The following is a 67,029-nucleotide window of genomic DNA, read 5'->3' as shown; positions in this document are numbered from 1 at the left end:
ACAAGCGGCGCATCAACCATAAATTTGACTTGAGAGTAGTGACAACATAGGCTGTTTAGTGTAGCTAAAACACTGTAGAAAGTGTATGCACAAGTATACATACCTATAAATATTTGCCTACCTAACTTAAAACTATAAGAGTTGCAGTGCATATGATGCTTGTTCTAGACACTGGTATTTTGACAAAAATACTCTTAGAATTAGATATCATGCTTTTTCAATTCATCCAGCCAGTAAATGAAGTCGTACACATATCATATAATTTGGACTTGCAGGTTGAACATATTCTGACCTGAACAGCGCCAAGCAGAATGAATAGACCGAGTGCCCACTGTGCTGACCAAATACACAGGATGAAACAGAAAATATGGAAAGGGACCCCAAAGTATTAGAAATACTTCTTGACAGCTGTAGAATTAGGGCTTGTTGGTTGATTGTCACTATTAAAATTACACTAAAGCCAATAAGACTGTTCTGTATGGTATAGTTGAAATCAAATTCATTTGACAAGCAACATTGCAATAACCAGCAAACATGGCAAGAGCAAGCAGACATGTGCGAAATAGTGTGCTTTTTTAATAATAGAGCATCAATACAATGAACTACCTACCAGTTAGCTATGTGTTCTATGCTGTATTGACTTGAAAAAAAGAGAAAAATAATGTAACTGGACACAACTGCTACAATGCCTACTTGCATGAATGGGGATAGCTTGCCAAGAATATAAAAAAATGGGAGAGAAAAAAGCAAGCTTACTAGAAAACACTTCAGAACTGTAGTAACTGCAGCACAGTGAATACTGGCCTTAATGTATCATTTCAAGAAGTTTGAGCTCATCAAATGTGTATTTTCCAGTGGCAGTTATTCTTGGAACAAGACAAATAATCGTGAATATGAATGTTAAACAATCGTAAGCACAATGTGTGCTTACACCTATGACATATTTGGGCCATTACACTTTGAATTCTTATATGCGCAGAAGCTGCACAAGAGTGTAGTGTAAACACTAAAAATTCGGAAATAAAATCCTACAGCATAGGAAACAGTTTCAAAACGAGAAAACCAAAATGAAAAGTGATAAATAGTGTGTACTAAGCAAAATTAAAATGTAACTTGCAGCCAAGCGATTGATGCAAGAAAAAATACTTATCAGGACATGTTAGGTCTACTTTTATATAGAACACAATAAGGTGTGCATAACTGCCATGAACACAAATAAACAGCAAGTTGCATAAATATTTGGCCTATTTAGTAAGCTGTGTTGACTAATGTCGATTAACTTATCCACGAATGATACCAAGATGCTACCTTTTTGGAACACGTAGACTACATACATACCAGACCCGACCATCCAGATTACACGTTGCACTACGGCAGGCATAGCCAAGGGGTCTGGTGGCTCCTCCGTTATGTGGGCACTGTTATGGGTCACAGCCTCGCCACTATAAAATAAGTTCTGTGTTAACTTATAGCAGTGGCACACAGCTTTATAAAGCTGTCAAATTGTCTAGACATGCATGGAGCATCTAAATATAGTCACAAAAACAATGTTTGCATTATTGCAGGGTGGCAACAGAGCACAAAGTCACTGATGAATGTCTTGATAATGGGGACCCTTTGATCACAGTAAAATTATTGACACGCAGCAGCACATAGCAAGGAAATGTTTGTTTACAAAACAATTCATTTTTTTTCATGACTCAGTTTAACTTTCCCCTGTCTGTTTAGTTACGTATAAGGTATGTCAAAACATCTTGTCTTAAAAAGTAAGTTGGACTAGTAGCAAGCTGTGATTGCCTAATTTTTTTCTCTCTAAAACTGTCGTAAACCGAAAACTTCGTAAGCAGATATTATTTACAACGTCGAGGCAAGGAAACATGGCAAGGAAACAAGTTTCCTTGGACAAGTAGATATGAAACAAGTTTTCTTGCCATGTAAGCAAGGAAACGTCATTGCAATAAGAATCGTTGAAGAGGCAAATGAGTCATTATGCAGCTTCAGCAGAAAAGCGGGAGCTCACGCGCCGCACACACATGATGAACACGATTATTTTCGAACGTTATATTTCTCATCGGAAGAAAACGCTTATCAAGATTTTCAATTTCGCATCGAAGCAATAAACTGCGTAACTAAGTGCTGACAACCAGCGTTCAGCAAGCATCAGCACAGGTATCACTGTTGTCGCGGGACTTCTATTTTATACGCTCGCGCACGCTATGCACACACGAGGGCAAAGTTCTGACTGGTGTTGTATAAGTCTGTTGCCAGTCTTAGGGGTCAACGTTGCCAGACTGCCTGCCAAATTTGACGGGGGAAAACACCGCCAAATATAGCGTCCGCATTCACGCCGTTTCCGAGGCGCACAGAGTTGCCAACTCCAGGTAGTGCCGTAATTTTGCTCCATAACCCGCGCGCTTTGTGCGGGCCGAGTTCTCCGACGGCATGAAGTGAAACCGAGGCGCGTCGCATAACACTCGGACCGTTTTCTCGCGCGATGGGTGCGCGTAGAAGCTTTCGCTGAGCGAAACCGAGACGCGTCGCATAACACTCGGACCGTTTTCTCGCGCGATGGGTGCGCGTAGAAGCTTTCGCTGAGCGAAACCGAGACGCGTCGCATAACACTCGGACCGCTTTCTTGCGCTGCGGACGATGGCTGCAATGGGACAAGAGTTTGCTGTGCCTTTCTCTGCGTAGAGAATCTCCCGGGTTTTCGCTGGCCACACTACAGGCTTTTCTGAAACGCGTCGCAAAACCTCGGGGGCTTTTTTCTCTCGATACGAGCGCGGTTCTGGGCGCAATTGCGTCGCGCAGAAATTTTTCTTTCGGTGCTTTCAGTCGTCACAGCTGCATAAATTTCTTAAATATGCAGTGAATGCGCTTGGGTGCTGCACTGAATACTGCAGTGCAACCGAGGTATTTCTCGACTGGAGAGGGTCACGGCAGGAGCAGCGTGAAATTTACGAACTCTGCCGATGCATCATTGGAGCGGCTCTGAAAAGAGCCTTTTCGGAAAAAAAAATTGAGAAAGCGGTGGATGTTCGACAGCAAGGGCTGTCAGGCAGTTGCTCGATGTCGTCTTAGAGGGGGTACCGGCGGGCGATTGCCTCCATCAGCCGAAGGAAGCAGTCTGTAATAACCGGTCGCCCGTTGAGCGACATCCACCACATCCAGGCAAGGTGCGAGCGCAACTGCCTGACAGCCCTTGCTGTCGAACATCCACCGCTTTCTCAATTTTTTTTCTTTCCGAAAAGGCTCGGTTTTGCTCAGCGAAAGCTTCTACGCGTACACGTAGCACCCATCGCGCAAGAAAACGGTCCGAGTGTTATGCGACGCGTCTCGGTTTCGCTCAGCGAAAGCTTCTACGCGTACACGTGGCACCCATCGCGCGAGAAAACGGTCCGAGTGTTATGCGACGCGTCTCGGTTTCGCTCAGCGAAAGCTTCTACGCGTACACGTGGCACCCATCGCGCGAGAAAACAGTCCCGAGTGTTACGCGTCTCGGTTTCGCTCAGCGAAAGCTTCTACGCGTACACGTGGCACCCATCGCGCGAGAAAACGGTCCGAGTGTTATGCGACGCGTCTCGGTTTCGCTCAGCGAAAGCTTCTACGCGTACACGTGGCACCCATCGCGCGAGAAAACGGTCCGAGTGTTATGCGACGCGTCTCGGTTTCGCTCAGCGAAAGCTTCTACGCGCACCCATCGCGCAAGAAAAGCGGTCCGAGTGTTATGCGACGCGTCTCGGTTTCGCTCAGCGAAAGCTTCTACGCGCACCCATCGCGCGAAGAAAGCGGTCCGAGTGTTATGCGACGCGTCTCGGTTTCGCTCAGCGAAAGCTTCTACGGGTACACGTGGCACCCATCGCGCGAGAAAACGGTCCGAGTGTTATGCGACGCGTCTCGGTTTCGCTCAGCGAAAGCTTCTACGCGTACCGTGGCTATCACGCGCGAGAAAACGGTCCGAGTGTTATGCGACGCGTCTCGGTTTCGCTCAGCGAAAGCTTCTACGCGCACCCATCGCGCGAGAAAACGGTCCGAGTGTTATGCGACGCGTCTCGGTTTCGCTCAGCGAAAGCTTCTACGCGCACCCATCGCGCGAGAAACGGTCCGAGTGTTATGCGACGCGTCTCGGTTTCGCTCAGCGAAAGCTTCTACGCGCACCCATCGCGCGAGAAAACTGTCCGAGTGTTATGCGACGCGTCTCGGTTTCGCTCAGCGAAAGCTTCTACGCGCACCCATCGCGCGAGAAAACTGTCCGAGTGTTATGCGACGCGTCTCGGTTTCGCTCAGCGAAAGCTTCTACGCGCACCCATCGCGCGAGAAAACGGTCCGAGTGTTATGCGACGCGTCTCGGTTTCGCTCAGCGAAAGCTTCTAAGCGCACCCATCGCGCGAGAAAACGGTCCGAGTGTTATGCGACCGTCTCGGTTTCGCTCAGCGAAAGCTTCTACGCGCACCCATCGCGCGAGAAAACGGTCCGAGTGTTATGCGACGCGTCTCGGTTTCGCTCAGCGAAAGCTTCTACGCGCACCCATCGCGCGAGAAAACGGTCCGAGTGTTATGCGACGCGTCTCGGTTTCGCTCAGCGAAAGCTTCTACACGAGAAAACTGTCCGAGTGTTATGCGACGCGTCTCGGTTTCGCTCAGCGAAAGCTTCTACGCGTACACGTAGCACCCATCGCGCGAGAAAACGGTCCGAGTGTTATGCGACGCGTCTCGGTTTCGCTCAGCGAAAGCTTCTACGCGCACCCATCGCGCAAGAAAGCGGTCCGAGTGTTATGCGACGCGTCTCGGTTTCGCTCAGCGAAAGCTTCTACGCGTACACGTAGCACCCATCGCGCGAGAAAACGGTCCGAGTGTTATGCGACGCGTCTCGGTTTCGCTCAGCGAAAGCTTCCACGTGCACCCATCGCGCGAGAAAACGGTCCGAGTGTTATGCGACGCGTCTCGGTTTCGCTCAGCGAAAGCTTCTACGCGTACACGTGGCACCCATCGCGCGAGAAAACGGTCCGAGTGTTATGCGACGCGTCTCGGTTTCGCTCAGCGAAAGCTTCTACGCGTACACTTGGCACCCATCGCGCGAGAAAACGGTCCGAGTGTTATGCGACGCGTCTCGGTTTCGCTCAGCGAAAGCTTCTACGCGCACCCATCGCGCGAGAAAACGGTCCGAGTGTTATGCGACGCGTCTCGGTTTCGCTCAGCGAAAGCTTCTACGCGCACCCATCGCGCGAGAAAACGGTCCGAGTGTTATGCGACGCGTCTCGGTTTCGCTCAGCGAAAGCTTCTACGCGTACACGTAGCACCATCGCGCGAGAAAACGGTCCGAGTGTTATGCGACGCGTCTCGGTTTCGCTCAGCGAAAGCTTCTACGCGTACACGTAGCACCCATCGCGCGAGAAAACGGTCCGAGTGTTATGCGACGCGTCTCGGTTTCGCTCAGCGAAAGCTTCTACGCGTACACGTAGCACCCATCGCGCGAGAAAACGGTCCGAGTGTTATGCGACGCGTCTCGGTTTCGCTCAGCGAAAGCTTCTACGCGCACCCATCGCGCGAGAAAACGGTCCGAGTGTTATGCGACGCGTCTCGGTTTCGCTCAGCGAAAGCTTCTACGCGCACCCATCGCGCGAGAAAACGGTCCGAGTGTTATGCGACGCGTCTCGGTTTCGCTCAGCGAAAGCTTCTACGCGTACACGGCACCCATCGCGCGAGAAAACGGTCCGGGTGTTATGCGACGCGTCTCGGTTTCGCTCAGCGAAAGCTTCTACGCGCGGAAACGGTCCGAGTGTTATGCGACGCGTCTCGGTTTCGCTCAGCGAAAGCTTCTACGCGTGCACGTAGCACCCATCGCGCGAGAAAACGGTCCGAGTGTTATGCGACGCGTCTCGGTTTCGCTCAGCGAAAGCTTCTACGCGCACCCATCGCGCGAGAAACGGTCCGAGTGTTATGCGACGCGTCTCGGTTTCGCTCAGCGAAAGCTTCTACCGCACCCATCGCGCAAGAAACGGTCCGAGTGTTATGCGACGCGTCTCGGTTTCGCTCAGCGAAAGCTTCTACGTACACGCACCCATCGCGCGAGAAAACGGTCCGAGTGTTATGCGACGCGTCTCGGTTTCGCTCAGCGAAAGCTTCTACGCGCACCCATCGCGCGAGAAAACGGTCCGAGTGTTATGCGACGCGTCTCGGTTTCGCTCAGCGAAAGCTTCTACGCGCACCCATCGCGCGAGAAAACGGTCCGAGTGTTATGCGACGCGTCTCGGTTTCGCTCAGCGAAAGCTTCTACGCGCACCCATCGCGCGAGAAAACGGTCCGAGTGTTATGCGACGCGTCTCGGTTTCGCTCAGCGAAAGCTTCTACGCGCACCCATCGCGCGAGAAAACGGTCCGAGTGTTATGCGACGCGTCTCGGTTTCGCTCAGCGAAAGCTTCTACGCGCACCCATCGCGCGAGAAAACGGTCCGAGTGTTATGCGACGCGTCTCGGTTTCGCTCAGCGAAAGCTTCTACGCGCACCCATCGCGCGAGAAAACGGTCCGAGTGTTATGCGACGCGTCTCGGTTTCGCTCAGCGAAAGCTTCTACGCGCACCCATCGCGCGAGAAAACGGTCCGAGTGTTATGCGACGCGTCTCGGTTTCGCTCAGCGAAAGCTTCTACGCGTACACGTGGCACCCATCGCGCGAGAAAACAGTCCCGAGTGTTACGCGTCTCGGTTTCGCTCAGCGAAAGCTTCTACGCGTACACGTGGCACCCATCGCGCGAGAAAACGGTCCGAGTGTTATGCGACGCGTCTCGGTTTCGCTCAGCGAAAGCTTCTACGCGTACACGTGGCACCCATCGCGCGAGAAAACGGTCCGAGTGTTATGCGACGCGTCTCGGTTTCGCTCAGCGAAAGCTTCTACGCGCACCCATCGCGCAAGAAAGCGGTCCGAGTGTTATGCGACGCGTCTCGGTTTCGCTCAGCGAAAGCTTCTACGCGCACCCATCGCGCAAGAAAGCGGTCCGAGTGTTATGCGACGCGTCTCGGTTTCGCTCAGCGAAAGCTTCTACGTGTACACGTGGCACCCATCGCGCGAGAAAACGGTCCGAGTGTTATGCGACGCGTCTCGGTTTCGCTCAGCGAAAGCTTCTACGCGTACACGTGGCTATCAACGCGCGAGAAAACGGTCCGAGTGTTATGCGACGCGTCTCGGTTTCGCTCAGCGAAAGCTTCTACGCGCACCCATCGCGCGAGAAAACGGTCCGAGTGTTATGCGACGCGTCTCGGTTTCGCTCAGCGAAAGCTTCTACGCGCACCCATCGCGCGAGAAAACGGTCCGAGTGTTATGCGACGCGTCTCGGTTTCGCTCAGCGAAAGCTTCTACGCGCACCCATCGCGCGAGAAAACGGTCCGAGTGTTATGCGACGCGTCTCGGTTTCGCTCAGCGAAAGCTTCTACGCGCACCCATCGCGCGAGAAAACGGTCCGAGTGTTATGCGACGCGTCTCGGTTTCGCTCAGCGAAAGCTTCTACGCGCACCCATCGCGCGAGAAAACGGTCCGAGTGTTATGCGACGCGTCTCGGTTTCGCTCAGCGAAAGCTTCTACGCGCACCCATCGCGCGAGAAAACGGTCCGAGTGTTATGCGACGCGTCTCGGTTTCGCTCAGCGAAAGCTTCTACGCGCACCCATCGCGCGAGAAAACGGTCCGAGTGTTATGCGACGCGTCTCGGTTTCGCTCAGCGAAAGCTTCTACGCGCACCCATCGCGCGAGAAAAACGGTCCGAGTGTTATTGCGACGCGTCTCGTTTCGCTCAGCGAAAGCTCTACGCGCACCCATCGCGCGAGAAAACGGTCCGAGTGTTATGCGACGCGTCTCGGTTTCGCTCAGCGAAGCTTCTACTCGGCACCCATCGGCGCGAGAAAATGTCCGAGTGTTATGCGACGCGTCTCGGTTTCGCTCAGCGAAGCTTCTACGCGCACACTATCGCGCGAGAAACTGTCCAGATGTTATGCGACCGCGTCTCGGTTTCGCTCAGCGAAAGCTTCTAACGCCACCCATCGCGAGAGAAAACTGTCCGAGTGTTATGCGACGCGTTCGGTTTCGCTCAGCGAAGCTTCTACGCGGCACCCATCGCGAGAAAACTGTCCGAGTGTTATGCGACGCAGTTCGGTTTCGCTCAGCGAAAGCTTCTACGCTCACCCATCGCGCGAGAAAACTGTCCGAGTGTTATGCGACGCGTCTCGGTTTCGCTCAGCGAAAGCTTCTACGCGCACCCATCGCGCGAGAAAACTGTCCGAGTGTTATGCGACGCGTCTCGGTTTCGCTCAGCGAAAGCTTCTACGCGCACCCATCGCGCGAGAAAACGGTCCGAGTGTTATGCGACGCGTCTCGGTTTCGCTCAGCGAAAGCTTCTACGCGCACCCATCGCGCGAGAAAACTGTCCGAGTGTTATGCGACGCGTCTCGGTTTCGCTCAGCGAAAGCTTCTACGCGCACCCATCGCGCGAGAAAACTGTCCGAGTGTTATGCGACGCGTCTCGGTTTCGCTCAGCGAAAGCTTCTACCTGCACCCATCGAGCGAGAAAACGGTCCGAGTGTTATGCGACGCGTCTCGGTTTCGCTCAGCGAAAGCTTCTACGCGCACCCATCGCGCGAGAAAACTGTCCGAGTGTTATGCGACGCGTCTCGGTTCGCTCAGCGAAAGCTTCTACGCGCACCCATCGCGCGAGAAAACTGTCCGAGTGTTATGCGACGCGTCTCGGTTTCGCTCAGCGAAAGCTTCTACGCGCACCCATCGAGCAAGAAAGCGGTCCGAGTGTTATGCGACGCGTCTCGGTTTCGCTCAGCGAAAGCTTCTACGCGTACACGTAGCACCCATCGCGCGAGAAAACGGTCCGAGTGTTATGCGACGCGTCTCGGTTTCGCTCAGCGAAAGCTTCTACGCGTACACGTGGCACCCATCGCGCGAGAAAACAGTCCCGAGTGTTATGCGACGCGTCTCGGTTTCGCTCAGCGAAAGCTTCTACGCGTACACGTGGCACCCATCGCGCGAGAAAACGGTCCGAGTGTTATGCGACGCGTCTCGGTTTCGCTCAGCGAAAGCTTCTACGCGTACACTTGGCACCCATCGCGCGAGAAAACGGTCCGAGTGTTATGCGACGCGTCTCGGTTTCGCTCAGCGAAAGCTTCTACGCGCACCCATCGCGCGAGAAAACGGTCCGAGTGTTATGCGACGCGTCTCGGTTTCGCTCAGCGAAAGCTTCTACGCGCACCCATCGCGCGAGAAACTGTCCGAGTGTTATGCGACGCGTCTCGGTTTCGCTCAGCGAAAGCTTCTACGCGCACCCATCGCGCGAGAAAACTGTCCGAGTGTTATGCGACGCGTCTCGGTTTCGCTCAGCGAAAGCTTCTACGCGCACCCATCGCGCGAGAAAACTGTCCGAGTGTTATGCGACGCGTCTCGGTTTCGCTCAGCGAAAGCTTCTACGCGCACCCATCGCGCGAGAAAACTGTCCGAGTGTTATGCGACGCGTCTCGGTTTCGCTCAGCGAAAGCTTCTACGCGCACCCATCGCGCGAGAAAACGGTCCGAGTGTTATGCGACGCGTCTCGGTTTCGCTCAGCGAAAGCTTCTACGCGCACCCATCGCGCGAGAAAACTGTCCGAGTGTTATGCGACGCGTCTCGGTTTCGCTCAGCGAAAGCTTCTACGCGCACCCATCGCGCGAGAAAACTGTCCGAGTGTTATGCGACGCGTCTCGGTTTCGCTCAGCGAAAGCTTCTACGCGCACCCATCGCGCGAGAAAACGGTCCGAGTGTTATGCGACGCGTCTCGGTTTCGCTCAGCGAAAGCTTCTACGCGCACCCATCGCGCGAGAAAACGGTCCGAGTGTTATGCGACGCGTCTCGGTTTCGCTCAGCGAAAGCTTCTACGCGCACCCATCGCGCGAGAAAACGGTCCGAGTGTTATGCGACGCGTCTCGGTTTCGCTCAGCGAAAGCTTCTACGCGTACACGGGCACCCATCGCGCGAGAAAACGGTCCGAGTGTTATGCGACGCGTCTCGGTTTCGCTCAGCGAAAGCTTCTACGCGTACACGTAGCACCCATCGCGCGAGAAAACGGTCCGAGTGTTATGCGACGCGTCTCGGTTTCGCTCAGCGAAAGCTTCCACGTGCACCCATCGCGCGAGAAAACGGTCCGAGTGTTATGCGACGCGTCTCGGTTTCGCTCAGCGAAAGCTTCTACGCGCACCCATCGCGCGAGAAAACGGTCCGAGTGTTATGCGACGCGTCTCGGTTTCGCTCAGCGAAAGCTTCTACGCGTACACGTAGCACCCATCGCGCGAGAAAACGGTCCGAGTGTTATGCGACGCGTCTCGGTTTCGCTCAGCGAAAGCTTCTACGCGCACCCATCGCGCGAGAAAACGGTCCGAGTGTTATGCGACGCGTCTCGGTTTCGCTCAGCGAAAGCTTCTACGCGTACACGTGCACCATCGCGCGAGAAAACGGTCCGAGTGTTATGCGACGCGTCTCGGTTTCGCTCAGCGAAAGCTTCTACGCGCACCCATCGCGCGAGAAAACGGTCCGAGTGTTATGCGACGCGTCTCGGTTTCGCTCAGCGAAAGCTTCTACGCGCACCCATCGCGCGAGAAAACGGTCCGAGTGTTATGCGACGCGTCTCGGTTTCGCTCAGCGAAAGCTTCTACGCGCACCCATCGCGCGAGAAAACGGTCCGAGTGTTATGCGACGCGTCTCGGTTTCGCTCAGCGAAAGCTTCTACGCGCACCCATCGCGCGAGAAAACGGTCCGAGTGTTATGCGACGCGTCTCGGTTTCGCTCAGCGAAAGCTTCTACGCGCACCCATCGCGCGAGAAAACGTCCGAGTGTTATGCGACGCGTCTCGGTTTCGCTCAGCGAAAGCTTCTACGCGCACCCATCGCGCGAGAAAACGGTCCGAGTGTTATGCGACGCGTCTCGGTTTCGCTCAGCGAAAGCTACGCGTACACGTAGCACCCATCGCGCGAGAAAACGGTCCGAGTGTTATGCGACGCGCCTCGGTTTCGCTCAGCAAAAGCTTCTACGCGTACACGTAGCACCCATCGCGCGAGAAAACGGTCCGAGTGTTATGCGACGCGTCTCGGTTTCGCTCAGCGAAAGCTTCTACGCGTACACGTAGCACCCATCGCGCGAGAAAACGGTCCGAGTGTTATGCGACGCGTCTCGGTTTCGCTCAGCGAAAGCTTCTACGCGCACCCATCGCGCGAGAAAGCGGTCCGAGTGTTATGCGACGCTCGGTTTAGCTCAGCGAAAGCTTCTACGCGTACACGTAGCACCCATCGCGCGAGAAAACGGTCCGAGTGTTATGCGACGCGTCTCGGTTTCGCTCAGCGAAAGCTTCTACGCGTACACGTAGCACCCATCGCGCGAGAAAACTGTCCGAGTGTTATGCGACGCGTCTCGGTTTCGCTCAGCGAAAGCTTCTACGCGCACCCATCGCGCGAGAAAACGGTCCGAGTGTTATGCGACGCGTCTCGGTTTCGCTCAGCGAAAGCTTCTACGCGCACCCATCGCGCGAGAAAACGGTCCGAGTGTTATGCGACGCGTCTCGGTTTCGCTCAGCGAAAGCTTCTACGCGCACCCATCGCGCGAGAAAACGGTCCGAGTGTTATGCGACGCGTCTCGGTTTCGCTCAGCGAAAGCTTCTACGCGCACCCATCGCGCGAGAAAACGGTCCGAGTGTTATGCGACGCGTCTCGGTTTCGCTCAGCGAAAGCTTCTACGCGCACCCATCGCGCGAGAAAACGGTCCGAGTGTTATGCGACGCGTCTCGGTTTCGCTCAGCAAAAGCTTCTACGCGCACCCATCGCGCGAGAAAACTATCCGAGTGTTATGCGACACGTCTCGGTTTCGCTCAGCGAAAGCTTCTACGCGCACCATCGCGCGAGAAAACTGTCCGAGTGTTATGCGACGCGTCTCGGTTTCGCTCAGCGAAAGCTTCTACGCGCACCCATCGCGCGAGAAAACTGTCCGAGTGTTATGCGACGCGTCTCGGTTTCGCTCAGCGAAAGCTTCTACGCGCACCCATCGCGCGAGAAAACTGTCCGAGTGTTATGCGACGCATCTCGGTTTCGCTCAGCGAAAGCTTCTACAGCGCAGCCATCGCGCGAGAAACTGTCCGAGTGTTATGCGACGCGTCTCGGTTTCGCTCAGCGAAAGCTTCTACGCGCACCCATCGCGCGAGAAAACTGTCCGAGTGTTATGCGACGCGTCTCGGTTTCGCTCAGCGAAAGCTTCTACGCGCACCCATCGCGCGAGAAAACTGTCCGAGTGTTATGCGACGCGTCTCGGTTTCGCTCAGCGAAAGCTTCTACGCGCACCCATACGCGCGAGAAAACGGTCCGAGTGTTATGCGACGCGTCTCGGTTTCGCTCAGCGAAAGCTTCTACACGCAGCCATCGCGCGAGGAAACTGTCCGAGTGTTATGCGACGCGTCTCGGTTTCGCTCAGCGAAAGCTTCTACGCGCACCCATCGCGCGAGAAAACTGGTCCGAGTGTTATGCGACGCGTCTCGGTTTCGCTCAGCGAAAGCTTCTACGGCCAGCCCTCGCGCGCTGGAAAACGGTCCGAGTGTTATGCGACGCGTCTCGGTTCGCTCAGCGAAAGCTTCTACGCGCACCCGATCGCGCGAGAAAACGGTCCGAGTGTTAATGCGACACGTCCGGTTCGCTCAGCGAAATTCCACTACAAGCACCCATCGCGGGGAAACGTCCGAGTGTTAGCGACGCGTCTCGTTTCGCTAGAGGGCTTCTCGCGCATTCGCGCGTTGACAGCGGTATGCAGTGTAAAATAATAGTTTTGTTGCACAGTAATACATAAATTTTTATCATTGTCCTGCAGTATTTTTTTTATATGCAAGTGCATAAACATTACTTTATTTGCTGCTGTGTGCACGTGACTCGGCGTAGAGAGGAGAGAGGAGGTCATGGCAATCGACGAAAACCGTGCGTGGAGAAACGGCAGTACGTCACTGATGTACATCCTGTTTCCGGTGTTTTACTATGGTTGCTTGAGCACAGCTCTTCCGGGCGACGGGCGACGGATTTCAAATTTGAGAAACCGAGCGACCGCGCGATTTCGACCACGCGACACGTCGCGCGAACGGCCTGTTTCGTCGCTCATACCGTCGCTCGTCGCTGTCGCGTGCATTTTCGCGCATATGGGGTTTGGCCTTTATGCGACGCGTCTCGGTTTCGCTCAGCGAAAGCTTCTACGCGCACCAATCGCGCGAGAAAACGGTCCGAGTGTTATGCGACGCGTCTCGGTTTCGCTCAGCGAAAGCTTCTGCGCGCACCCATCGCGCGAGAAAACGGTCCGAGTGTTATGCGACCCGTCTCGGTTTCGCTCAGCGAAAGCTTCTGCGCGCACCCATCGCTCGAGAAAAGGGTCCGAGTGTTATGCGACGCGTCTCGGTTTCGCTCAGCGAAAGCTTCTACGCGCACCCATCGCGCGAGAAAACGGTCCGAGTGTTATGCGACGCGTCTCGGTTTCGCTCAGCGAAAGCTTCTACGCGCACCCATCGCGCGAGAAAACGGTCCGAGTGTTATGCGACGCGTCTCGGTTTCGCTCAGCGAAAGCTTCTACGCGCACCCATCGTGCGAGAAAACGGTCCGAGTGTTATGCGACGCGTCTCGGTTTCGCTCAGCGAAAGCTTCTACGCGTACACGTAGCACCCATCGCGCGAGAAAACGGTCCGAGTGTTATGCGACGCGTCTCGGTTTCGCTCAGCGAAAGCTTCTACGCGCACCCATCGTGCGAGAAAACGGTCCGAGTGTTATGCGACGCGCCTCGGTTTCGCTCAGCAAAAGCTTCTACGCGTACACGTAGCACCCATCGCGCGAGAAAACTGTCCGAGTGTTATGCGACGCGTCTCGGTTTCGCTCAGCGAAAGCTTCCACGCGTACACGTAGCACCCATCGCGCGAGAAAACGGTCCAAGTGTTATGCGACGCGCCTCGGTTACGGTGGCTAGATGGGTAGGTGTGCCGACCGAGCGTAGTTCACCACTTCTCCGCATCATGACGCGAAATTGGCGCTGCGGACAGTAGAACGGTTCAGCGGCGCGCAACGGCGGCGGCGCTGTGTAGACGAGCAGCGTGTCTGATAGTATCGCTTGCCTCTGATTGTATCTTTGAAGTGCGCGTTATAATACCGTTCTGAGCAGTGTAGGCCAAGCCAGAATGAGGAACTTGTTGTTGTCGTCTAGTCAGAAAAAACGAAATGCTGAAGTAAATTTTCTAGCTTGGCAATCGGTCACATTTATTGATATAAACGCGGCGATCCAGCCCATTGCATTAAAGAGGTAAATGCATTTTTTCCATGCATAAAACAATACTGCAATGGTTTTATACGGTATATGGAACTGTGTTTACATGATATTTAGCGATTTCTAATGTTTCAATTTCGAGAAATGCAGCTATTGTTTTATTGCTGCGTCAGTTACGGTATCTAAATTGGTGCGAGAAAAATTGTGTTGGTAAGTGCGACCACTGTTTCAATGAAGCACTGTTTCATTGTAATAAAATAGAGTAATACGTCTTAGGCTAAATTCGTGAATATATTTAAAATACAAGAAACGCTCTCGTAACTTGAGTCAGCAGACACACAACATAAATTAGCTAGCGCCATCAAGGCCGCAACGTTGGTCCACCACATCATAGCATTGTTCACAGCACATGTACGCCTCCACTTCAGGTGATTCTTCTTCTCCCTGTTGCTTTCGCGCGTTATGTTATTGCCCTTGACAAGAAAGTAAACGCGTATAATTGAATAGAACTTCACAACATCGTTTGTGAGCTCTTTCTTGTGCCGCTTACAGCCGATCAAATTCGGGGGATTCAGCTGCAGAAAGGATGCAAAGTCGGCGATACACTGTTCCTTCGTAACTCATTTAAACTGAAGCACAGCTTTAAGGCGTCTTCGAGCGATGCTACCAGTTTTTTTAGTGCTTCAGAAGGGAGCAACAGCCCTGACCTACTCATTCTGTTGAATTTAGTAATGTCCCTGAGCAATCGGTGCACTTGGTTCTTTGCAGGAACTTCCTTGCTACATAGCCTGCTATATAGAATATCAGCCTAGAATCACTTTTCTTTTCCCTGTAGCAGCGCAGCGGTGCTCGATGTCGCGGGCGCTGAGCACCTCATGTGCGGCTTGAAAATTTCCAACGTCGAGGAGCTCATGGACGTACGCTTTTCGGTGTACCGCTTGCTCATTAACGTCGCCGATACAATCGATCTAGCCACCGTACCGATACTGAGCAAGCTACTGAGCAGCTCGGGGTGAACATTTCCGCTGTCAGACAGTGGAAAAATTCCGCTGTCTTTGTCACAAATTTAGAGCCCGACTTGCAGTTCGGAGCAAAGCAGTAGGTCTCCTTGGTGGTCTTGATTGGTGGAGCAACGCCGGCGCTAATCTCGCCGGTCATTTTTCCGACCTGGAACATTCCACATCGCTTAGGAACTTACAAACTGTACGAGCGATGCGGAGCTCTTCACCTTTGAAACTGACACGAACAGACGACATACAACTATTCCAATACGGGCTTTATTTATTTTATTTTCTTATTTTTTTTTTTGCTCGCGGCCAGTCCGCCAGCCCCCTGTAGCAGACGACGCGCGCTGCGGAACCGTTCTGCTGGCCGCAACGCCAATTTTGCGTCATGACGCGGAGAAGCGGTGAACTACGCTCCAGAGGCGCCGGTCGGCACACCTACCCATCTAGCCACCGTACCTCGGTTTCACTTCGTGCCGTCGGAGAACTCGGCCCGCACAAAGCGCGCGGGTTATGGAGCAAAATTAGGGTACTACCTGGAGTTGGCAACTCTGTGCGCCTCGGAAACGGCGTGAATGCAACGCTATATTTGGCGGTGTTTTCCCCCGTCAAATTTGGCAGGCAGTCTGGCAACGTTGACCCCTAAGACTGGCAACAGACTTATACAACACCAGTCAGAACTTTGCCCACACGAGAAGCTCACACAACACGCGTGTAGTTAGCCAGCATGATTACTTACCTTTTGAATGGTACGACGCGGTCGCGAAGCGCTCTCCAAGTTGCCGGTGCTGCGTCGACGATGTTACTCCCCGCATACATGCCGCTGCGTAGTGGACGAGCTGAGGCGCGCTTAACACACATTATTTCTTTGCGACGTCCACCCAACTTTCCAGAACGAGAACAAAGAGGCCGCACTCCACGGCATAAAATCGTTGGGCCACATTTGCCTGGTGCGCCACGCATACGGCGAGTTTGCAGCATGCACAAGGTATCTTCAGGCATTTCTGTGCGCGCTAACTGCGACCTACTTCATAACAGCAAACACAAAAACACACGATCAAGCAAACGCGACGCTCGTAGCACCCCGCACATACGACCGCCATCACAGAACACGGAGGAAAAACAATAGCGCCACCTGCATACTTGTGAGAATGTTGTGGCCTCTGTGATGACAAAAATATTAACCAGTACACTCGCATACTAAAATTTTGTGCCGGGTTACACACAACTACGCATAGATGTTGCGAGACAAAATAAACGTAGAACAATCTATATTTTACACTATACTTTAGCGTAGAAAGAAATTTTAAAACGTATTTTACCTTTGAATTGCTTCCGCCGTCTGCAGCCAGCATAAGCATGGCCTTCGAGATCGGGGCCGCTTTTTGGAAGCGATGATTTTAATGTCATAATGCCTTTTCGCGCTTATCGCGCTTTGTAAGTTGTCAGAGCGACGGTCGGCTCACGATATCAACGTTGATAACGCGAGCGGACCGTCGCTCTCACCACTGACAAAGCGCGATAAGCGCGAAAAGGCATTATGACATTAAAGTCATCGCTACAAAATACCGGCCCAGCTTACGTTATCCTTACCAAGCCGTCGCTGTGGCCTGATTTGAACGGTTTGGGCTGTCTCGAAGCTGTCTCGAAGCCAATCCATGACGTTTAGCGATGCTAGAGTGTACTAGAATATGGTCGAGTGGGACGAGCGGCTGGGGCGGCGCATGCTTTGCAGTGAGGCGCCCGACGTGGAAAAATACTGTGGCGGCGCTGCGATCGAACTGGATTGGGCCGCATCAAGGTTGCGCCGTTGGAAACTGCTGGCGGTACAGCTCGGCAGGGTCATTCGTGCTACTTCGCGCGCTGGTATTTGCGTTCATATCGCTCAAATGGTGTTCATAATTGCATATGACGTGTATTTATGCCTTAAGAATAAATTCTTTCATTCTCTTTTTTTATTTCATTTTATTTTTTAATGCCGCTCGGTAATTGCGCGTGCATTGCGGCCGCAGTGTCGGCTTTCATTCTACTATGTTATTGTACGGTTCCCTTTGGACACCAAATATTTTTCGCGTTCTTCAAGCAGCATGTATCTCTCGTACGTATTGTTGCGCATATAGTTTTCCATCAGTAGGTCTTGAGAAAAGCAGACGAGGTAACATATGTAACGTTCTTGTTTGCCGCTTAATTCAAACAAGTAAAGCATATCTGCCCCATCCGGCGCCTGTACTCAGATTTACGGGAAGCATTGTTATAGATAAAAAGAAAGACTAAACTGCAGCGCAACATTTCATTCAAGTTTCCGCCTTCCTCGCGTAACAGAATGCGGAGTAATTGGTAAGGGGTCATTTATTGCAGTCGGACCACGATCGAGCGCCGAAAATGGTTTTAGTTAGTCATTCTATATGCTAATATTTGGCCGTAAGCCGTATGTGAATTTTTTTCGAGTCGATACTTCAAAAAAGAAAAAAAAGAAGAAGAGAAAGAAAGCCTGCGCGGTAGCCTAATTAGTGGCTATAAAGTGGATACGGCGTTGCGCTGCTAAACTGGAGCTGGCGGGTTCAAACCAGGTCGCGGAATTTGATGGGAACGAAATGGAAAAAGACTCGTGCACTTCTATTTAGGTGCACGTTAAAGAACCCAGGTGGTGAAAACTAAACCGGGTGCCTTATAATGACATCGTAGCTTTGCCACGTAAAACCAAAGAATTTCTTTAAATTAAAAAAAGAGAAAAAAGTAAGTGGCTGCGTTCTTCGGTTTTTCCAGGGGTAAAATAAATAATTCTCCAGGCTGATTTCAGAGAAAAACGCTTATCGCGCTTATCCTATATTTCATACATAAATGTAATGCCGTTCCCAAATGTATGATGTACCGCTCAAGTCAGCAGCTTGTACATTATAAACGGCTGCTTTCAGTTATTCGGTGCACTATCATAACGATCATAATGAAACAATTAAAGGAACGGCATGCCTCACATACACGTAGAGATGTGCAGATCTGTTGCGTTCGTTGAAGAAGTGTGGTACCACATGAGGCACCCAGTTTTAATGGGTTGCAAACATGATGAGACTGTCAAAAAAAAAGTTTTCCTTGTCTGAATCAAGTGAGCAGATTCACAGGCTGCCCCAAAACGGGGCGTTTATATTGAATGACAGCTAGAAACTTGTTAAGCAGGACTTACTAACACCCATGCGTTAATTCTCTCAGAAACTGCGCCTCTGCTCAACAACCACGACTCTCCGGCAGCACTATCATCCGGAATAACAGTCCTCACTTCCATCGGTCCCTCACCTTTAAGACTTCAACAGAGCTGTTATGCGTTACATTCGTACGGAAACGACTATTCGGCGTCGTAGAGTATATCAACAACACTTGCGCGCGCGCGCACACACACACACACACACACACACACACACACACACACACACACACACACACACATATACTATATACTATATATATATATATATATATATATATATATATATATATATCAGTGAAGAGTAACCGGAGCCGGCACAGAAATAGTTCAAAAAATAGAAGCACGTAGGGAAAACATAACAAGACTATATATATATATATATATATATATATATATATATATATATATATATATATCTACACGATATTTTTGCCTGCTATGGATATTATTTCTGCGAATGAGAGTTTTATGTGCAGTATTCCCTAATAAGTGTGTACAGCAAAGACGTGCGCTTATTCCGGTCGGGAGTTCTCGCTTTTTCAATTCGTGCATTTAGAATATTTGTTATTTTTTCCTTACATATATATTGTGTACATATATGTCTATGTACCCTTCGATTTAATTATCTAGAAATACATTGGTCATTCTTCGCGCCACGCAGTTATTAAACCTAGTTTATTTCACTCTAATGCTGTTTTCTTCGATGATTTTCCCTGATAAACATCCACCAACAAGAAGCATGCGTAAAATGACACGATATCAATAATAAAATTACGTAGCTTCATGTTGCAGAGATATCAGTTACTTTTAGAAGACAGTGGTAAAAACAGCAGTTCGCCTGGCTAAAACTACATTTGGTACCGGCCGTCAAGAGTCATGGGCTCACCAAAGCAACTAAACATAAAAAAATGTACTGCATAGACGTTCTGCGAGAAAAACTGGGCGTCCGCCAGCGTCCACGTAGCGAACGCGCGCTCGCTAGGAGACGACGCGCTTGACAACGACAGCAAAATTGACGACGTCGCGCTGTGTAATCCATGCCTCAAATATATATGTTTGGCAAAATGGTGTAAACATAAATTTGCAGTTGAAATAAAGCACTATTTTAAGAGCTACTATGCGCAATCGGCCTCGGCGCACGCAGCGAAAGTACGTTGAACATGCCGCGGAGCGCGTTTCCGCCCCAATCCAGTTCGCTCGCAGCGCCCTCGTATAATTTTTCCACACGCGGCGCCTCAGCGGGAGAGCGCCGTTCGGCCCACTCGACCATTGTCTAGTACACTCTAGCGATGCTGCTACAGTGTACTAGAATAAGGTCTGTCATCGAGCTGCCATCGGCGATGACGATCGTCGCTGTGAATTTTGCAGCAAACTATTCACCCAGAGGAAGAACATGCTGCAACACATCAGGAACATCCACAAAGTGGCCGTGGATGTCAAGAAATTGATGAAATGCGACGTATGTGGCACTGCCGTGCCTACAATGGAGAAGTATTCGGAGCACCACATCGCTGCGCACAACTTCGACGCTGAGTACGCGCACATGGTGTTCCGGAACGATAAGGGTGAGAAACAGTTAATTTTTTTTTAATTTCTTGTTGCGCTATATGCCCCCAAAAGCAATTGCTTATGCCTCGCGGTTTTGTTTTCTCTCACTGTTTCGCGAAGAACAGCTTTTGCGCAGGTGCCTAATCAATTCCCATGGTGTATTTAGAAGTTTGTATCCTCATTAAATATAAGTTTTGTTTGTCCAATTCAGCTAGTTGGTCAGGTGTGCGTGCTTTCCGCGGTACACTACATACGTTTGGCATGGTCTGCTTACAACATTCCTGAACAGCACGTACAGTTGTCAGCAGCTCATGGTCGCCCGGCGTATTGTGGGAAAATTCTTTAATAGTGCATTTCATAGAAGAGAGCGAAGTTTGATGCGCGCACAATCTTTTTTTTTCTTAAGCGAGAGGAGGAATTTGCTCTGCGTTCTGACGTTGCTCTGCACCACGTGCATGGCGTGCATGGCGTGCATGGCCTAGCCTTCGCCTCAGTGCAGGTCGCATTGCGGCAGAGTCTGGACCACTTTTGAAATTCCAGCTTTTGTGCAAAGCTCGTACATTTGTCAATGCCGCGACCATCTTGCATACTATGTGAAATTCACATGGTAGAGTCTTTTGCGTTAAGAGAGAAGGAAAGCAAATCTATTTCTGCCGTTTCCAAAACAAGTGATTATTTGTAAAAGTGTTCAAGAAATGTGACATTGATCAGATCTAATGAAAAAAGTGCACTGGTGTATTTCATGTAGAATAACGTGGAACCTGACGTTTCTGCAATCATTATTGTTTTCACTGAGAGAAGGGATTCGCGCTGTTCTGACGTTGTTGTTGCTTCAAAACAAAGTTTGCACCATGTACCGTCAATTCGTCTTTGTCTCATCATAATTGCATTTTGGTGGACGTACAATCTGATGCAATATTGAGGAAGGAGCGAGGATAGATTTGTTTCATATTTGTTTCTTATTAAAACAAGACTACTATGGCAAATTTTCTGAAGTTATGATGCATTGCAATATTAAATTCAATTTTAACTCAAATTTGAACAGGGTCAAGTTGAAGATGAGGGATTAAAATAAATGCTACATTAGCCCATGCCCAAGGCCTTCGAAGTGATTATTTTGGTTTACATCACTCTCTCCCCAAAGTACTTCTATCTGATGCTATTTTGTGCTTTTATTACAGAATTTAATGAATGGAAAGCAAGAGAAGAGGCTAGCCAGAACTGCTGGTTCATTTTGCCAAGGGGTGCCAAAAAGCTGGCCAGTGGAGATACAAGGATTCACTATTACTGTAATAGGTCAGGCGAGGCGAGGAAAAAGGAAGGTCATGGTGACCGTCGGGAGAAAAGTCAGGGAAGCTGCAGGTCTGGTAAGGTGTGTCTTTCATTTATTACTGTCACAAAGGAGGACAGCACTCGGAGTCGGACACCTGAAGGCACCACCATAAAAGTCAGGTATCAAAGAACCCATTATGGTCATAAAGCAGAAATTCAGCACTTGAGAATGAGTGACATGGAAAAGATCAGCATACCAGAGGACCTAGAACGAGGTGTGCCCATGAAAACCATCCTAAAACGAATAAGAACATCTGTTGCAGCCAAGCTGAGGCCAATGCATTTGGCAGAGCGCTCAAGCCTTTATAACATCAAACGGCAGTTTAGCATTGCTGCTCCTGAGCGTTGTCATGCTAATGATGCTGTCAGTGTAGACACGTGGGTGCTTGCAATGAAAGAAAAAGGTGAAGCACTTGTCCGCCTGTACAAGGCACAAGGTGCAGTAGACCCAAGTGGTACATTTTCTTCAGCAGATTTTGCTCTTGTTCTAATGACAGAGCCTCAGAGGGAGCTACTAGAAGAATTGGGGCCCTGCAGGAACTGTATGTCTTGACTCCACACATGGCACTACAGGGTACCAGTTTGAGCTGACCACTCTTCTGGTGCTAGATGAAGTAAGATCAGGTGTACCTGTAGCTTATTTCATCTGCAACCGCATGAATGAGCTAACTCTTACAGCATTCTTTAAATCTCTGGAGTCTGCCATGGCCAAAAAAGTGGCTGCCAAGACATTTATGTCTGATGATGCCTCGCAATTCTACAAGGCATGGTCCACCGTCATGGGTGCCCCCAAAGAGAAACTTCTCTGTGCCTGGCATGTGGATAAGAATTGGCGTAAGAAGATACATGAGTGTGTGGAGAAGCAGCTGAGGCCATTTGCCTACCATAGGGTGCGGCTACTTTTAGAATTACCTGAGGAAAAGGAATTTAATGACTAGCTTGAAAAATTCCTTGCCGATGAGAAAGAAAAACTGAAGGACTTTGTGAAGTACTTCAAAGACCACTATGCAGTTAGGCCGCAAGAGTGGGCCTATTGCTTTAGGATTGGTGCAGGTGTCAACACAAACATGCACCTTGAGAGCATGCACAGGACGTTAAAGCATAGTATGCTGGAGGGAAAGCAGAACAAGCGTGTTGACAAACTAATTTCCGCCCTCATGGACTTGACATATCATTTTTTAATGAAGAGAGCAATCTGGATGATAAAAGGGGCAAAGGGTAAGAAGTTGAGCACAATTGCGAAGAACCACAGGTCTGGCAGGGACATGGCATCATGTGCCAAATTGAACGAAGATGGCACATGGACTGTGCTATCTCAGTCTATTAAAGGGCTCTCGTATAAAGTGTCAAAAGTGGGAGATGGTGCTTGCTGTCATTTGAGGTGCAAGGAATGCGCAGTGTGTGTGCATACTTACACGTGCACTTGCAATGACCATCTTGTACACTGCACAGTGTGCAAGCACATTCACTGTGTGGTCATCGCTAATCCAATCAGCAGTGACAAGAGCCATGAGAGCTCACCCGAAGAATCATGCGACACAAACCAGGCACTGCACCTTGTGCAGAGTATAACAAAGCTGGAGGCAGCCAAAGCAGTGTCAAGCTCGGCACTCTTTACAGCGAAAATGGAGTCAGTCAGACAAGCAATATCAGATGGCGAAGTCTCCGAGGAAGTAGCTAAAAAGGCAAACAAGTTGTTTGAGCCAGTCTTCGCGCTTGTTGAAAGTGACCGAAAAAGAAAGATGCCAGACGATTCGAATGAACCGGCCAACAAAAAAGTTGTGCACCAATTAAGATTTCACTCTACAAGAAACCCTAGATTGTCCCAGCCATCATCTAGCCTTTCAAGGCCCACTGAAGCTCAAAAGGAAGTCCTTAAACTGCAGCTTATGGACAGCAACATAGAAACTGAAGAGATAACCACGTCAGCAGGGCACGATTACTGGTAACAAGCCTGCAGTGCAGTGAGGAAGAGAGAAGTTGTGCAGTAGTGTTGTGCTGTCATGCCTTATTGAAGCAGGTTGAAGGCTCGCATGCTAACAAGTCGTGACCATCTGTTCTTGTCTGTGGTGTGCAGCCATATGTCACAGCTGGATGGTATGTGTGTTAGAGCACGAGAGATGCCTCCATGCTTGTCATATGAGCTGCTGGTAAGTATGTCTGTGACAATAGGTACAGACCCAGACCTTGTCTCTGGTATGTGGCTATGTGGCAGCTGCTGGATGGTACGTGTGTTAGAGCACGAGAGGTGCCTCCATGCTTGTCATATGAGCCGCTGGTAAGTATGTCTGTACTGTGTAAATAAATGTAAGGAAGTGCATTTTATGGCGTGTAATGTTTCACTGTGCGAAAGCCTCCAAGGTGTTTTGCAACTTACAAATTCGTGTAATGCTTCTTAGCGCAGTGGTTATGGTGTTGCATATCTGAGCTCGAGCTTGCGGGTTCAATCCTAGCCAAGGTGGCTGCATTTCAGTGGTAGTGAAATGCAACAAAAAACACTTGTGTATTTAGATTCACGTGCACGTTACAGAACCCCAGGTGGTCAAAATTAATGCCAGAGTCCCACACCACGGCATGCCTCATAATTAGATCTAGATTTTGTGTTCAGTGTGATTTTTTTTCACTGCCTATTTGAATAATCTTTCACTTTTCAGATTCCAAAAAATAGAGGGTGCCTGCTGTGGTGTTGTATGCAGTCTGTGGAAAATTTGCTCTGGTCGTGAGCACTCGATTAAATCTTCTGCAGACAGGTGTCATAATGATTGAAAAGACTATGCAGAAAACTTTAGGCCAGTTTATATATTAAATCGGTTATATATAGCATCTCTTATGGTGGGGGGGGGGGCATCTCTAACTTGAGTAGGCATAACAATTGGCAATGCTTGCTTATACATGTTTAAATGTTTTTTCCTTTTTTATCGTTACTACTTCTTGGAAGAATAACCTACAACAGTGCCCCTACCTTCTCCTTCGCTGTCTCCCCATGTCTTTCCTACACTTCAACTTTCCTCACTCGACGCACTAACTTATTCTCCTCGTCATCCCACATTGAGGGTGCAGGAGAGTGAGCTAAGCGTACATAAACTCTGCTGAGTTTGCGACACTGACGAAGACGCAAATCTTTGTTGAAGTGTTCGCTCCAGCTACATTCCTCTTCCAAATACTCTTTATCACTTCAAGCCTTCATATTACTGTGAGCTTCTGTCTTGTTTATCAACAGCCATAACTGTTGGACAAATAAAGTTTATTCCTATCCTGTCTTGTTTAACAGTTCTACTGTTAATAGTCATACTATTTATTACTGTCAATAACCAGCATACATTTAGCACTGCAACGTGCTGTTTACAAGCTGTGCTAGTTTCCACTTCCCTTGTGATAACTACTCCTTTATGAAAAGCTTTCAAATATTGCCAATGATGACCACTGCCTTGACAGCCACTATAAGTGCTAATGTCGGCATGGGACTGAGGCTTTTCCGTGAAAAGAAAAGCTATCGCTTGCTCATATTACGTGGCTGACACAGTTTTTACTGTGTCAGCCACGTAATGAAGATGAAGCATTACATGCAACTTGAACAATGTGTCTGAACAGAGCGAATGAAAGTTGTTTTGTCATCAGCAAGGGTGTCTACCATGTAACCACTTTTAAATAAACGTTAGTTGCAAAAGTGTTGCTCAACTGTATGTTCCCTGAGTAAAAACAAAACCGTTGGGATTTCCAATTTGCTTTTAAAGCATAATTGACCGATATGAACAGAAAAAAAAGCTTGAGTCAAGATATAACCTTCACATAACATGGAAACACTTGAAACTCCTTTTGAGAAGCTGTAGAAACACACTGTAGCAATTCTTTTCAGTCATATACCCACAATTCGCCACATCACCATGAATATCTGTCAAGTTTCAAGACAGATTTAAGTTTCCAAGGAGCTATATGCTTAAATCTATACATTGCTTACTGCACCTGTTTTTTTATAACATAAAATCGAATTCTCTATTGCTTACATCGACACTCGTATATAATCATATGTTATTATCCACAATTTTTTTTCTGGGGGGGGGGGCTGCACGAATTGGCGTTCTACGAATATGCACCTCGTATTTGTGTGTGTGTGGGGGGGGGGGTAAAGCTTGAGCATACATATTGCGCGTTATGAAAACATTGCACTGCAGATATTTTAATTAATGCCACAAGTTGCATGAAACATCGGTCGAAGGGGTGGCAGCGTCGTTATAGGGAATCCCGATGGATTTTTATTTTTCTCGCGTGTTTGCGCTTAATGCACAGTTTTCTCCGCGTTTTTTTTTTCTTTCTTTTTTGCTACGTTCAGTCTTTGCCCCGCGCTTGCCGACTCTCTCGCAAGGGAACAGCCTGATCAACATCAACACCAGCACCAATGGCGGATTTGCGCTTAAATGGGTGTTCAATAGTTTTCGCCTTCTAAGTGATTCTTTTCGTATTTTAAAGTGTGAAGGTTCATTTTACGTCTGTTCTAGCAAGTTTGGCATGTGTTTTACCACATGTGAAGGTGTAGTAGTCTTTTCTTCAGCGGATGCTCGTACAAGACCCCGGGGTGTTCACCGACTATCAGGTGAGATACGTACGCTACACGCAAGCGTAGTGCTTCACTAAGCCGCAGTGCAATACAAAGTTAAGCATGAACGCTACACAAAATAGACCAAATATTGATAGGCAAGGTTCTCACATGCGTTGTAGAAGTCGCAAGGCGCGGCAGTGCTGAACGTTGCGTCGCAAGTTAGCGGCTGGGCGTAAATACGTTTCTCCAATCGTGTTTTTACTTCATATTATTGGCGGCGCCTCCAGGACACTAAAGTGGCAACGGAGGCACCAAAGCTAGAACCCGGACTGGTCCATAAGTTTGGGCTCGCCGAGGCCTGCGCGTGTGAGGAGTGTTAAAATCGCAGAGAGGCACTTTTGTATGCGAACACCCCCTGGCGCGCTTCGGCCTCAGCGGCCCCTACCCACGGACTGCCCTGCTTCCAGCTTTGATCCCCCCGCTGCCCCTTAGGTTCCCTGAAGATCCAGCGCCGTCTCCTTGATAATAATCTCAGGTGCTCTCCTGAGGCCTCCGTTTGCCGGTTATATGTGCCCTCCTGGAGCAGTACTTGTAAACAAAAATCAATCTATCGTCGCGACGAAAAAAAGCGCCCCGCGACTTCTACAACACCAGTCAGAATCGTGGTCATTGGTTTACCGATGTATGTCCGCAAACACCTGAAGCGTAATACCAGTTCAATAGGTTTGTTGACAAGGGTGTCGGGTGGTTTTTGTGTTGACTCGGCCTTTCCTCAATTTTTTAAAATTTAATTGCAATGTACGTGACCGGTGCTGCGCTGTGGTGCTTGCCAGCAGTTCCTTGGACAAGGAAGGCGTACGAGAATTCCTGTGCATATATTTTAAATGCAATGGTGTGACCGCTTCCTTTGAGAAACTACCACATTAGCTGTATTGTAAGCGCAATATGTGACAGTCCTTCATCTTCCTCATCTGTACATATCATCAGTGCGCGTTGCGTCTTCATCGTCATAGATCGAGCTCGGCAGAGAATAAAGCGGTTCCTTAGAAGTAGTAGAGGTGCTGGGGTTCTGCGTAGCAAGGACATAAAAGGTAACAGTGCTCGTGCCTTCAATAATATGTTGCATCCTACATTTTTGATACTTGTGGTGGTGTTCATGTGCTTGCACAGTGCAAGGAAATCCAGAATCTAAGAAGTACATGGTTCTCCAGCAAATTGGATACGCTCTCCGGGCTTTTTCGTGACCTTAGCACAAATAGTCGGAGCTGGTGCATGAATGTTGCCCAGTCAGAAAGATCTGGCTCATGGTTCAAAAAGCAAGTTTTTGCAACATTGTAGAGGTAGATGGGCACATTCTGCAGTTTCTAAGAACTGTCCCACTTGTACAACTGTCCCACCATTGCACTTACATTTAACAATGTCGTACATTTAACAAATCACTTGATTCTCACCCAGCTCGAGTTATGACAACGCAACATGCACTTTACAGATATGCCTAATGATGTTATTGCCCACTGATGCCCAATATTGTTACGGCGCTAGCAAGAGTGGTGCCAGTCAGAAGGCGATTTAACGTGTAGAGGTAGACTCGGTCTCGCCAGCCATCTTGTTTATGTATTGTTGCCTTTCTTGTAAATATTGTAAATACACATTTATATGGGGGGGGGTGACTTCCTCAAGATAACATGGGCAGATGAGGAAGATGAAAGACAGTCACATATTGTACTCGCAGCACATCTATTATACCAGTTTCCCAAAATAAGTGTGCACACTATTGACAAGTTTACCTTTCCTGTCCAATGGGCTGTTGGCAAGCAACACAGCACTGCACTCGTCACGTACACCTCAGACATGCAGCAGTCTTGGACACTACTGCAAGGCAGAAGCAGCCTCCTCACTATGTTCACGCTCAAATGAATGGCTTTATTAATGCATTTTATGGGCCCTCGAAACCGCCTGTGCCTCTTCAATGATGTCACTTGTTGCTGCACCTAGTTGTTCATTTCATTTGCTCACCTTAGCATCCTCTGCTCACACATATTCGTTTCCAATAATCCAGGAAAATCACAGGGCTGGTTTCCAAAGCCTCCAAAGGAACAGGGCCATAGTGTGACTGACGTGAACCGCACATATACATCTCTGCTGTGTCTACGCAGTGCCAGGTATGTTGCTTACATGCATGTTTAAACTCGTGTATGCGAGCATAAGTATTTATCATAGCTGTCCTCAATAATCAAACAATGTGCCTGTCTGTAATATTGTGAGTACTGCTTTCTTTATGGCCTTGTAAAGCTGAGAAAAGATAAGTGAAATTATTGTTTCATATAAAAAGGCACGGGAACAGGTGTATATGCAAGTGCGTATGCACGTCGGACAACCCGCGCAAGGTTATATCTTCATCTTTTCGAACATGGTGCACCTGCTTGTGGTCAGTGGAATTACTGTTCCGTAGCTTTACCCCCGGCGGCAGAAGCACTGTCCCAGAGCTTTAGAGAGAGTCGTCAGAAGCGCAGTGCTAAACCTTGAGCCTTGAAATGTGAATGACGTCACTGGACAGGACAAGAGATGACGAGGTGGGATTGACTGGGGCAATCTTGTGGTGACAGGTGTCACCTGGTGCAGCACACGGTATGGTCCCATGTACTGAGGAAAGTGGAAAGAGGACGAGAGAAGCAGAAGCGCACCAGGCGCGGGATAAAATCCTGGCCGAAGGGGCCACATTTCGACGAAGGCGACGTGCAACAACGCCCGTGACCCGCATTTGGGGCATGTTAAAGATCCCCTGGTGGTCAGAATTAATCCGGAATCCCCCACTACGCTGTGCCTCATTGTCAAATCGTGCTTTTGGCTCGTAAAACCCCATAATTCAATTCAATACAAGCACACCAGGAGAGAAATGAGCGTCGCATTGTGAAGCATGGTACTGTCATTGCTGGTTGCTTCATGACGCACTAATGGTAGTTACAGCGCAATATTTTCAACTTATACTGGCAACTCATGATATGCAAGCGAATGCTGCTCGCTCTGCTTAAGTAGCTTCATTTCAGATCTTGGATATGTAAGGCCATATTGCAAAATATTTATAATTGACTCCGTATACACGTAAAACGCAAAAACAGTTGTAATAGCACTGAAAAGACAAAGAGCCTTCATGGCGTTGTTCAAGCTCAGTGTCCTTGAGCGTGCACAAGAACTAGTCTAACCAATGTTACGACTGGCCTGTGAGGTGAAAAATGTGTGTCGCGCCACCAAAGCAATGGCGAAAGGCCGGCCATTTTAAGTACGCCAAGCCACCTGCAACCGTTGGACCTGTAACACCTAGGAGGCCCCAACGACAAAAAAGGCATAAGCCTTTCTGCGCGCATTCTTGCCTTCTTACCCACGGTGCTGTCTCCCTTTAGCAAGCGGGACATTTAAGCTTTGTGTGTGCATTCGCCCCTCCTCCTCCTCTTTGGCAGGCAAGATGCTGGCAGTGTCTGTGTGTGTCAGTGCCTTTCCATCTGCTAAGCCAGTGGCGGTTAAGAAATCCATTGAACGCTTCCATGTACCGAGTGGTGGCCGCCAGCGTGGAGAGCGTTTGCTCTCTCCTTCTCTTGAGCAAGGGCATTCCAGACTCTATAAAGGATGCCCTCGCCAACAGACTTCAGCTTTTGAGCAAATTAGAGTGTTTGTCGCTCTCCGTCAGGAAGCTTGTAGAGCCGACTGCTCCGTAACGATGTAAAGTGAACATTCTTTGTTACTCTTTATGTCGCCGCCGTATCTTCTGCCTGGCCCCCTCAGGATTCACGAGCCACTGCAAAGTGCAATCAGCAGCACTATCCTGAACATCTGGGTGCACAGTTTGTAACAACTGGTGCCAGCGGTGTGATCCGACAATCACTGGGCAAGCTCCAGACCGCCAGGCCCATGCTACCTCCACGGTCCTGGGTTCCCATTATTTAACACCGAACAGAAGCAAAAAAAAATTGTCGCAGTTTTGCCCGAAAGGCGAAGCATCGATTGCGATAGCAAATTAGTAGAGCGCTATTCGGAGTAGGGATAGTAGTTTTATCGGCTGCATAAACTTGGACACATTGGCTTACTAACTGAATTAACAATCGTGGTGTCAGCGCGCACAAGCAAACATGAATAGCTCACACTGAATGACCGCAACCAACGACTGTCAAAACGCTGGCAGCAAGCGCAAGTTCGCGCGGTCTATCGCTTCAACGGAAACTGAGCGGCAAATGCACAGCCCATACAAAGGTCAGAGCCGTGTGGAGATTAGAGACGGTGCGGGCGACCGCCGGGCAGAGAAGTTGTTGGCAGAGGAGAAGCTGCCCCCCCCCCTCCCCCTCTTCCCGTTTCTTGCTTTCGCGTGGGAGATTGAGTGGTAAGATACGCCTTTGGCACCAGAGCACAGCGCCGCCCCGCCTCCCTCCCTCCCATACCCCAACGGCCTTTCGCGAGACGGTCGCGTTTGCTTTCCGCCGTGCGTTCGCCCTCCGTGATAGCGCGCTTTCGCTCGCGCATACGGCGCGCGACGACGATTTTATCGCCCTTGGAATCTATACGGAACCTCATGGCGGTGGCGACGCCGACGGCAGAAATCCGGTTGAAGTGTCCATATAATTGCTATCGCAATAAAAGAATTGACATCTATGAATAAGGTATGTTCTTTTGGGCTGCTTCCCTGGAACATAGGAGGCAAATGCCTTCGGGAAGTTCAGTTGCACTTTCTTCTAGTGGACTATAAGGCGGGTGCAGACTATGTAAGAAAACCTTTTTATTTTAAAGGTTTGGACGTTGCAAACCAACAAGTGCAGTGCACAGATCACACACTGACAATCCTGTCTGCAAATTATCAAAATGATGCACAGTGGGAAAACAGATGAAATTTTAAACAAAGCTATCAAGGCCTTTTTCTTGAGGGAGTCCCACCTCAGCCAGAGAGTTAAGGTTACACACACAAATGTCTCTATGTAAAACGCACTGCTTGCAACATCACCAACCATGGCATCTGACTTTGGTTTGGTAAGTCAACCAATGTTAAATGCCATCACTGGATGTGTGCCATGCAGCAAAAAAGGGAGAAGGAAAAAAAAAGAGGTGGGGCTCATCATGCGAGTGTGACATGGTCCCTCGGCTCCGGTATAAGAGAAGACTAAGAAGCAAAATCACTTGAATGCAAAGGGGTTGAGTGCAGCACTCACCTCCTGGCCAGCATGGAAACGAAACATTTCAATTTCTTTTATCTCAACCAGTTAGAGAAATTTGTTCGGTAAAATGCTCCCTTGACGGTGTCTTAGAACTTCCAGTGTATGACCAAAATTTGCCATTATGCTTGGTGAGAGGGGCTTTTCAGCCCAAATTAAATCCTGCAGACTATAGCATTGTGCAGAAAATATGGTAATGGAACTGCAAAATGTGGCGTACCACAGCCATGTCTACCAGTGCAGTTGGAGTTGGCTCTGTTGCAGCCTAGATGTCAGCACTATGAAGGACCCTATTATTTTCTAATGATCGTGTCCTGTAATATATTTGAGCATTTACAGAAAAGCACGGAGGCCCTCAATGTGTAGCGATCTAGGTAGCGGCAGATGTATGGTGTGCGCTCGCTGCCTGTAGGGGCGCCACAGTAAGCCACCTGCGTATTGGTGGATTTCAGAATTGGTGGACGGGAGAAGACTCATGGCTGTTCTGGCTGTGCACGAGGGACTGCAAGAGCACAGTGCTGCAATTTTTCATTTGTGCATTTGGCAGAACATTATTCCTGCAGTGGCAGTGTCCACAGAGAAAATGCACCTTACAAGAGTGGACAGAGTTCCAATGTAACTGCTTTGAAATGGTCCAGCCCGCGTATATACGAGCACTGCTTTCCCCAGACAATCGTGGCAGCGCCTGGCCTTGAATGCAGTGTGCTACTTGATAAATATTGCAGTTGCCCAGTGCTAAGCTGCCTGGATTATTTATTTGCCATAATGGATGTACCCACGCAACTAAGATTTGTACTCGAAATGGCGACAGCAGACATGCATTTCCTGATGACATAGAATTAGGTTCAGCCATGTCATCTGAAGCTTGCATGCACATGCTGTGGACCAGGAGTGGGCCGTCCAGCGGGCAAGGGCCATTGCCGAGGATCTCGAAAGATTTTTCTCCGGCGATGGACCCCTGGCAGCCTAGCCCCGGGCACCAACAGCCTTAACCGCTGGACAAATAAAGTTTATTCCTATCCTATCCACATGCTGTGGGCATAAACTTATTCTCCCCTCAAGGATGCTGGTCAACTGCCACTAGTTACCGATGTCTGCGAGGAGTGCAAACTGTGTATGTGAGTGCTTCACATGAATTGAAATTACTATCACCACAGTGGTGGTAAATACATTGAAAAGTAATCTGACATTTATAAAGACTGTCTATATCTTTACTGTAAGAGATTTGCTCAGGGATGACAAAAACCACCTTAGGGACCATTTAATGAAGTGTTGCTGCCCATATTATGAGGTGAAAGAAAAGGTAGCCATTCGGACTTTTGAATATGAATACTATTGGTATTGCCAAAATGCATTTTTTTGACTAACCAGTGGTACAAAATAGTTCATTGCACAGTAAATAATGCTTCATGGTCAACAAAATTATCTAATACAATACTTTTGCTTGTCTGTGTCATAACTGCAGTTATTTAATGTTCCATGAAGCAAGGACAACAGCTCGACATGTTTGAGGAGCAGTGACACCTGCTGCATGTCACAATTGATTCAGACAGCGAATAGAGCTGCTTACTGGACACACTAGTGTCTGACACCAGTAGGTATCTCTTCGCAAGCCAAGCCCATCGCTCTAACAGATCTTTTTGACCCAAAATGTCATCATGCAGATATCTTTCAACCTGCGATTTCTGCCACTAGTGAAAATTCCTGCTGGTTGGTGAGCTCATAAGTCTTTCCACAGTGCTGACGAGGAAGTAGCCCCTTCTGAAGCTTTCGTTGTCGAACACATATCTGTGTTCCTTGGTGTTGAAATTATCCTTGCTTTCTCTAAATCCAGGGGTGAGATCACACAAGCATCTCACTTTCTGAATGTTTGCTTACGCTCTGATGATTCGCCTTAGCTGTGCTTTCGTCAGCGGTCGTCTGCTTGGTGAAGTGGGAGCGCCAGTTGAACGCTGCCTACTCGGTGTTGTAGGAGGCGAAGCGAACAATTAGAAAGGTAGATGCTTGCGTGATCTCATCCCAGGTTTTTAATCCAGTTTGACATTGAAGCATTCTGGTGGTACTTAACTACTTTAGAATGAGCTTCTAAAAACATTGCCAAGCTTGCTACTTGATCATATTTGTAGTTTGGAAACTGTTTGGGCTCTTAGCGACATTAGTAGCAGATACAGAGATTTACACATGGCGATTGTTGTCCAAATGCATGAAGAGACAGCACAGTGTGGGTACCTAAGCTGATAGTGTCGGGTGACCGTAAGCACCAACTGGGCCCCATGACAGTGTCCCATTTTAACTTCAGATGAGCTTCACATGGTAAATATGCTGCACCGCCATACATCCTGTACGCTTCGCCGCATAACACGGCTATACTGCGGTGAAGCTGACAACAGCTAAGAAGGTACAAATAACTCTGCGCTGCCTGCCTATTGCTGCTGCTGCTGCCCTAATTTTTCTTCTTTTCACAGAGTGCTTATTGTAAACGCACACAAAGAGTGACAACGCAGAGGTGATCGAAGAGACGGGATGCGTTAACCGCTGCTTTCCCATTTGCCAGAAATTTGGAGGGGTGTGCATGTGTGCACAAGCTTTCACTCAGGGGTAATTCATGATAAGTTACATAATCATAGTTTCGTATCATGTCGTCATAGGCGAGATGTTGTAGGGGGCTTCAAAGGCTGCGGGAGTGACCAATCTTTTGTGCGATTCTTGCTACATGCAGTGCAATATTAAATGGCTAGCATGTCCATGGTGGCATTGTCTACATATAGATCCTTACTGTGTTAAAAAAAGATGTAGTGCAACTTTACGGGAATAATGCTTTGTAGCTTCAGACTTGATGTTCAAGTTTGGGGGACTTGTTCACGATAAGTGCACTAATTGAAAGATCTAGGTCATAATTGCATTTGAAGAATTGTAACTCTTCCTATACATAGCAATTGGCAGTGCACTGTGCACTGTGCAAGAGGTGGTTTTCATTCATAGACCCTATGCAGAAAGCAACACAATGCCTCGCTTGTGAACAGTGTGGGTAACAGTGCAACTTTCTGTATCCTCACTCTTTGCTTGTAACATTACCCATCAAGTTGTGTGGGGTCATCTCTTAGTAGCATAAAAGTGCTAGACCTGCATTTATGCAAGCTTTTATTTCCCCCTTTTCAGATTGCTGCAACTGTCTCAACAGGTCCTTCCTACATAGATATATTTCCAGAGTTCGCAACAGATTCCAGTCTTAGTGCAAAAATCTGTTTCATGCATTCTTTACCAACAGAAGGTGCTTCAAAATTGGTTGCATGAAATGATCAAACGCACACTGCACACTTACAAGTGCGGCGAATGTGGCATTCTTGCGGAGGAGTTCCTTTGCGAAAATGCAGAGGAATTCCTCTATTTTTAAACTCCACAAATCTTAAAAGTTGCGCCTAATTATAAGATATGTGTAATTGAATTTCAACGGTAAATTCTGGTAGTATTGGAACCGAGTGTGCTGGAAGCGCAGAAAAGGGGGTCCCACTATCGTATCAGACGGAAACACCCCTTGACGACAGGTATGAGAAAGTCTGAACATCTCTGCCAGTTGTAGCTACAGATATGACACTCTGCCTGGCAAGCATGTGCGTCTGTGTGCCATGTCAGGGTATCATTTAAACTTCGTCCCACACTTTTCGATGGGGCATTGCCATCTGGGTGGTTATTCTGCAAGAGTCCACGAGGTGCAAGAGTCCACGAGGTGGACTCTTACAGAATACTCCCCCTGATGTGCAGCAGGATGCACTAAGTTTTGATAGTACTTAATTGAGCTTTGAAAACTCAATTTAAAAAAATTTCAATACAAGTCAGATTTCCAAGTTAAAAAAAGGGGGGTGTGCATTCAAATGCGACTGCCTCCAAATATGCCATTCAGACACTTGCCCACAAGGCACTAATAAAAAGAGTTAATTACTGAATTTTTCAAAATGAACTTTTTGAAACTCGCATTATTGGTCAAGGGTGTCCACCTCGCCTAGAAGCAAGAACATCAAGCTCTCTGCACTGGAAACTTTTATAAATTACATGCAAGGTTTTAAAAAAAAGCTGTATATGCACAATTGTTAACGTACAATAAAAAACGTACACTATCACTTTTCAAATTTTTTTCTCCTTTTTGCACTCACCAGAAAAATCTTCGGAAATACAACCTTCACTTGACCTCATCCGACATGAACATTGAGTGGCCATAGTACTAATGTTTTAATTTTTCACTATTACCTTTTACTGTGATGTCACCACTGCAGTAGCTCAGCAGCTGTGGTTTTCATTCCAGGTTGCAGAAACCACATCCTGATAGAGGCCGAATGCACAAATGCTTGTGTACTTTGGTATGGCTGCACATTGAGAATCCCAGGTCGCAGAGATTCATCCATTGCCCTCATTTTTTTTGCTGTGATTTAAGAGTAATGTTTGTGCTGTAACCTTGTATCCCTCTTATTCAGACTAAATGTGCATGCAAAATTATATCTCTTTCTCTACACCATAGGGTCCATAGCTGTGTTTTGATTTTTGACGTGTCTGCATGTGCTGTAGCAAGGATTTTCAACCATCACTCACAGAAGAAAAAAAATTTGACAAGGAACCAACAAATGGTGTGTAGCAGTTCCTTTTAATCTGTGACAAATTTTGCATTGTTTAACCATGTGTTAGCAACATTGTGTTACCTTACTGCTTTGGAACTTTATGGTTTTGTTCAAGCAAGATGTACTTTGAATATTCTGCAAATTTATTCTGTATGCACTTGTTACAATAAAATTTGTTTTAGGAATGTACGAATCCAGTGTGATGGTTGCATTGAAAACTGCAATATGCTGATTTCAGTTTCACGTTTCAATTTTCTCAGAGCCCCAAAGAAAGCGCCTTCGCTTATATTATTTCCACAGTTCGTGGGATCTGCATTTTTTTAGATCTTGTCTGCATGCCGCATTGTTCATTCGTTTAAAGCAAGTGCGAGATAAAAATAAAGCAGTTGGATATTTCTCAATAAGCAGTAAGTTGCTCAAAAGGGTAGTCTACTTGATTGCATTTGAATATTGCAGACATAGTTTCGTTCTTTTTTAAAGCCTTGACGGAAGTTGGCTGAAACACCCTGTATATTGTACAAACACCTTAACTATAGCTGTGCCACACCCACATTATATCCCGACCCAAGTCTTGGGCCGAGATAATGTAACAATTCTACAATTCTTATCCCTTGCACTGTATGGTCTGAGCTATGTTATTGCAGAAACTGGTCGGCTGTGGTCATAAGTATAGAATTGGAAGCAAAGGAATCCTAGAATTATGCCAGATGTACATCCTTACCTTCCCGACATATCTTGCTAAGCAAAGCGATTCCTAGCTAAACAGGAAAATGCAGAGGGCAACGGTCAGGAGCATCTCGAACCTGCCGGACAACATATGGGCGGCCCTGAGAAGGGCCGTTTGATGGCAGGCAACATTTAGCGTTGTGTTGACATCTGGCGAGAAGGTGGCTTGCAGAACTTCATGCATTCATTTGATTTGTGGCCCTTGGTGTTGCAGTAGCAGCACTTGACTGCCTTGTAGACAGCACCTGGTTCAGCGCGTGCACGTGACTTGACATCATGGCCAAACTGCTGAGCAAGAGCATTGACAACGATCTCTCCCAACTGGTCAATTCCTCGACCTCTGTGCACATGGTACCCATCGTCTGCAAACATGGCGCGCCTTGGCTTCTTGGATGCGTGAAGAAACCGATGCTGGAGAAGAAAAAAAAAGCAGTGCAATTGGGACAAATGTTTATAATGCATTCAGATCACTGCGATATGTACTGTCGAGCACAAACCTGGACACCTGCAGGTGGTGCAAGAGGGTAGCAAGCATCCACATGCACGAATGTTTGCCACCTTTAGCTGTATATACTTTTGTGCCTTTTAAATATGGATATTTCAGTTCCTGGCCATAGCTGTCAAATGGTGGCTCGTTATGTAAGAATTATTAGCATTGGATACTGATTCTGCTCACTGTGCTTGCTTTAGAGTCGAAGTTTGTTGCTTTGTAGCTGCACTCAATTTGCTTGCTCCTTGTCTTCAGATGGCTAGGCTCCTCACATTTTAGCATGGCTGAACAAATGGGGCACAATTCAGAAACGCGAGTTTCTGTAGCCTAGTCTTTTCATAGTTGCCCGTGTCACCTGATCCATGTCTCAAGAACTTTCAGCACTTGCAAGAATACCATCTCAAGCATATTTTAAAGACAAACAGAATAAAGTATGCTGAGCTACACTGACGTGACATCTGTCAGCACCAGTTAATGCAGTAAAAATTCTCACTAAATAACGTGTAACATAGCAGCAGATGGACAAATGGATGTGCTTTGAATTTGAAATTCAACTGGCTGAAATCGAGCATTTGTGAGGCATTCGCCTAGTTCAGTACCTTTAAGCTGTGAGCGCAACGAAGATCCAACAAAGGTCAGGCAGGTTACGTGGCTGCACCAACTTTTGTTCTTCATGCCACGTCTCCCCCCCCCAGAAATTTAGCATGCCCATGCGTTGTGTGCAAGCCACATCCATTTACAACAGAAACAGTAATTTACACTGGTGAGCAAAAGATTAGAGACCAAAGATGCTGCAATTTTTTTTCCAGCCTACGCATGCACGCTAAAATCCAATCCAAGTGGTACAGCCAATGTGTGCCTGTTCAACCAATGCAATGCATTAAGACACTTTTGACAGCGCACAGCTGTAGCAGAAGGTTTGAATTTTTTTGCGTATGCCATGGTCTTATGAACTTTTGCTCGTGAATGTATATTCAGCTTTTACAGGCTTTCTGCAGCTTGCACGTTAAGTGGCCAGTGTGTTATTGCTATCCAGTTGGAGTGCAATAGGAGCCAGTCAAATTGGCAACAAGTCAGTGTGCACTAAAAGATCATATGTACCCTTACATGACCTCAAGCCACAGGTAGCTAACAGCTTCCAATTCACAGTTCTTGTAATTGTGCTTGTGGCAGCCATCTACAGTGATGTATTTAAATTAACGAGAATGTGTGTGTGTTGGCCGGATTGGGCCTCAGTAAACAAAAATGCTAGAAAATATATCAACACCGATAGATACATTTTGCATGAATTTGTCATTTCAAGAATGGTGTGTTGACACAGCAGCATTGTGCAGAAAAAAAGCTGGCAGATTCCATGCATACGTGAAAATCTGTTATAAATGAAGCCTTCTTTAATGTTTAGTGAGATGTACTAATAACTCGTTCACTTCTATGTAGCTCTATGCATGTCCCGGTCATGTTTTGTTCATTTATGTCTACACTCAATTTCTTTTGATGCTGACTTCCCGACATATCAGTGGCCGACTTCTTAATTTCCTGTTGCAGACTTCTTGCCTATTGTTCTGCTTATCTACCCTGTGGTACATGTTGAGTTGCACTTAACGGTAAACCAAGTTGCTAATTGGACACATGCCAAGTTGCACGCATGCGGTGCCACACAGTGACCCAAAATGTATAATCGGCAGAACTAGCAGCCAGCAGCCACTGAGCAAGGAAGAGGCAAAGAGGGTTTCGTTTTGAAAACTATGTGCATGGTTTTACCTTTCAATAATGCATGCATCTTAACCCTTTCATGGACAGAAGCAGAAAACATAGCTTACTGTCCTAAGCATTAAAAGTGCATTTTTTGATGAGGTATTCACATAATGTCAAATCTCGAAGCCGACACCGATTCTGTAATAGCAAAAAGTGGGAATATGTCCCACTATACAGCCTCGAGGCCCGTTTCTACCTCATGGTCGCCTGTCATGTGATCAAAATCAGCCCGAGTACCCTGTACAGTCTAACCTCACCAAAATCTCAAAAGCAGTGCTATTATGAAAACACATATCATGTATTCGATAGAATAAACTAAACATCACTGCCACAGAGCTGCGAAGTTGCCCTGAAAAGTGGGACCAATATTTCCGACTATACAACAAAGGGCGAAATGCGTGGCGTGCGCACAGTACGTACCGCAACACGTGCTTTGTTCACCGCAGTAATGCGATTCTGATAATGGAGACTCGCAACTACGACAAACGGTATGCATTTCTGCCGCAGTGAGCAGCGAAAAAAGTTAGCCATTTTTCAAACGAGCGAAAAAAATTAAGCCGTGCGTGTTCCGGACGGTATGCAAAGGCATGCCGTTGGAAATAGCTTACCTCGGGGTTCAAAATCCGCAGACACGGCATGCGCTTAAATGTAGCCGTCAATTTGCGGTTAAGCAATAGACGCTTCTTCATTTTGCGCTCCGCATAAGCATCTCCGGAGTCCAAGCAGCGAGGGAGCACCTTGAAAGCCAGCACGACGGGGGCCACGTCGCGTTGAAGCTGGACAACCAACGCCTAAAATTAAAAAAAAAACAACCATCAGCGCTCAATGTTTAGAATTTTGTGATTTCAGTACACTTGCCTTGATGTTGTCGCATATTTCTTGTGGGTCCATGCTGGTGTCGAGGTCGTTCCCGCCAACATAGACTACGGCGAAATCGACAGGCTGGAAACGCATGTCGGAGACCGCTCTCGCCAGCCGTACTGCGTCGTAACCACCAAAACCGAACGTACAGGTTTGAATGGAGTCGATCAAGCGCAAACGAGACCTATTCAAGAATTTCATCTGGCTGTCGCCGATAATGACACCGCGCAAGGATGACATGACTGATCACGATCCGGCGAGGGGTAGCACGACAAAGCAAATGACCACCTGAACGAGCCGGAAGAAACCACAGGGATTTCGCAGCAGCACCTAGCAGCGTCTTTCCCTAGGCGAACTAGTACCTATCTGGGGGCAGGGAGTACCTCCCTGACCCACGTTATATCCGGTTTCGACCCAAACCGGGGACAGCCGAGCTGCGGCGATACGCTTCTCTCTCAGGGGCCCCGAGCGACATGCGTTTCGCCGCAGCTCGGCTGGACCCGGTGAACAATAGATGCTCTGACGTCACACCAGATAGTTCCTCCCTAGGTTGTCCCCAGAATTTTTTTCCCCTCTGTGCGTTCCTTATGACGCTGTGAAGTACCTAGCGCGTCACGTGAACATGAGAACATGGCCGGCGTGCTTGGAGGGAGATCGGAAAGATCACAGGAGAGTTGAGATATAGTGTAGTTGAGATCACCTGTCAACTGGGTCAATGGCTAAGTGCGTCAGCCATCGCCGCGTGTTTTAGAGTAAACACTTTACTCAACGCAAGAACATCTGAGATCACTGCAAGAAACATGTGGAGGGGTGACAAATGAGGCATGCGGTGACGTCCCTTCGTTGGAAAGTGTTTTGAGACCGGAAGAATCGCAGCGTGACGACGTGTGTACAAGTTCCCGAGTACGTGGATTTGTCGTTAGAAAACGCGAAAGGTAAAAATTACGCTGTATAATGGGGTTCGTTAGTTGTCTTTCTTGTTTTTTCAGATATTCTACGAGAATGCACAAAACCGTGAGCCGAGGGTTTCGGCCGATGACTGTATACGAGGTGTTTAAAATCGTGTTTAGTGTGAATAAATGTGTGGTGGGCGCTGTTAAACGTTTGCAGCTTCTCTTGAGTGAATTACCGCTGTGGTGTTGCAGACTGTGTAGCAAACCGAATAAACTAGTGCTCGTGTTTAGTTAAATCGAATGTTGTTGCACTGAATGACAAAAATGTTGAGTGCTAAATATTTCCCGCTGATAAAATCCCAACACGGCATGCCTAAGTTTGTGCACCAGAAGGTCCCAGAGCAGCAGTGCAGCCATGTTTTTGTTAATCCAAATGTTAGCATGTCTTGAGATGACTCACATTTATAACACAGCCAGTCTTGGGGATATCTGCAGGAATAGTATAGATGTAGTACATTGGAGTCGGGCGAAAATTTGTCCAATATAGTGCAGTAATAGGTAAACAGGTAAACAGGTGTCACAGTACAAAAGATTGTCAACCAGGTAATGGTTACACTGAGCTGTAACACAGACGTTGCCCTTATATGGACACTATCTCATGAGGGTGATCTCAGCATCATTTGCTTTCAAAATTTGAGAGGCATTTGCAATATTCATTAACTAATATCACTACATAGTCAGCATACACTCTTTAATTGTGCATGCTTACACCCTCACAATCAAAAACTATTTTGCTGTTTGTGGCTACCATGCAGAAAGGGCTGCTCATACTCAATTATCTAGTAGTGCATCAAATGGAAGGCCACATCAGTGATGTTAAAGCTCTTTTACAAACTGCTTACTCGAGGGGAACAAAGAGAGGTTAGGACTTTTAATCATCACATGCAGAATCCGATCTCTGGTCCTCTTAAGCTGTTGTGCTCCCCACTGAATTTTGTTGAGTAAACATTGTAAATGGCTCAAGTTCTTCATGCTTACATGCAGCACAAATGATGAGGACAAAATTACTTATTTTAATACAGCCAATCAGCTCTTTCAATAGAGAAGCCCTTCTTAAAAACGTTTTCCTGCTGTACCTCAGTTAATCATGTCACATGGGTTTGATTCTTTTGAGCAACTAATGTGATCAGGATGGCTTAAACTCGAATATTCTTCACTCCGTTTACAACAAAGGTCTTCATTTTTTCTTGGCTTGAATTATTCCACTGAAAAACTGGTGATAAATCCAACAGAAACCATGTGTCATAGACACCTGCAAGTTCCTTCCAGTGACATCAGTTCGGCTGCTCTCACAGTTCCAAGAAGTTCCAGTTGCGAAAGTGTCAGCATTTTCACATCTGCTAGTTAGTTTGACCTTGTACAAATAACATTGCCGCAAGGCAGTTTGTATAGCGATTTTTGTGTCCTGTGCAGTGCTCTCAAAGTTGTGCATGGTATATATATATATATATGCAAAGCACGCAAATATTTTCATGTTATTAGAAGAAAGTGGGGCGTGCACACACAGATAAAAGAAGACGGAGACAGACAACTCAAGTTTTGCAGGGCAGTGCGTTGGGTGAGTTGGTGCATAGCTAAACGCATGAATTGTGGTGCAAGGTTGAAAAAAAAGTAAAGCCAAAAAGGAGACAGGATAGGGTGCCAAACTTTCAACTAGTTTTAGTTCTAGCACATCACCAAAATATATCTATTTCCAAAAAAATATGTGCACAAAGACATGGTGCAGCACGTGTCACAAGCTACCTCACTGCATTATCTAAAAACGAACATTCACTTTTGTAGAGGTCAACAAAGGGCACACTGATACAACCATCACCCTTCTTCCTTATGTGATATGCCTCGAGCAATTCACGTGCTAACACTACTCTGCTTCTTCCTACCACACGTGTCGTCAAACCATGGAGCACAGCCATGCGAGGAACAATGGAATGGCAGGTGTGAACCCACACCATTTTTAATCAATAAAACATGCTCTTTTAGGCGGTCAATAACACAGCGGCCTGTTTGGCCTGTATAAGACTTGCCGCAGCTCAACGGAATTTCATATACGACGCCCACCATGCAACGCAGTACGGGTGGTTTTCTCGGCCCCTAAAGTTGTCTAAGCTTTGCGCCCGCATTTCTTCCCAGAAGCCCCAGCTTCCGTGCGGAAAGAAGCATGCCAGTAAGCCAGAGTAAGCAAGCTTCTTTAGTATTGCTTAAACTGGGCATTAGATGAGCTGTGGGTAAGTATAAACATCTGTGTTGCAATCTTGCATTTCCCTTGTATTCCTTTGGGTGGTTGGTTGGTTATTCACTTTCTTACTTTCTGCAATTACTTTGTGCTGCAGACCTCTGTCTTCAGTACTTCAAGTTATACTTTCATGTGGCAGGTATTTTCCATAGCTATAGCTGTCCACAACAAGGTGCTCAACTGAAGATCTGACGCGTATGTTCATAACTATTTTTCTGCAATGTCCGAGTATACCTTTACTGTTTGCTAAAGTAAAGTTTAAGTGAAGTAAATGAGTAATTGGCAGACTGGAATTTGTTTTCAGTCTGTGAAGCCACTGATGGTGAGTTTTCCTACACACTTGTGAGAGAGAGGGGGGGGATGGTCACTTAAACTCTATAAACCGTTTCCCGTGGCTGAAATTGCCAATGTTAAGTCGCTGCTTGTTGCGTAGAGACTCCACATAGAGATCCTAAGAGGGATGCCACTCATAAAAACTGCAGTCAAATTCGACAATTCGTAGCTTGGCTGTCTTGACTGTAGGTCCGACATGTCTATACTCTTTTCTTGGTGGCTCTATTCGTTAGATTAACCACATTAGTGGGAGCAACCATGTTCTAAACTTCCATATGGCAATACTTCTGAGTTTGTTAGACAAAAGGACTCTAGGTAGCTCTTTATTGATTACTGTTCTGCTTTGAAATTGTCATTGCCTGTCTGTTCTATGACATTGTTAATAAAGCTGTTGCGAAGCGGGATCTTTCCTTTCAAAGGGGCAGAATTAATGTCTTGCACTTCACGAACAGCTTGCAACATAATGTTGATGTCATTCATGACTTTCAAGCAGCTCGGGCTTGTCTCTGCTTTCTCCTGCATGGATTCATTTGATGAAGGCCTTGAATGCAGAATCATTGTGGTACATGATTGAAAGTGTGTCAGTTCTTCAGGTAGAGAAGCCGGTAGGTATAGCACATTCATTATGCTGGCATTCATCAGTTTTGTCCAGCATTGCCTACAAATTTTGGGGAAAATAATATGCGAGATTTCTCACTGATTTTGTTTGTATTTCATAGCGCTGGGGATTTCAGTATATAACTGGTGTTGGTCTGAAGTACCGATTGACACAAATTGTGTGATTGCATTATGTGCGCTGTGGCAAATAATTAAACTGTTAATTAGTGCTTGATTAAGCACTACAAGCAAGTACTGTGCCTTGAAGTTATGATCTGCACTGAAAATTACATAGTCTGCATAACATATACAATACCTTATGTATTATTATATTGGGAAAAAAGTACTTAACATATTTTATGTGTAAAAATGCGCATCATTTTACTTTTACTTTTTTATCATACTTCTGAGCACGAAGCGGCGGCCGCATCGCCATGGACACTAGTGAGCAAAACACGGTAATGGCGGCAACAGAAAGTCGGATTGAAGTGTAAAGTGAGGTTTCTTTTCAGTATTTTTACGCATTCTCTAAACTTCTGAACGTGTTTTAACACGTGTGCAAGTGCAGCGGCTTATTCCGCTACTGATTTTTGTATGAATATTGCTTTGACCGGCAATGCTTGTCCACTGCGTCTGGCTTCTTATTCTATAACTGGGTCAGGTAAGACATGCTCCGAGCAACCTGCAAAATTCGTGTTCTAAACTTGTTGAATGAAGCGAGAATGCTTCGCGAAATCTGCAGATACGAGTAAGTGTGGTCAAGAAAACGACTGCTTGTCGGTGTGTGCATTCGAGGCAATTGATGAGGCTGATGGGCAACTGCTTTCCCGTGGACATCTGACGAGTACTACGCTTCTGCTGCTGTTAAAAATACGACTATTCACTGTCCATGAGTTTCCTCACGCGATATGAGCACCTGAGAATACGTGTCGTCAACTAACGCTTAGCCCTCCTACCGTTTTGTCTGTTGTCTGTCGCGGAGTTTCCACACTCACGTAAGCACTTGGATCAATGGTGGGCCTACTTCGTTTGTAAACTTATGTGCTAAATGTCTGTATTCTGTTGCTACTTACGATACTGGCAGGTGCATGGAAAACTAACAAGTCGACGATATTGCGGTCACGAATGTAATCAACATTAGGAGGCCGTAGATCTGCAGCGAATAAATTGCCAAACGTACGGGAAGATACTTGCTTTTCAGTTTAGGTATTTCATTTTATTCCCTGGAGTACTTCCATCTTGGCCTTATCCAAGTCCTACCATTCGAATGCCGAGATTTTATTGAACACTTCGTTCTTCCACCAGGCCAGACTCAAGGCTGTGGCGTGCTTACAAACTCGCAGCTTTGCCCTACTGCTATCCTCTTCAAACCAACGCACAAAATTGTCACCACACTTTTAACTAAAAATTATCACCACAACCAGCTTCCGTATGCAGAATAATATTCTTTGTAATGCTGACTCATTAACTGTATTCAGCTGTTCATACACTTGCACAGTAGAACCTGGCAAGTGCACATTACACTAAAGCTATGTCTGCATCACATTAGCTTCTCGGGCTCCATTCTATTTGAGAGCATTCTGGAAGGCTCCAGTGCTCTGTGAGAAACACTGGATACGAAGCTTTGGTGTAGATGCTTGCGCTTATGCTAAATGTGTTGTGTCATGTAATGTTGCATTGTAGATACTATTTTATGTTAAGTATACGCTGTGCTAATGGCAATAATGTGTTCAAGCAATACACGATAATGAATTAAGCTTTCTTTATTTATTGATTGAAATTAAAGTCACTGCTTCACATTTCAGCATATCCATACCCGCAACTGCTTCCAACTCACTAAATACTGAGAGGTTGTCGGTGTCACAGTGCAAATAGAATTGGAAGTATGAGCATATGTACGAATAAGTATGAAATTTAACGTTTGAATTTTAACATGTCAAAAACTCTTTGCATGGACACAATCGACTCTACCTTCCAACCAAGATTTGGTAAATGTCTTTTAGGGTCCCGCTGACCTACAAGAATAAACTCCCATATGTTGATGTCACAGCTGTTCTGTGTGCTTGCCTTCTCTGTGCAACAGTTGTGCAAGAGATTACTTATGTCTACTTAGCACCAAACCTGGAGAAGGAAGCTAAGTCCACAAACTACAGCTGTAATGCAATAGCATGATGTTTCAGGATCCATATAGATCCCTTGTTAGCAGATATTTCTGGCGGCGTCTCAAGCAGCACAAAAATGTCGCCAAAGGCCACACAGTTACAAATGCCCTCGCAGAGCATGCCGAGACGACGAGTCAGAAGATAAACTAGTACAACGCCCGCATCGTGGCCACAGAGAAGAAATGGACAATAAGGCTCCATCTCGAATCACTAATAATTCAAACAAGTAAAACAATCAATAGATCATCTAACATTTTAAACCACATGTACTTCCGAACTTTGCATCATGCACTCAATGCTACTTAAGAACCATCAAGAACCTTCTCAGCAGACATTCCTTTATGAACAAGGGATTCCTGTGGATACCGAAACGCTATTTTATTTTTGTTTCGGCCATGGTCAATGACTTCGTCCATATTTAACAATGATCTTACCTGACCAGACTATCCTGTCGAACTCTCGACTACGGTGCAATACCTCGTTTTGAGATGTACCTCACTGAGGCCCCCCTACATGAATAATTTTAATCCCAGATGGTAGTTAGGTGTAATTGTAGTCCCACCAGCTACAAAAGCCATGTTCACTTCTTTTTTTTACATCATTACCACTTGAAAAAAAAAACTAAATTCTGGCAGAGCAGCGAGACCAAATTTCTCCTGCACTACATATTTTTTATGTATGCTCTCCAATAAGCATACCAATTTGAATATGTTTGTGGCATTTATTTAGTATAGCAATTCCATCAATCGGTTTCTAAAATTTCGCACATTGGTAAAAATTGAGCCCAAGCTCTTGGGTCAGAATCGTTGACTTGCAGTAATCTGTGTCTGCTGTCCGCTCAAGGAATAGGAGTGACGGATAGCAGTGTGGGCATTTTGGTGACAAACTATATAAAAAAACTGCATAAGCTCACCAGTGTGATTGAGGCATCTTGTAAAAAATTAACAATGCCTGATGCACAAGATTTCAACATTCCTCGTTAATATGGCAATTTGAGTACTTGGCGTTAGTTCATGCTTGAACAGGTATAAAGCGCTTGTGTAGTGTTCGCTCATTTTTTTTCACTTTTCACCCACTGCAACACTCCTCCCTGACAGCAGTCTTTGAGGTCTTGAGTGACCAGAAAAAGGTTGCCCCCCCTGAAGTGGTTGTATGTGAACACATTCTTCAGCTTGCATTCGGTGTTTGGGAACAGCTTTCAAAATTTTTAAGTACAACTTATGTCCTGAAACAAATATTAAAGAAAGCATTGCATAACAAATTATATTAACTAAGTGCTGTGCAAAAAGCTATTCTGAGAAGCCTGTTGGCCAAATATGTATGCAACGCCTTTTTTGATTGTTGCATGAAATGTCCTGTACAGGTGCAAGGCACATTCCATTTTTTGCGGATCCTGAAATTCGCGTGCTTGCCAACACAAAGGTAACTGCAGTGCCGTCATAACTCATAAATGTTATCAACCTTGTCAATTGCATTTGGTGGCTGAAGTGCACTTTGTGTACTTCAGTGCACTGAAAACAGAATGGTTTGATTCCTTAGAATTTTCAAACTTACATTCTGAATTAATGAGCTTGAATTGTCGAAACATTTCTGTGCTGTAATACAGCCCTGCATGTCTTTTTATATCAAGAATGTGTTCATATGTACGTCTAGAAGAAAAAAAAACGACAGTTTGCAGTGGTCAAATGCTTTTATTCTGAACACTGACGTTGCACGAAACATAGTACATATGAAGTCTAGCTGCAAGAAAGTTGCTTCCTAATGTCAAAACTGGTGTTACTACAGCTAGTGGGATTTATGCTCACCACCATTGCAAAGTGGCAGATTATCCCATCCACGAGTACTGCTAATGGTATTTTTTCTGTATGGGAGAACTAATTACCTTGAAATAATTGCCATGTGCTATTTTTCCAAAGGGTGGCTGCAGTAAATTCAGCAGAATGTAATGGGTGAAGATAGCTGGGATCACATCAGCAAATGCCGACACAGGGGCACTCAACTAATGGGATATGCCCGACTGTTTCAAGCAGGCATGTGCACCGGATGTTGGGTTTCTTTTCCACACATGCATCATACAAGAGATTCACAGCCTTGCATCCAGTGAAAATGCTGATGAAATCATTGAATCCGTCACAACCCACTGCGTATGCTGTCTGAGGTGCCTCACGTGGTTGACTTTATTCCGCCGTGCTGTTTCATTAAAAGCACTGGTCGTTACAGAGTGGGCATGGTATCCATTAGCTGTTCAGATGCACCTAAGTGGGTGGAAAAAAAAGACAGTTAAAGCCATATAACTAGCAGCTCATGCTGTGTGCATTCAATACGCACGAATGGCAGCGACCGGGCAGCACGTCTTGTTGGTGCACTCTGTAGCGCGGACAAGAATGCGCATGCTGTTGCAAGTGTGCACCAAATAAATGGTCTCGTACACTGTCGTGTGTTGCTGCAACCCTTCCAGAGTAAGAGAAGGTAAGCTAAAGACGAAGTAGCAGAGTTCTGTCAGCATTTTCTAAGGAGTGCACACGCATGCCCGATAAAGCCAGGGAACTTTAGAACAGTGACAACACAATGGATTTCCCGTGTCAACGTGCACAGAACGCGGTGGATCTTTACAAATTCAAGTTTTGTTCTCGGCCCTTTTTAGCGAGTATGTCAACCATCGGTCATTTGACTATGCCTATTTGTCTCGTGCAAGCGTGTCGGATCGCGTTCATGCGCATTTTTCACTGGTTTTCCAAGCACAGATGTAGCAAATTGTTTACATAAAATCTGCGCTAGTATCACTTCTAGCTTGTGCGTGTCACTGCGTAGTCTAATTTTAAACCGCAGTATGCAAACAAGGCTCCGCTTTACTGCATTTTTGTGTTGTAGGCTGCCCGTAAGAACTCTGCCATCTCCACGACCTCTTGCTTAGCAGCAGAACACCACATCCATGGAGCCACCATAGGGGGGTCACAATTATATTTTGTCTAGTGGATTACTTCCCAAGCTCAAGGCATATTCAACTTCAATGCGCGGTTTGTATCGACCCAAAGTTACAGTTCATTATCAGCAGATAATTGAGCAAGCAGTGGAAATGAACAATTTCAAGGTGGAGCCGATTCTACACATACGGCACATGCCTTATTGACCGAAGCATACTTGCTACAAGACAATCCTTTTGCTTAAAAAATATGAAAAAATTTTCCATTACTTCAGAGCTCCTATAGCTTCATGGTTGTTTGGAACTGCAAACACAAAAAGAACAGTCTGAACGAGACAATGAGTGCAAGTTCTTCATTGTGCGTTTGCGCTTTCAAACAACGGATGAAGCTATACCAACTGTCCCGGTTATGCACTTTCCTGCTACAGCTTGTGTTCAATAAGAATGGTGGCGGCACACATGTAGATAGCAAACACAATGGCAGGCTTCTAAGATTAACTGCATGAAAACCTAGTCCATCATGAAATTTACTCATGAAAGTTGCAGTTTTACAGGCATCTTTTGCAGTCATAGTACTAAGACTATGGCTAAAGTACTATCGACCAAAAAGTTTACGGACTCTCGGCAAACGCTTAATATCCGAGCAGCCTTTAAAAGTAGCCAGTAAAACCGCACATCACAATGTTGTTCACATATACCAGTAGAGGCGGGAAATGGGAATACCAGGCTGCGGAGACATTCAGCTTTTTGTCAGGTCCCTTGGTCTGTAAACTTTTGGTCGATAGTACATTGTGGTGTGTTCCCAAGGCCACTATTGTCGTTTGAAGGGTTAGGCATCAGAAATGGCCACAAGAGATATTTTCTATGCCTAACCTTTCAAACAATGCATGAACCCTTACCAGCTTGCTCAGCTTTCTGTTCTAAGTTGCATTGTTTTGCTTGCATCTGGACTAAATCTGGTCCCACAGCCCTATGACCCTGCTAAGCACCAAAAATGATGCAAAATTAATACATGTAAGCCGATTACTCCATGGTGGCAACACTCAGGGATGCGCTTATGTTCTTGCTGTAAACGTAAGAGGTTTAGATTAAAGGATGCAAGCGGCACTGCGCACCTGCAGGACCTAACATGTGCTTGGTTCTTTGGGGTGGCTGACTTAGAAGAAATATTGCTGAAACATTGCAAACTGAGACGAAGCAAGCCAAGACATGCTTTCATAAAACAATCGGCGCTGAACAGGCCGACACGATTTGATTTTTCAATCTGATGACAGCATTTCACAATGCATGTTGACGTCATCTTCCGAGAAATGAAGGCGACAAAATGCTGATCACGGTGCACTTCCACAGCAAACATCCTGTGCCAGACGGCAAAATTTCTAGCCTTTGGGATTGGTTTGGCTCAGCTTTAATTGCCACCTATGCATGTATACATTGTTTGCTTCCTGTCAAAGATCTTTAGCATGAGTTAAGTTTCTTCTCCCCCAGGTCTTCCAGGCAGACGATTCTTCAGAGAGTCCTCGTAGTCGTCCGGTGACACTTTGCACTCAGGGAGGCCAACTTAGGAATACATCGGTTTATTGTAGGACAAAGTAGCATACATCGACGAGCGGCGGCTGATTATCGGCTGGCTCCTTCCCTCTTCATCTCTACACACTTTTTTAAGGGATCATCAACAATACACGCTGTACCCGCCCCCATTTTCTAGTCCGGTTTTTGGAACACGCAGACCAACATCACTTAAACGAACACCACATGGCCCTCTTGCTTGAAGTTCACACGCCTCAGTGCAGTTGCCCCGGTGCAATGGCAAGCCCCGCGAACACATAAATCACCCCTCGAGCCACTAACCCTGGACATGCCGCAGAATCACACTTGAGCATGACATTGCCGTCAAGTTTCCCGTTACATATGTATGCTAGACGACGTAAACTGTCTCCCACACCGCAAAGGGAATGCCGCCACCCCCGGCAGTGCCTGTGTTTATGTTAGCCCCCAAGAATGCGCCTATATGCCACTGAGTGATATGCGCGCGGTGAGGTGGCTGCTTCGCTTCTCGTTATGTACGCTTCTCCGGTAAATGACCGTATATCTTGGACACCGCAGTGGAAGTGCACTATCCCTAGCGGTCCCGGTCACTGTTCTAAGAACCCAAACGACGTCAGCTGTGAAAGAATAAACAACCTGCGTTAGTGTCATGCATGTGGCCCCCGGGCTCCAACTTGGGCCAACTTAACTGCATGTAAATAAACTATTTTCATGAAACTATTGTCTTTTTATTTGCAATTCTATGGTTAGCTTTATATATTAAAAATGCTACCACCACCTTGACTACGTACTGCGAGTGCGTGTGGCTTGCTTGCATTTGGGGATGCAAAGCTATAATGCTTTTTTGCTTGGGCACGCAACCACACACATACTAAAAGATAGGGACTCCTGAATGCTTCGATAGCACAATCTAAAGCTCTCATTTATGTTACTGCATAATCTTATTTGTGATATGTACTATCACAATGGCATAACAGCAAAGCACATGGCTTTCGATACATGCTCCACATGCGCAGATATGGTGCTTGCGGCTTTGGCACCACAGCGCTTGAAAAAGGTGTCCTTCACAGGACACATTCGGGGAGTTATGCCCCCACCTACTCGATATACATGGGTCTAGCCCACAACGAGACCAACAAGGTGACAATAGCAGGGTGGGCCATCATGCTAGCTAGGAGGACTTCGGTCTGAGGATGACTTGACGTGAATGGGTACAGGATTTGTAGCGACCTGGTCATGGATGGTGGTTCTGCAAGCCAGTATGTGGTGCTACACCCAGTGTGAGTAAGGCACTCTTGGGCAAGGTGCTCAGCGGATCTGTTTGGCAGGACACAAGTATTGCAGTGGTGGTGAAATGGTCGAGCGTCTTCCTCGTATGCAGGGAGGTACTTGGTTAGAATCCCAGTGCCACTGGGAACCTATCAGATTTTTATTGGGTAGAGATGTCCTCCGGCTTGGTGCTCAGTTGTTTGTAGAGTTTTCATGTCGAAAGGGGCGCTATAGAGATTTGAAAGGTGCCCCTTGTCTCACCACAACGATGCTGACCCAGACGAGCATTTGCCACTGCTGTGGGAGGCTGAGTAGCGCTGCCGCCTGGTACCCACCGGTAAAATAGGTATAACTGTGCTTCCGGTCAGGTGCTCAGCCATTACGGGATACTTGGAAAGGGGTGTTTCTTTCCAATCCAAGGGCATCCCCACCTAACAGCTGCATTAGGATGCCACACAGGAAACTGCTGCCGTGGAAGCAGCCCAGACCCATTTTCTTTAATCCTTGGAGGGCCCCTTGCAAGATGAGAACTCGTAGAAGGTGCCAAGCACTGGGCCAGGGGACACCTATACCCATTAGAACTGGCGAGTTTCTGGCAGTGAACAGCGGATGATAATAGTGGTATAGAATCGAACGGAAGGAATAATCTATATTATCCTGGCCCAGGGGCGGGGGGGGTATTCTGTAAGAGTCCACCTAGTGGACTGTCCACTTCGGCTGTCGCCATTAGCGCCAGCTTCACGAGCACGAAGGTGCCAGCCAGTCGCCTTCGCGCTCGTGAAGCTGGAGCCAATGGCGACAGCTGAAGTGGACAGTCCAGGTGAACTCTTACAGAATACCCCCCTAGATCTCAGTTATTGTGCAGATATCAGCAACACGGATTCTTTATTAGAGACAGATTGACTGTCAGGTTTTCCACTAGTGTCGTTGCTGACACAAATGAAATGTGTCGTATATATCCTGAAACACTTATGATTGGAATGGTGTGGCAATTTTGAATAACGTGTGCAAACTGTTTCAGGAAAATGTGTGGGAAGGTAGACGGTTGAGTGTTCTTGCTAGGTGCCAGTATGTTGTTGTTTGTAGCGGGTTCACATTCAAGGTTTTTCACAATGTCATGCACCAGGCACAATTTAAAATATATATGCTATGTCCATGCTAATTCCAAGTCAACTCGCGTTGCACCAGAGGTAACGAATATAAAGCAATGAACAAGATGGCCATGCCATTTAAGATGTCAAAACATTGCTTAAATAAAAATGCGCTGAGATTTTCCTGCGTTGTTTTGTTTTCCACAGACCCAACACTACAAGATCTTGCATCTAAAATATGTTGGACATAATTGTGCAATAAACTAGGGCACATTATACAACTTGTTTTAAAAAATAATGAAGAAATTATGAGAAGTTGTTCACTTCCCATTTAACATCAAAGTAGAGACAAGCAAGCATGCGTTATTGAATTCGTCTTCATGTTGCCTTCACTCAATGCTATGCACATCTCATTGGTTATACTGACAGACTGAGCCACAATTCTATAGCACGGCCTTTTCGCGTTCATGTGTGGTCAGGGCCGGTATTTTGTAGCGATGCCTTCCCAGTAATAATGCCTTTTCGCGCTTTGTCAGTGGTCAGAGCGACGGTCCACTCGCATTATCAACGGGCTCAGCCGGCCGTGAGCAGTGGATGATAAGAATATTATAGAATAAGTCATAAGGCATTGCTACAAAATCGCGGCCCTGAGCAACACGCTGTCACTCTGACCACTCACGAATGCAAAAAGCCATTAGTACTGGAAAAGGAATTGTTACAAAATCTTATCTCTCAACTGTAAATACTGCCACATGCCTGAGATTCTGCAGCACATTTTTGCGACATCTGTTACTAGTAGCGAGAGCAGCAGATGGTGCCCTCTGTGCTCGCAAGCAACAAAGGCAAAGATTATCAGAAGCTGAAATTCTGGGTGCTTACCGTGACAGCATTGCAGCAAGAAATAGCTACGAGTGCTGTTCTAGACTATTTGCAAAACACAGGACTATACTTGAGGTTTAGAGAGACCACTGCGTTATGTGATTATTGTGCACATGTGATCCTTTTTTTCCTCAACACCTTTAAAGACTTTTTTTCCCCTTTGCACCTTCCCCTTAGCAGAGTATCAGGCAAGAATATACTAGTTCAGGCTCACCTCTGCTTTTCATTCCTACGAAATAAATTTTCTCTCTCGCTTGTCAGCTATGAGAACATGGTTATTTGGTACAAATATCTGCGCCCCTGTAGCAGCTGCTGTTCATGATCAATTTGGGTGCAAGATTATTTACTGTCGTCTTGTAACATATTACATTTAATGTAAACTGTTGCTGCATACATTTCTGGCTCGTAAGCCGCTGTGAAGCGGGCAGGTGTAGTAGAATATGAAAACTAATCAGCCAGTAATTTTTCTTTTCAAGTGCTCGTAAGATCGCATTTTAAGTAATTCAGATTTTACAAAGGACATATCTGCAGCCTTTTTTTAATGTAATTAATGACCAAGGTAAACAGTAAATCATTCAATGCAGCGTGCATACATCAGCGCATTGTTTACGTGTCATTAAGACACGAACTTGCGCTCACATCAAGAGATGCGCTAGCACTGACAAATTTCAAAAACATGTTAGCTCGCGACGATTGGGTGTTGCAGAAGATAACAATGCGAGGGCCATGAAGTCACGATCGCAGTCTCTACTTCAATCGCATGCCGCAAAAAAAGAAGGTATGGGTCGCATGCACGCGAATTGGCAGCGTAAATAAGCGATGGTTTTATCCAACTCACCATTGCGTCGGCATTTTCAGTGTCGAAGCAGCTTACGTATCTTGAAAGTGAAATGGCAGGGCTCACGTCGTGCTACAGCTGAAGGAGCAAGGCCTAAAATTAGAAAAAAAATGAAAGTGCATCGCCGCTTTATGTCACAAGTTGCAGTTTCGGCAGACGTACCTTGAGGTCGCAGTCCTTTGGGTTGGCGGTAATGCGGTCGACGACGTTCTCACCGCGAATTCTTGTCGGCGGCGTCTTGTATGCGGCCGCTCCCGCGCAACGTGCATGCGTGTGTTGGGCCAGCGGATGCTTCTAGGCACACAGGGACTGGGGACATGGCAGGCATGGCCGAGGAATCATTCCCTAGCTACTTTCACGCCTACCTAGGGGCAGGGAGTACCTCGCTGACCCCACGTGATATCCGGTTTCGACCCAAACCGGGTACAGCCGCGCTGCGGCGATACGCTTCTCCGTGCGCGGTGCCTTATGGGGCGGAAAAGGCCCACAAGGTTGCCCGAACATTTGTGATTGTTTGGTACGTGGTAACATTTAGTGGCGCCTGTCGTCACTGGCTTGGAGGCCCGTATGCGGGTGGTGGTTTTCTGCTACTGCGCGCGTCGTTCTTCGCTTCAAATGCGATGCCTTGAAACGTGGAGCAAGACTGGGGCGTCTGACTCATGAAGACTGAAAATTTTCAAAGCGTCACTTGCGCTTACCACCGCGGTTAGTGGAGTTGCCAGTGCTCGCGGCTCGAAATTCGTCCAGACGCCCGAGTGTGGTCTATTTTTCCTACGTACTCAAGTTTCTTCAAATCAGCCGTTGTGCACCTTAAGCTGTGGTGCGTATTATCTTGCTAATTTTTCGTCCCGCTGTCTTGCACCTAGAAAGAAACGAGATGTCTTGAGGGACACTTTTTTTCGCATTTTCGCTTAATAAAAGGCTGGTGTGTGTGTTTCATTTTGAGAGAAATGATTTTTGTCACGCTGTCTTGCACCTAGGAAGAAACGAGATGTTTTGAAGGACACTTTTTTGTCGCATTTTCGCTTAATAAAAGGCTCTGGTGGGCGTGTTTCATTTTGAGAGAAATAAATAGCATTAGCCTGCATTCTAAACGCCGAAGTAATCGCCGTTTATTCAGATGTACGTCTACTATTTTGCAAGTTTCTGTCGTGCGACGACGCTGTTGAGACGCGTCTCGGGGATCAATTTTCGTTATATAATAAAGCAAATGGACGGGATTTGTGCATTATCTAGAGTTTATTCAGCTGTTTCCGAATGCGAGTATAGCCCCACAGCATAATTATGTCCTAGAATCAAACACTGCCAGGGGGACCCTTCTTCCTCTGCTAGTGTGAAACGGCATGAAAACTGAATACATAGCGGCAAGGGAAAAATGGCAGCATTCATTTGCACTTGTCGATTCATTGTGTTGCTGGTGTACTTGTACTATGGAAAGCACATTTTTATGACAAAAGTAATTGTTTCATTCTTTATTCAGTGTTTATTGCACCTATAGAAGCCAGAAGATTTCACACAAATACAGAAGGAAGCCACATTTATAATTTAAATGAAGTACATTGCAAAGATAATACACAAAGGGAAATTATAAACAGCAAGTAGGAAAACTTATTGTGCCACTGCTCTTCGGTATCAGTATTATGCTACAGGGCATTTGTATAATAATGTTATACAAAGTAAACTATATCACACGTAGTATTGATACCTTTAATAAAACTGGTCAATGGGATCAGCTGTCCTTGAATGTAGCTGCAGTTTAGCTTACAATGCCTTGTATGCAACACCTATATACAAGGCATTGTAAGCAAAACAAGGCATTGTAAGTATACAATGCCTTGTATGCAATACAGGGCTATAATTGTATAATATTTATATCTGCGCTGTCCTCACAAATATCGAAAGGCTTCAGTGATTGTGCTTGTCAGAAAAGTAAGCAATACATATGCAGAAATTAAAAAAAGAGTGGTAGTTCACAAAGTCAAAGTTGAAATAATTGATGTGAGGTCAGACCCACAAAGTAAGTATGTCAACATTAAAATACAATCATTTTGCTGCAAGTAAAATGTACAACAAAGCTTCTGTTGAATCACATACCTACAAAAAAGTTAGCACCGTCGAAGCTGAGCCAACACACCGCAATTAGGACGCGATGGCTCTATTACGTTGTGAACCTCAAATGAATGAATATTTCACGGTATTTAAAACACTCATTGAGTGGTATACACCAAATGTTTGTGGTTACAGTGAATCTGGCATCATAAAAGGCTATTGTAAAGCAAGTGAACAAAGTGAGCACATTAAAATATTTAAATAGTAACACCAACGGTATTCCAGGTGGCAGTGGCAAATTTTCACAAAAGTCAGGTAAAAGACATACAGGATAAACATTAAAAAATATTGTCATCCTCAAGCGTATACCTAGCTCACACATAATCCATTGAGAGCATTCACAGCATGTCCATGTCATCACACAGTTTGATCTAGTGAAAGGTAGGCCAGCTAACCTACCGTCATTGTCCACACTGTTTAGCTTGGGCTGAACAGAACAATTGTTTAAGCATAATTTGCATGCAGGCGATTCAAGCTACAGCATTCAGCAAGACAACAAACATGTACTTGCAGAATTTAAAATAAGGTATCACATTTTCCCTCTATAAAAGTTTGACATCTGCATACAACGCTCTTGAACAATATATGCACTTTACATAGTCACTCAAAAAACAAATAAATGCCTTAACATAAAACCTGGTGGGACAGCTGAAGTTGATGGATAAAGGAATTAATTGTGTGGGCCATCATGAACATAATTCACCCACGAGAAAACTTGTGTAGCAATTCTTCCACTACTGTGCACCGCAGGCACCCAAGCTCAGACACCCTGCCTGGGTCAGCAGAGTAACCATGATCCTGTAAAATTGCTTCTGTGAGTGGTTCACTGGCTGCAGGGCTTCTCTGAGGGGCAGTGAGGTTAATTACATCGATGGAGTATGGTTTTTTCAGAGGAGCGTACAAAGAGAATTTCGATGTGTTCCAATAGAAAGCAATTTCCGCCATCAATGTCCTTGACCTCATTACGAACTATCAGACGCTTCAATGCTGCTGCAAACTGCTTTGCTGTTGGGTTGTCACTGCAGCCCCCAAATGATTTTATTGCAGCAAAAAAGTAACTCAAGGTGGTCCTGACTGAGCTTGGAAGTCGGAAGATATGCCAATAGGCCATTTTCTGTAACCAAGTGGTTGTATGGACGGTTGTCTAAGCACACCACAAAGCAAATGAAGCCTGTCTTTTGGTTGGTTCCTGTCATTAGTTTACCAGCTGCAGATTCCCTAAGCGAGCAAAAGTAGGCCATAAGTTCTTTGACATACGCAGTGACAGGAGCCACAGTTTCAGGACACAGCGGTCCTTTCTATTCTTCTTGCCTTGGATGTCTTGAATTTAAAATGTCAAATGCATTGTTGACATGTCTGATAAACTCTTCTGTTGGCAAGGAATTTGAAAATTTTGAATTTTTTTGAGCCCTGCAGTCACCAAGAGCATCTGATACCAATTGACTAAACGTTTGAGCCAACAATGAGACTTTCATGGGCTGGCTTTTCCAGGTAATATGTGCTTGTCTAAGTTTGTTTGCCAAATGTAGGCCCTCTGTGTACTGGATTTCATGCAGCTCATCAATGTGTTTCAACAATATGAACTGTTTGTTCGTATCACAATAGCCTTTTTATCAAACAGGGTGTGCTGCAGTAGCTTCAACATGTGACAGGGATCCAACATGGCAAAGAAAAGCTTGTTTTTGTCACTGGATGTGGAAAAGAAGCATCCAGCTCAGTCAGGTTCATCTTGTAGCCAAGGCTGTGCAGCAATGACAAATTCGCTGCAGCGCCATCGCAGGTCAAACTCACAATGTGTGCACCTTTTTCGTGAGTGAAGCTAGCAGCTTGCAGCACCAAATTGCACCTTTGCTCACCACCAAGGCCATGCACTAGAAAGTAGCCAATCGGCAGCTTCCATCTGCCATTGATTGCAACAAGCATTAAAACAAATGCATCTTAGGCAACTGGAAAGCTGTCATCATTGACATCAATGCCCATGTCAACATATCCATGGAAGCTTTTCCCATCCCACACTACTTCTTTGAATGGTTATCTCATCCACAACCAGATTGCATAATGTGGAGAGCCGTGCTTTACCTTGATAGCCAATGCAATCATTGCCTCTTTTGAAAAGTCAGCAGCCCTATTAATGGATTGATATCATTTACACAGTGTCTTTGGATGCGGGAGGCATGTGTTGAAAACAGCTCGTACATATCTGTATGCTCTAGGGGAATAAAAATGCAAAGTCAGTGCAAATGGCCTGAGCTCTGGCGAGTAAGCGGGTGACATTGCTGGCACCAGACTTATGTGGCAGTTGACGCATGAGCAAGTCTTTTTTTGCCCCACCAAGACTGCAATATGGCGACATCCTCATTTCCTAGAATGCGATTGTCAGATAAATCTTCTATGACATTTTCGAGATGAGCAACCTTTTGAAAAAGCTGTTGATGGGATTGCCGTAGAGTCTTCATCTTCTTCTTGGTCGCAGTTTGTAATTGTGTAACGCCATACTTCATGCCTCAGAAAGGCCTTTTCAGGTGCGTCTTCTGCTGGCTGTGGCTGCAAAATATCACACGCTGTAACAGGTGCATGAGCGACCAACATGACACAAAGCACGTACGCAGAACAAACTAATTGTTGTGCCATACACTCTTGTGCAAGTTATGAAGAATATAATGCTTAAGTTTAGGTCATTACATTGCTCACGACGGTTTCCGTTTACACTTTTGTGAACTTAAAAACTGTGGGGGCATAAAACGGCCATCCACACGAGCTTGCTAGTGCCACTTAATTTTGTTTGTTTATTTATTTGCTAAATATTGCAGGCCCATCTGGGCCCAGGCAGGAAAGGTAGAAGTACAAAACAACTAACACAGAAGAGGCCAATGTAGCATAGTTCAATGAGAGATGTTTTACAGAAGCCTTTTACTTTGAGTGGGCAAAACATACTGAGCTCATATATCACGGCTCATTGTGACCGATCGAACATATAAAGAGCATAGAAAATTGTGAAAAACCTGTTGGTCTTCTAGTTATCGTGTCATTTGAAGGGAAAGGAAAATTGAAAAAAGATTATTGGCCGATAATTGGTGTTTAATGCAAACCCTGAGGAAACTCATACCGCTGCAGATGAATATGAGTGTTTCAGTATTTAATTAGATGGTTAGCATGATCATAAATGTTAGTGTCCAAGTGCAGTTCACTGAGTGACAATTATTATGCTGGAGCTATTAAACAGTTGCCACGAAAATATATGCCACTTCACTTGCAGCTACCTAAGGAAACAAGTATGTAAAAATTGTAGTGGTCGAGTATTATCCTCACCATAGTATGCCTTGCTGTTCGAGGTGTCGCTGGGTTGTGTGTAGGCAGTGCTGCAGAAGCTTCACCCTTGAGCGTCCTGGAGGGCCTTTGACTGGGAGACTGGACAAAATACACCAAGTGCAATGAGGAGGGACTGCTTACTGCAACATAACTTGAAATTGCTTACCGTGCAAACGAAACAACAGATGCACAGTTGAAGCTAAAACCTGGGACTAATAGCAACACCATTGGCTTCATTTAAAATTTAAGCACAGTAATCACCAGCAAGCAGGACATTGTTAGGGAGATCAGTCGCTGTGGCTATATACTGTATTTTTTATCTACTGTCCCAAAAAATGTTGATAAAGCTTACCAGCACAGTTGGCGTGTTATAAATTTTATTACTGTGGTAAATGTTGGAGCCTAGCAAGGGTGTTAATTATGTGTGTAATGAAAGGACATGGCTGAAGTATCATTCAGAGAAGGAGTCCCTTTGTCCCGAGCGTCGTTCGCCGCGCCATGTGCCGCATCGGAGCCGCCCTGCTTAGATGCTCGCACGAATACGCTCGCCGGCCTCCCTTTGTCCCGAGCGTCGTTGGAGTCTGTTTTCCTTATTCCAACTTTACTGAAAAAAAGTGGTTTTTCATCTTACATAACACTGCTTTGCTGCAGTTTGTTTTATTTTCCTTATCTTTTACTTATCCTAGATTGACTAAAATGAGATTATGATGTAGAATATATGGCTTTCATTCATTAGCACTTGCTTTTGCCAGTGTTAACAATGAAATTTGAACGCGGTATGCTTGTCACCTGTGTCAAAAAAGGGCTGTAATGTAGCCAGTGATAGGTTGAACAGTTCTATCTTTCTCTTCATTCTGAGCATTACTAATAGATCTTTTAAATCTGTCAAAAACATCTTACAAAAAGCTGTATGACAGTCTCATATGCATTTTTGAAACTTAAATAATTACTTTAAAGGTGAAATCCAAAATCTATATTAAAGGGAAACACCAGATTTTCGCAAAGCAGATCAGAACATGAATCAACCAAGGCACACATGTGAGAAAACGTCTTAAGCAAGCTCTGTGATCATTACGACAATCAAACATGCCAGGACATGTTGGATTTCGAAAGGCTCATCAGCGATGTCTGAATCAGTCAAGGATGCGCTAGCAGATGTAGCAGTACCCTCTGCTAGCACATCAATCAGACAAGCCCTCAGAGATGTCCATATCCATTGTGGCTTGAGAGAGACCTGCCTGAATATAAGAAAAGCATATTTCACTTCAGGGATGGTGGGGGACATCTACCACAGTCATGAAAAAGGTATGATCAAACTGGAAACATGCATTATGGCTGCATGCAGCTGTGCACCAACTTACTGGCTCAACTTGATGCAGTTATGTTCCCGTGGATGTAGCTGCTTCAATTTAAGGTTGACTCATTGCTGTGGCATCGTCCTTTGCAAGCGTCTGCAATTAAAGAATAACCCACCAGATATTTTTAAGGTCCAACAATAACATTTGCTGTGGAATGCATTTACACAACCTTTGCAGAGTCATGCAAAAGACCTCACATGATCTGTGCATGCTTTCCCTACACACCGCACCACCTTGTGCAGAAAACTATCTTTGATCTAAGTGTGCTTGTAAAATACACATACAGCTAATTGAATCTCGGGGGAAATGGAGCTGTAGTAACTTTGCAGTGCATGTTTCACACAAAAATATCAACGATATAGCTGTAACACATACATAATGTAATGTAATTCCCCCTCTGTAATGCCTCCAGGCCTTCAGGGTACTACTACTAAATGAATGAATATGATGTTCACTCCTGTAATTTAAAGTAAAACTGTGTTATTTCATCTCAACTGTTATTTACCTGTTGTTTAAAATATGTCAACCAACATCATATCTTCTGAAAAAAAAAAGAAAATGATATTTAGCCTCAACATGGGGAGTGATTGAACTTTGCAACATGATGTTTGAACTTTGCATTCACGTACAAGCTGAGCTACTAGGAGCAGAATATTCTCTAGAAAATTGTTGTTCTTGGCAACTATTGCAAAACTTGGTATGTTATGTCAAGAGTAATCGTTCATGGTTTCTTCAATTAATTAGTTTTATTGCAATTTTTATTGTTTTCAGCCACAAGAAATACATACAAAATTCAGTCAATAATTTTTATAGCAGTAAATGTAATTCTTCGACAATAAATAGTTTCACATCGTACCTTTTTAGGAGTGTACGCTAGCTGATAAAGGTACTTTAAAGAGAAATAAATGTTTAACACTTAGTGGGAATTATGACAAAGTTGGAAAAAAAAGTGGTTTGAATAGTATTGCACCACTATTTTGTGTTATAATTCACACGAGCACGTAGTCACTATAACGATCGCGAATATTGCAGTTCCATTTTCATAAATAACAGAAACGTTCATTGTGCTTACCTATGGAAGGACAGGCCATCGCGCCGATTTTCTGTTCGATTAGGGCATCCTGGCACAAAACACTTCATCACGCAGGTGCGCCTACTGCTGACGGGAGTTCTCGCCGGTCTGCTAAGAGGCCGAAGACTTTGAGCAGATCTCGAACAACAGTGTCGACTGCGCTACGGGCCGGCACGGCCCTAAATATGTTCGGAGTCTCCGGCTCGCCAGTCCATCCTTGGGCACAAGACGGGACGTGTTTTTTTCCCGTAGGGACAGTCGCTTCGCACCCTGTACGCTCGCTTAATCGCGTGCACATTTTGCGGGGGTGAAAGGCATCATTGTTTCCCAGAAGACGTCGTCAAGCGCAACGAATCGTCGTCGGAAGGGCGGCTTGGTTGCCTTCACACGTTTGCAGGGCGAAAGGTTCCCTCGTTTCCCTGAAACCACACCGAAACGCAACCAGTCGTCCTTGAGGTGGTCCTCCCGGGTTGTTCGGCGCAATGCCGGTTAACTGACGCCTTCGTTCGCAATAGCCTTGGCGCCTGTCTGCTAATTAGGCGGCGAGATTCAACTGCTTCACACACTCGAATTCCTTCACTAACCTCGGCGCGCGTTTGCCACGCCGAGTATGTGCGCATATTCCGAAACCAGGGGCGTAGCCAGAAGTTTTTTTCTGGGGGGGGGGGGGGTTCACCGGCCCGACTGGGGGGGGGGGGGGCAAGCTTCCGCTTTCCTCTTGGTCACGTGATCGATAACAAATATCGGTAGTTTAAGCAGACTCTATACATGTATATCAAAGACATGGAACCGCCCCCCCCCCCTCGCGTGTGCGTGTCCTTGTGAAGAAATTAAGTAAAAAGTAAGCTCATTAAATACAGTAAGTACGACAGGTGCAGTGGGTGTTTGGAGCAACGGTCTCTCATCGCGCCACTGAATGGACCAGTCTTCGAAAACGCATCATTGAGACGACCCGTGCGATCGGAGAAGACATCATTAATTGTTAATTTCAGTTAAGCGTAGATGGCGTCGTCCTCGTCGGGGCGAAGTGCGTTTCACAAGTCAAGGACGGCTATACGCGTGAAATTGCACGTGTGACCAGGCTATACCTACTCCCATGGCAATAGCTTGTTCGCTGCGTCTTTGCGCTAGAAAACTTAAATACGCGCAAAAACGGGTAAGGATTTTTTTTCAGAAGCTTTCGTCGCCCTGCTCCCTCATACGAGAGGGTTGCATTTCTTGCGGCAAATGCCTGGGCCGCTATTTCTTCCGCTGTGTGCAAGCGTGCAGCCGTCATTTGCCTTTACGTCAACAGATTCAGAATTGTACAGAATATTTCACCGCACAGCAGAGATATGGCATGTGTACGCATTTAAAGTAGTGCGTGCAACTCATTTCTGCTTCACTTACGCCGGTGCAAACAGGAAGGGGCATTGTATCTCACAGAATTTCGACTGATTGGTGTACTAGTGATGCAGGAATGAACTCCGGTATTGTTCAGTGCATAGTGCACATAATCAATTTATCAGGACGCGTGAACTCCGACGAGAATCCATGCTTGTCGGTTGTTGTTTCGTGCATTCTATTGCGAGTCGGTGGAATTTCACTGCTGTCATCAACCCCTTCGTGTGTACATTGCTGGTTTGGGATTCCACAACAAAACAGCAACTACCAGCCTTCCGTAATTCCTGGTTTGGGATTCAACAACACAACCAGCCTTCCGTAGGGGCGCAATCGCAAACAAGAGACGTTTCTCGCGCAGACTAAGCCTACGTTCACACTTGGGAAGCGGCAAGCGGGCGGAAAGGCCAAAGCGGCCGGAAAATTTTTTCCGCGCCTGTCCAAGTTGTTCACATTTGTTTTGCTACCGCCGCGGCCGCCGCTGCCGTTTTCGTCCAGATCCATCTAGTCTGCGTACGTTTGTCGGCGTGGTGGCGCTCATTATCGCATTATTTCGAGCGGTATGTTCATTCTTTGACCCACGTACCGTCATCAAAAGTGATCATCTTACGCAACTTCGCGTGTCATCTGCGACCTTCGGTAAATTCCTCGTTGGCGTTCCGTAATTCTCCGCACACGGGCGCGGTAGCGCTGAGTCACAGGTTGGTGCCTAGGCATGATAATATTTCTTTAATAGCTTTTATTTACAAGTTGTAATAACATTTCATCATTTCGTATTGTCGGCGCCTCCAGGACACCAAAGGGGCAACGGGAACACCACAGTTAAAACCCGGGCTGGCCCTTGTGTTGGGGCTCGCCAAAGCCTGCGCGTCCTACGTGAGACCTACGCTCCCAATCTATCGTCGCGACGATAAAAGCACCCCGCGACTTCTGCAACATACCGTACACGTGCGAGGAGAATTATGGAGCGCCAACGAGGAATCTCTCAAGAGTCTGCCGTGGAAGTGGAAGAATAAATGGCTTTTATACTTCTACCTACTTGTTTTCTAGAAATGGTCAATGAATAAACGGAAGACGCGGACACCTCGGAAACGGCGGTGGTGGGTTCGCCTGGCTTTGCAAAGGCGCGAGAAGTTGGGTCACGCCAAGGCTTCGTTGCCACCCCTCCGGTCGCGCGACGTTGAATACTATCGCGAGTATTGCAGACAGTACGTTTTAGTGCCACTCTTGTCGTAGAGCAAGGGCTGGTTCTTGATCGCGTCGATCAGCATTACAGCCTACACTTCTGGTGCCATGTTCAATTTTACGACCGGTTGTTTACATGCTAGTGTAGCTTCCAGTGAAGCAGAACGACTTTCTGTCGCGTTTCCGCTTTGCCATGGCGAAAAAATCATCTAAAATGCGGCTGCCGCATTTGTTGCTTCATTTGTTGCGCATTTGTTGCTTCAGAATGCGGCCGCCGCATTCTCGCCCAAAACTTCACAGAGTGTCAAAGCCTTGACAAACACCGTGACAGTTTTTTCCACATGCAGACATGATTCGCTGTAAATTACCAACCCAAACGAAAGCGCCCAGGAATGAAATTGTGGTAGTAGCACCGGTTTCCTGAATTATGTCAGCGCGAAGCGACGAAAACCAAGGTTGGATAAGTGTGTGTGGGGGGGGGTTGCGGAAAACTTTCGGGGGGGGGGGGGTTGAACCCCCCAACCCCCCCCCCCCCTGGCTACGCCCCTGTCCGAAACCCCCGCAGCAGACGAAACCGAAGCCGCCGAAGCGAGCCGAGTAAAATCTACCGCTTGCCTATCACGTGAGGGCCTATTTCCCATCATCCCATTCCTCTAAATTTTTTATGACTAGGCTTCAAGATTGTCACGTGACGCTCCCTCCTAGTTTTTTTTCCTTCCTCCATGCTGCCTACTTTTCCTACGCCGTCACTTAGTTCTAGATAACTTTCTGATGTCGTCAACATGAATTGTAGCCTCAGGAATGGTTGACACGATATCGGAGGTACAGATGTGCAGTGTTCGATGTTTCCGTGCGCGTTGTGACTGTTTCAGGCGGAAAGGATCAAATCCACGAGGGTTGATAGCTCGTGTGGCACAGGTTACACCCGTATCGTCCGCATTTCCTTTCGTGTCGGTGTGTTGAATGTGCGCGGGTTTTGCTCCTGTCATCCGTACCTTCTGTGTTTATCGTGCGGCTCGCGAAGATTCCGCCTAAAAAAAACATGTCTGCAGCGTGCATGTGTCCTGTGTGGTGTGTGAAACAAATGTGCGCTGGTGTACGATGTGTTTGCAGCCCTATTGGTGGCTTATAGTCCTTTGCTCTAGTGCCGTTTCTATGATGTAAACCATACGTGAACTGAAAAAAATGCACTGTTTTTCATATGGACAAGTACATATGATCTGTGTGTATCCACTGTGCAGTGTGCATGTGTTTGTCATTTTTATGCAGCTCGTATGATGGGGCTTGTGCCTATTCATGATGGCCCTTGCTTAATGTTTCCACTTTTAGGGGCATGTGGCGTGCAAGCAGTCACAAAGTCTTGTGCATTTGGTGTGGAAGAAGGGAATACTTTTATGCGTAATTTTGTCTACTATAGGTGAACCGTTGCAACAATTGGCATTTTTTTCCATGTGAATGCTTCTGCCATTTGATATAATTTGTAGCAGATCTTATCAGTGGAGAAGCATAATAAACATAATTTAACATGGTGTTCCTTAGAAGATATTAATTACTGCATAACCACTATACATCTCCATACCTCACTGTATGATAAAGATGAATGTTCAGTTGAAAATGAAAATATCTTATAGTTGCATGAACATATACATGCGAAATGCTACAGCAGCCTGGCATCACATTAATGTCAATATTGGTGACATCCGGCAACGTTCTGGGAACGTGCTGTTTTGTAACGTTGCTACATTGATACCATTTACACGTTAAATTGATGTTTACATGCAACGTTGACACAACGTGGGTGTCAGGACGTTGCTGTGACATTTATTTATGACATCACTTGAACGTACATTCAACGTTGAGGTTGGCTGTTTAACGTTGCCTGACATTTGTTACAATCAGGCAACGTTTACGCTACGTTCTGTGTTACTTGGGCGGCAACCTTATTAGAATTGATTTTGCGGGACAGTTCTTTGTGGGCGTGCAAAATTGCCAGATGGTTCAAACGGGCTTGTCCAGTCATCGACCACAAGTACATTTTCAGTCACCGAAGGCAAGAAAACCCAGTCAAAAAATCCATCAAAGCGTTCTTGTCGGAACGACAGCATTCTTGTCGGCAACGACAAGATTCTTATTTGCAACGACAGCATTCCTGTTTGCTGCCTTCCGACACCGACAGCAATGCTGTTTGCAACGACAGCATGCCTGTTTGCTGCCTTCCTACACCGACAGCAATGCTGTTT

At 46.5% G+C, this 67,029-nt stretch overlaps 1 protein-coding gene and 1 long non-coding RNA gene across 3 annotated transcripts; both read left to right on the top strand.

Moving 5' to 3' along the window:
* The first annotated feature begins 19,815 nt into the window (after positions 1-19,815).
* On the top strand, positions 19,816-35,910 carry LOC119443866 (uncharacterized). Its single transcript, XM_049660473.1, has 3 exons — positions 19,816-20,061; positions 21,226-21,416; positions 35,409-35,910. Exons 1-3 carry the CDS (start codon positions 19,890-19,892, stop codon positions 35,427-35,429), a joined length of 384 nt encoding a protein of 127 aa, XP_049516430.1. The 5' UTR covers positions 19,816-19,889; the 3' UTR covers positions 35,430-35,910.
* On the top strand, positions 25,777-34,815 carry LOC125942308 (uncharacterized). Of its 2 annotated transcripts, none has more exons than XR_007464987.1 (3): positions 25,777-25,967; positions 27,973-28,075; positions 34,268-34,815. It is a non-coding gene; the product is annotated as an uncharacterized LOC125942308 (long non-coding RNA). The 2 variants fall into 2 exon arrangements; XR_007464988.1 differs by lacking the exon at positions 34,268-34,815 and adding an exon at positions 33,408-33,493.
* Positions 35,911-67,029: the final 31,119 nt, after the last annotated feature.

Source organism: Dermacentor silvarum, chromosome 1 (genome assembly GCF_013339745.2).
Source record: "Dermacentor silvarum isolate Dsil-2018 chromosome 1, BIME_Dsil_1.4, whole genome shotgun sequence".
NCBI classification, from domain to species: Eukaryota; Metazoa; Arthropoda; class Arachnida; order Ixodida; family Ixodidae; genus Dermacentor; species Dermacentor silvarum.
The sequence above is the reverse complement of the archived record's forward strand: the minus strand, read 5'-3'. Positions and strand labels throughout refer to the sequence as shown.

Excerpts from the sequence above, each read along its gene's own strand:
- LOC119443866 (XM_049660473.1), top strand. The coding sequence starts at position 19,890 with ATGCTGCAACACATCAGGAACATCCACAAAGTGGCCGTGGATGTCAAG. Across the intron at positions 20,062-21,225 it reads GGTGTTCCGGAACGATAAGG|AATTTAATGAATGGAAAGCA; the intron begins GTGAGAAACAGT and ends CTTTTATTACAG. Across the intron at positions 21,417-35,408 it reads GAAGCTGCAGGTCTGGTAAG|GTTGCAGAAACCACATCCTG; the intron begins GTGTGTCTTTCA and ends TTTTCATTCCAG.